The sequence below is a fragment of the Cibotium barometz genome, chromosome 10 (assembly GCF_041138505.1).
Source record: "Cibotium barometz isolate CiBa-2024 chromosome 10, ASM4113850v1, whole genome shotgun sequence".
NCBI classification, from domain to species: Eukaryota; Viridiplantae; Streptophyta; class Polypodiopsida; order Cyatheales; family Cibotiaceae; genus Cibotium; species Cibotium barometz.
In genome coordinates, this window is record NC_141055.1 from 61,359,509 (window position 1) to 61,431,597 (window position 72,089).

The 72,089-nt window shown below is 46.1% G+C and overlaps 1 protein-coding gene across 1 annotated transcript; it reads right to left on the minus strand.

Annotated features, from left to right (window-relative positions):
* Positions 1-1,555: 1,555 nt before the first annotated feature.
* On the minus strand, positions 1,556-53,644 carry LOC147635135 (cyclase-like protein 3). The gene is made up of 6 exons (XM_086804430.1): positions 53,258-53,644; positions 53,106-53,150; positions 22,232-22,304; positions 21,599-21,696; positions 2,560-2,630; positions 1,556-1,846 (listed from the first exon to the last, which is right to left on the minus strand). The coding sequence occupies exons 1-6, from the start codon at positions 53,619-53,621 to the stop codon at positions 1,721-1,723; spliced, it is 777 nt and encodes a 258-aa protein (XP_086660556.1). The 5' UTR covers positions 53,622-53,644; the 3' UTR covers positions 1,556-1,720.
* Positions 53,645-72,089: the final 18,445 nt, after the last annotated feature.

Sequence of the window (72,089 nt, forward strand, 5' to 3'; positions counted from 1 at the left end):
TGTCGCGTTAAGGCCCCAACAAAGGGCTACTTTTTTCATATGAGTGGCATGTTGAACAAGCATGCAACAAGATTTCTATGAGGTTAGCCATGAAGAAAAGATGTCCTGGATTGACCACCTACTAAGACCTAGATTTGACTAAATCTACATGCAAAACTATTGCTATATGCAAGGCATATGCATATAACCCTAATGTACATGCACAAAGCTGATTGTGGATATGCAAAGACAAACACTAGTTTCATTGTCTCTGCAAAAATGCAAACCCTAATTTGCTTTGAAAGTTGAAACAAAACCAAAAACACTAGTGCAAAGACTGAACTAGTACAAAACATAAAAATCCTAGTTTCGACTTACCCTAATTTCAAAAACCCTAATTCAACATGCACGACTATACCGAACATTGCCCTTCGCTTTGATACCAATGTAGCATGCTAACTAAGTGAAAGCATGATTAAACATAATATACGCTAAGCTACAAAGATTAATGCTAGTCACATATCTAGAATGATGACACAAAGAAATAGAGGAGGAGAAGAGATAAGAGACTCTTTATCTAGCCTACTCCTACAGTGTATTACTAAAGGAATAAGTAATTACAATGACAAAGATCCAAATCAGAATGAGTCCTGCATGCAAGTATCATAAACAAAAGCAAGCTTCTTGTTCTCCTCTGTGTGTTAATAATAAACGTTGATTTAAAATATCATGATTGCATGCCCATCTTTGAATGCCTATGAGTGACACTAGCTCTATCTTTATATAGGGATTTTGATAGCAAGTGGTGTACTTCGGTCAACCAACAGCCATTTTATAACATCATCAAAAATGTCAATATGTGTTCAAATTGTGCCCAAAACACATATGAGGCGGTCAAAATTGCCCCAACTTTCATATCTTTATGGCACCCAATTATAGTGTGCACGTGACACTAGATCTGAGTCTATATGATCCTACACAACACCTTGAAGACCTAGCCAAGCAGCTCTTCACATTGTGAGCTAGCTTTCATTTAATATGAATGGGCAAGGGCAGCAACTCCGCCTTAGAACTCTTCTCAAGGATGTGATAGGCAAGCTTATGTAGCCTCTTGTTTATCCCCGCTTAATATTCGAGGACGTATCAAGCAAGCCCCTGATGAATATTTTGCAAAAGTACCCTTTTCTTTCTTGCTCCATGAACGAATCCTTCAACGCCATCTTGGTGCCTTTGAAAAGTATTATCTAATCACCTGCGTTATCTTATACTCCTTAATTATTTTATTCATCGTTCATTGCTTTCAACGCAGCTAGACTTGAAAATGTTGCCTAGATATTAGAAGAGAAGATCTGGCCTAGATATTAGAAGAGAAGATCTGCTTTCTAAATTTTATAAATTTTAAGAAAGGACTCGCTTATAGGTGAGCCTTATCTTTGTGTATTGTTCTTTCATCATTTTTTTTTTTTTTTGATGCCTACCAAATTTATCGATGTTTACAAAACATGTCACACTGACCTTCCAACCCAACCTCTACCACCAAAAAATGCGAAAACATGTGGACATATTGAGTGAGATATTTACCAATTTAACACTTACGGGTTTATAAAAGCATTGTGACAATAGACAACAGTTACATACTTTTTACATGCCTATAAACTTCAACGCCTATAGTTTTAACATTTTAGACCTATTACTTTAAATATGCAGTTAACCGTGTCAGGAGTCCTCTCTATTTGCACACTTATTTTTGTAAAATACAACGAATGGGTGATCCATCAGACTTCAATAATTTAAGAGGGAGGCAATGAAGCTCGTACAATCCCACATCAACGTTGTCAAGGTTCAGCCCCTCCACCAAAATTATATCCTGAGAAAATACACAGCCCATCAATAGAATTGAAAATGGGAATATTCAACACATTTGACCAGAAGACCCAATCAGCCACAGGACGTGCTAGAATGTGATCCTTGATGGACCTACTACAGACTTCATTTCCTCCCTCGCCTCTACAAGGCCCGATTGAGGCTTCCAATCATGTCATCAAGATCCATGCTGCTACACCACCACCTCTAGCCAACCACAAGACTGCCTCGAGTTTAAGGGTTGACAAATCTGGGTATAAGAAAACTCTATGAACACTAGTGGGAGATCAAAACGATGGCATAAACATGAAATCCTGAAGCCATCTAATCCTAAGAACCGATGGCATAAACATGAAATCCTGAAGCCACCTAATCCTAAGAACCCCAATGCAATGGCAAGTGAGCCCACCATTGCACAGTTTTTTTGTGAGTGACACTGGGTAGATCAGCTTGTCTGTATGGTCACCATATGGTCAAAACACGCATAGTTAGAACCCGAAAAGCCAAGAGAAGGAATAGCGCTTCCAACCCAATCCGAGAGGTGCAACCCGCTTCCAACCCAATCCGAGGGGTGAAGGTGCAATCTGTCGGAGTTGGATGGGAAGGTTGTCCAGCTACACCTGACAGTGCTCAGCCTAGAAAGGGCCCCACACAATTTTCTGCAAATTTAGATTTGTTTTTTTTCCAAAAGCAAGAACTTGGTAATATCACAAATACCTTGTTTTGTAGAAGAACAACATGTGCCGAAATCAAAGAGTCAAAGGCCGCAACAGAGAGATAATCAATGCCTGTATTATTCAAAGTGCAGCAAAGAGAGAATCAATGCCTGAATAACGAAAACAGGGAAATAAAGCAAAGCCTAGAAAGGGGATGCTCTAACTGATTTGTTTGGATAAAAATGCTTGCCAACTGCATGCATTTCCAGCATAGCTTTGATGCAAATGTGGAGAAGAAGCATAAGTACTGAGTCATGCTCTGAACTTGTAATGTGTCCTGTACTATGGTTGTAGGCCATAAGAGTTTTCTTGGCCATGGGCATGATACCTCTGATGCTAATCCCTCTTTAAGAATGACATGTCATGCAAGCACACTAGAGTACGTAGGCATCTTAGAAGTCAAGTAACCCTTTGACCATTCAAAAGGGTTTCTAGTTTAGGGTTACAGCTTATTGGGATTTCGGAGATAGTTGGTGTGAACACCCTCTAAAGGTGTGAACAGCCCTTATTATGGTCTATATATATCTAGATGAATCCAAGAACATGCCCAAATTCACCTTATAAGAAAGTGCAATGTATAACCTCATGGTAGTCATCCAAAAGACAATAAACCATTAACTCCATCATGCATAGTATGGACTAGATACTATGACATACAGCCCTTATTAAGGTCTAGGTCAAAAGGTGAGGCTTGATGCCTATAAAAACATGAACTTGGGTGGTTCCATAACCACAACATGAATATCATTTGAGTTGTGTAACATCTCTCTCTTGTGGTCTATCACATCTGTTACATGCAGTGAGGTTGATCGTAGTAATCACAACCTTGATTAAAATGAACTTCATGAAAATGACTTGATATGACTGCTACTTATATATTATACTGGAGATGCTGGTCGGCCAGTTGTAGTGCTGTCGGCCTACTACTTGGACAAATATTGATGATTAAATGCTCCACTCAAGGTGAAAAAGTACGGTAAGATACGATACGGTAAGGTACGCATTCAAGTACGGGTTGAGATTTTGAGGTACGTTAATATGTAAGGTCAATAAAAACATAAAAAATATACTATATAGTGTACATATATATACAAAAAAATGAATGAAAAAACAATTCATTTCTGAACATTCAACAACAACACAATTACCAAAATGAGAGCTCCATCTATCAACATGTTTCCTTCGCTATCATACTCTCAGCTCTGGCCATAGTTGTTTCTCGTACCAGTACGAACCCATTCGTACCGTACAGTTCGTATGGTACGGTACCATACCGTACAGTTCGTATGGTACGGTACCATACGATATCGTATGATAGGAGGGTCCCTCCCCCCCCCCACCTTGAGAAAAAAATTCCAAATGCTAAAAAATATATAGAAATCTTGCTTGACGAAGATCCCAAATGCCCGCAATACTTCGCAACTTTTGTGTCCACTCACTATTCCATATGGGGTTGCTTGAGAGACCTAAAAAAGCTGGCAAGATAGACTGGTAGTGTACACTTGATTGGTAGTATGAGAGAATCTTGCTAAATCACTTGGAGATCCCTCGTATAGGTAGGCTAGACAGTCAGATTCTCAAGTTATGCGCGAGGAAGAAGATTTGGACATGGCCATTTTGATCTAGAGAGGAGTCCCTAGACCTATTACCCTAGATGCACTGCACGTATTTGTGCAAGGACAGTCCCTTAGTCATAAACGCTACACTGGGAGACCTTTGGTATTGCATTGCCTATGCAGGTTCTTTTTTGGAGACAATTGGGAGATCCAACTGGGAGAGACACATCTCCATGTTCTGGTTCCTCAAGCACTGTAGACTCCTCCCCCCCCAACCTTCCCTCACATTCAAAATTGAAGCTCCATAGTTTGTAAGTGTTTTAAAACAAACCGTATTTTATCGAACGGTATCCGAAAATTTCATATCGTACCAAAAATCCCCGTACCTATCATATCGTACGGTATCGTATTTTCGTACCGTGACAACTATGGCTCTGGCTCTGCAATGGCAGTGACCGCAGCGGCTGGCACCGCATCATCATCATCTCTTGCTCCAATGTCTGTATCAATTAGAGGAATGGGTATGTTCACACTTTGCATAAGTCGGCTAAAATCAATGACAGTGGCCGGCCTAGGGTGTTTTTTGGCCCAAAATGTTTTTAAAAACTGCCATGTACTTGCCAATGAGGTGATAGCTCAAGTGGTGAAGGTGTTTGCCTAGGACCAAGAGGTCTTGGGTTCAAAACCTCCCTTGGTGCTTCCTCGACGGCATCGCCTACAGGTGGATAAATACCAGGCTACAGGCAAGCACCTATGGGCGGTGCAAAATCGATAACTATGGGAGGATCTTGGGCCAAAGGTCAGTCCGGCGGGGGGTGGTAGAGTGGAAGGGTAAAAAAACAAACTTGCCATGTACAAATCCATACAGTACGGTACTGCACACTAAAACATACCTTATAATAAGGTGCGTCGTACTTATGCAACCTTGGCTGCACTTATCTCACTACTTGTCCTCGCCTCATACCTTTCACATTGGCGCTTGGCAGACTGCTGTCTACGTGACTGGTTGACTACCGACGACTGTAAGATGGCCTGGCTGGCTGCCAAAAAGTCATCCATACCCTCCATACTGCTATTGATGATGATGATGATGATGATGATGATGATGATGCCAACTTGTCACCGTGCAACCCAAAGGCTGTTGATTCCAGCAAATGATTCCAACTCCACTAACGCCACTGACCCCATACTTCTTCTTTTGCGGGGATTGAGGGTTATGCACGAGCCATTGAGGAATACCTCAACCAAGAATCCTGGACTACAGGAACCTCTCTAGCGATGTGGCCTAAAAACTGCTTCGAAAACTCAACACACCACTGACTAGCCTGTTCAAACCTTCACTTTGGAAAGCATGAAACTCAGTGTTGAAGCCCCTTCCTGCTGCCATACGCAAGACCCACTTATCTGCTGGGACATGCGCTAAATGATGGCGATGTTGAAGAGGACTTCCTGCTGCCAAGTGAGGCACAAAACTCCACTTTCCCCTTTGATGAGTGAATGTCAAACTTCTTCCAGACAACCAAGGATGGTCTTGTTTGCCGTAACATGCGGAAGTTTCGTGGTCAAATTGGTAACTTCAATGCTCAGAATTCAGCAATCTTTCACGACGAATATAACGCACACAACTGAAGTAGATGTGCAGAAAATAGATAGAGAGAGAGAGAGAGAGAGAGAGAAATGAAATGAAATGTTATATTAACGTCTTCAAAAGGCCATAATGACCTATGAGACCAAAAAGTTACATCATGGTGGATCTAATACAATGTCTAGATAAAAAACCAGAAAATGGAAAAGAAAAATAAAGATGATACTACTGGCACCTAGAAAATGAAACTAGAACTGGAAGGTAAACAGAAACCCTTATAGGGTGTGAATATAGTGAGGGGGGGGCTACGCTATGGAGGTGAGTGGAGTATAGTGAGGGGATACAATATCATGTGGGACGGGGGGGTACACTATGGAGGTGCCTCCATCTCATAATATGTGCCGCATCGGACGCTGGCGGATCTCCTCAATATCCTCTGTGGTCAGCACCCTGACTAGGTGTTCCGCATGTCTCGCAAGAATAATCCGAATCCGCCGCTGCAACCTCCGTCTATGCTGGGATGCCCTCCTCCGTAGTCGTGGGCGTCTGGACCACCCAAGCTCAATCGCACGATCAATCAGTGTACCGTTGGTGTGGGCAGTATCCATGTCCTGCTGCTGCTGTGGTCCATCTGGCGCAGTGATGGCTGGACTAAAGAAGTCTGTAATGTGCCTCTAAGTCTGGCTCTCTGTGCACCTAAGCAGGCTATCTCTATATCTCTGCAGCTCAAGCAAGAACAATCCCAAACACCTCTGGTCCTAGTACCCCATGACTCTGGAAAGTGGTCCAAAACCCTCTCTGAATAAACAGTGGAAACGACCACGTATCTCATAGTATGCAGTACAATGGCATATATAATGCAACTCTGTCTCTGGGGAGCTCCTTCGTCCCCGCCTGCTCGTGCCCCCCGCCCCCCTTCGAGTCCCGCCCCTGCCCGCCTGCCCCCTCTTCCTTTCGCGCCCCCCGCCCCCCTTTCGCGCCCGCCTACCCGCCTACCCCCGCCCCCTTTCGCGCCCTTCCCGCCCCCTATTGCGCCCTTCCCGCTCCCTCCCCGCTTCCCCTCACCCTCCCCCCCCCCTTTTTTTTCTCTCCTCTGTCATCCGCCCCTCCCCCCTGGCTTTCGGTCTTTCCCTCCCCGCTCCGCGCTTCCCCCCGTTTTCGTGCAGCTTGGTTCTTGCAGGTCCCTCCGTCTTCGCTTCGCCCTCAACTCAGCTTCAGACTATGATGGAGGCCCCTCCCGCCTCACCTTAGAGGGACTCTTCCGCAGCCCCCTCGCCCGCCCCTGAGGATACCCCCATCAGGCTCTCTCTTTCGCCAGAAGAGGAAGCGAGCCTCGGTGGAACGCCTCCAGGTACATTCCACCATCTGCCGTATGGTTGGCACCCGCCCCAATAGAGGGGAGATCCGGGATCTTCTCCAAGCCCGCCTTCTTGCAGATGTGGGCAAGATCCTCGACGTTCACTTACTGGGCCGCGGACACTACCAGATTGAGTTCGAGATAGGCCAAAGCGTGGCCCAGTTCCTAGCCATGAGTCCCCTTGACATCAGGGGCACTCGGGCCTTCTTCAGACATTGGTGGCATGGTTTCGACCTAGCAGCGGGCCGAGGAGGGAGAGCGCCTATTCCATGTCACAGTTTGCTTTCCTGGACTTCGCCGCGAGTACCTTCTGCTCCTTTCCAAGATAGGATCATTGGTGGGCTCGGTGCTTGAGACTAGCCCCACAGCAGCTTCAATGGTGGCTAGAGCAGCTGGTCTTCCTTCGGTCAGAGTTTTGGTTCCTGACATCTCCTCCCTTCCGAAGGTCATTCAGTTACCTAGGATAGGGGGAGGATGGATCGATCAGAGAGTGGAGTTTTCGGGGCTCCCGAACAAGTGTTTTATATGCAGGCAGGTCGGCCACCTGGCCAAGGCCTGCCCTCGCAGGAGACCCCGACCTTCACCACAGCAGCAGACCTCCGATGGCCCGTCCACAGATGTGGCTCGGCAGGCAGCCTCCGGGACACCTGCTCAGCCCACAGAGACCTCTGATTGGCAGCCTGGACATGGGCGCCGTAGAGGGAGACAGCCACAGCAGCATGCCCAGAGACCGACGCAGCAGCAGACACAGCCTCAGCATCATTGGGTTCCAGTGAGGAACGGCTTTGCTCCCCTCCAGGAGGAGACCCCAGCGCAGACTGAGTATCAGAAGATGCCAGCGCCCCCCCCTTCACCTCCACCTCCACCTCCCCTTCCCCCGTCCCCCCCTCCCACCTCGCTTCCACCCTCGCCTCCTCCCGTTCCCGCTCCTGCATTTTCAGCGTCTCCTTCCCCACCCCCTCCTCCCCCTCCGCTCGTCTCAGCTCCCCGGGAGGCACTGGCAGTGCCCTGGCGCTCACCTGCAGTCCGGCGGGCACTGAGCACCGACCTTGCTCGTGTACCGCAGAGGAGACCCACCATGCCAATTCGTGCTTCACCGATATCCTCTATCCGCAGTCGGTTGAGTAGTCTCGACACTAGACAGCGCTCAGAGGCTTTCGACTACTCCTTTACACGCCTATTTGGAGCGGAGGGCCCCCTTGAGCCAGCACCTATCAGAGTTCATGTGGTGATACTTCCGACCCGAGGGGAGGAGGCACTTGATTCAGCGGTGGCCTTCTCCTTCTCTCTTTGCGGCACTCGCGACCGGGAGTGGACTCTGGATCTTGCTCTTAGTATTTTGTAGACACACTCAGTTGAGTTTTCTCACCATGTGAGCGACTTGGAGATTACAGACATGGTAGGCCGACTCTGGGAGTTGGCACATTTCTTTGATACCGGGTGTGCGGATGCCTCGGGGAATCGACACTTGGTGGTTCACATAGTGGCAGACCTAGCGCGAGACCCTGGCTATTTATGCATACATGAGGATTCTTTCTCCGAGCGGCAGGCAGTCACTATGGGACACCCCCACTGGCGCCTCGTCCGAGACTCTTGTAGCACACCGGGTGGGCAGATTCGTAGCCGCTCGGATGGGGATTACTCTCCATCCAAGCCGCTTGCGAAGGCCCGCCGTATGGCTGAGACAGCCTCCACCTCAGCAGGTCATCCATGAGGATCATCTCATGGAATGTACAGGGCCTTGGCGGTGCACACTATATACGTTATCGTGGTCGCTTAAGGCAGGAGCTTCAGAGATGCCTGGTTGGGAGCAGTATTGATATTCTGATGATGCACGAGCACCATTTGAGTGAGAGTAGGATTCGGAGATATGGTTCGGTGATGCTTGGTAGATGGGACACTTTTTGGTCTGCAGGTTTTGGCCCCTTGGGTGAGCAGGGAGGAGTATGTATCGTCATTGCGGATGCATGGCGGCAGGCCACTGTGGATCGCGGGGTCATTGTGCCTGGTAGAGTGCAGTATGTTATTCTGAGGATGCACGATGCGCACATTGGTGTGCTCAATGTCTATGCGCCCAATCATGCTAGTGCCAGAGCAGAGTTTTGGACCCTTGTTACAGATGCATTGCCCAAGGCCGCACATTGGTGTGTTGGGGGAGACTTCAACGTGCTTGAGGACCCGGCCGATAGGGTGGGAGGCAGTCATGTTACAGTGCACGGCACGGAGCTTGCAGCTTGGCAGCGATTTTGTATGACACTGCGGATCACTGATGCATGGCAGCATGAGGCTTTCTCCCGTTCTCAGGACAGTCTTAGTTTTTCTCGGTCGGATCGCCGGCAGGGAGGGACTAATCTATCACGGATTGATCGCTTCTATGTGGGCGACAGGTTTAGGGAGCGTGGTGGCTCCGTTGGCATTCTCGCTGGCACCTCTTTCTCAGACCATGCGCCAGTTATTTTGACTCTTGAGGAGAGGACACGGGAGACCAGCTTGCAGTTGAGGATCCCAGAGAGGATACTTACAGACCCCAGTCTTTTTGAGGACATTGAGAGGATATGGCAGGATAGCCAGAGCTCTGACCTGGATGCAGCAGGCCAGTGTGCCCAAGGGCTCATCGAGCTCAGCTCTTTTTTGCACGCTACAGCCTTGACACATGTTTGAAGCCGGACAGTCTACCTCCCAAGGCCCAACGGTCCTAGATAGAAATCCCAATTTTCCCAATCCTCAAAACCCACCCCACAAGAGGTTCACGATTCCTTTGTCCAGATGCCACTCCATGAGGTTGTTGATCAGGCGTTACCCCTCCCCCTCCCACACCCCGCCCTGCCTCCCTCCTCCACCCTCCCCCTTGGCCCCCTTCCCCCTCTCATGGGTTTTATTAGACAAATTGATGTACTTGGGATTTATGGATATAGAGAATAAGCCTTAGGTCATTTGTCAAAGGTTAGAATCTCACAATAGTTGCAAAATGTGCCAGTTAAGGTGAAAGAATCCATGAGTTGTACTAGGAGCCAGGAGCATTAAAGGTAGCATCTTTTGTTGACTATGGAACCTGGAATTTAGGGCATGTGGAGGCCAAAATCATGGAGAGATTTGTGGAGAGCAGCATTGACTTGTTAAGCTACTAAGCATGATTAGCATTTACTAATTCATCTTGTACTCAGCCTATTTAAGAGGCACACATCTAATGGAAATTATCACTCTCTCATTCTACTAATTATGCCTTGTTTATGTTAAACTTTTATCATTAAATTAATCTCTCATCATTAGCATATCTTTAGCATCTAAACCATGAGATTTCTCCTTATCTTTGAGCCACCATGAAGCTAACAATTGGTATCACAGCTTAGATCCATACCCATTATGCTTACATTAATCACTATAAATCATAATTAAGCTATCTATTATCATTTAATCAAATCTAGCCATTCTAGTAATTTTTTCCCTCTTTACCCGCTGCTGGTTTTTTGCTCATTCATCTCATCACACTCAACCATTTTAAGAAATCTGACTTGGGCCCTCTTCCTCACATCTAGGCGCTCTAGCAAGAAGGAGGATTCATCCCAATTCATCGCCAAATCGTCACCGGGAAGCGGATTTAACGTCGACAGCCGTTTTTTGCAAAATCGTTAATTCCGCTATGTACACTTTGAATTGGCGTAATTCCTTTTAGGACATGTTGGAGAAGGTAACAAGCAACACACTCATGAAGTTTGAGCTCATTTGGTAAAGTAGTCTAGCTACAGTAATCATTTCATGAGTCGGGTAGAAGGCAATTTGTTGTTTTGGGGATTTGGTGATTAATCTATGATTAAGTCACATAATCTCTTGTTTATGGATTTAAATCACAAGTAGAGGCATTGACCTAACTTGTCCTTGAAGTTCTTTTGCAAAGGATCAATGCAAGTGCTTCAATTGCAAGCTCCATTGGAGCTCTATTTTCTGCTCACAAAACAGGGAGTTAATCACTTCAATTAGTGATTAATTAGCACAAATCTCAAATCATTTGATGCAAAGGGGGGTTCAAGCTTGACATTGGGGACTTGCTCCAGCAAGCCATCAAACCCCATTGCATTTGTCCTTTGATTTAGTACTCAAATATTCCACTCCAAGTCAATCTATTCAATGTTTTCATGCTTTAAGGAGTGTTTATGATAACCATTGCTCAATCCTTTGTTTAGCACTAATCAAAATCATTTGTAAAGGGATTAGACACTGCCTCTGGTTAAAAACCAGATTGGTAAGACCTTCCCTCTCTCTTTCCATAGCTACCCCCGCCAAAATTGATAAATTTAAGGGCTACTCATTTTATACTTACCAAACTAAGGTCAAGTTCACTCTTATGAGGAAGGGTTTGTGGAACATAGCATGTGGCAAGGAAAGGAAGCCTACCACAAGGGCTGTTGAAGCAATATGGGTATCTAAAGACGAGAAAGCTCTTGCCATAATAGCTTTGGGTCTCAGTGATCAATTCATTCATCATATCGATGGAATGGATACAGCCTTCGAAGCTTGGGAAGAGTTGGAAAAACACTTTGGAGTGCAAGCCAAGAGCTCCAAGATTAGCCGACTAATTCAAAGACTCTCTTGCTGCACATCTTAACCATATGAAGAGTCTCACAACTCAACTTGCAAGTATTAAAATGAACATTAATGAAGATATTTGCATTGCTTCGTTACTTAAAAGTCTACCACATGAAGACTATGGAAACATAGTCACTACACTCACCAATCTACCATCTCCAAAGTTGGTTGACATCACTACATCCTTGATGAAGAAAGAAAAGAAGATAAAGCAAAAACATGGCAAAAGCCATCTCTTCTCCCATAATGACGCCTACTACACAAAGAATATATCCAAAGGGTCTACATCAAAAGGTACCTTCAAAAACAAAGCAAAAGGTAAATGCAACTTTTGTGGCAAGCCAGGGCACTTCGAGAAGGATTGCTACATCAAGAAGAAGATCTCCGCCAATCTCGTGGAAGAAGATAGTCAAGAAGAAGGTGAAGACAATATTGTTGAGGCCTCACATGAGGCCAACCTTGTTATTGTTGATAATGAATGGACCTTCTAGGCCAACTTAGTTGCGTCCTAATCCATTGTACTCACAATATGCCTTTTGAATTCCACTTACTTTATAAACCTACAAACTAGAGTGAGTTCCAGGTTGGGGTCATGTACGTTGTCACAAGGGTGGACAAGTCATGAAGCATCCCATAGGCTACTACTAGGGGTTGGGGTCATCAATTTAAAGGGGAGATTATTGGACAAATTGATGTACTTGGGATTTATGGATGTAGAGAATAAGCCTTCGGTCATTTGTCAAAGGTTAGAATCTCGAAGTAGTTGTAAAATGTGCCAGTTAAGGTGAAAGATCCATGAGTTGTACTAGGAGCCAGGAGCATTAAAGATAGCATCTTTTGTTGACTATGGAACCTGGAATTTAGGACATGTGGAGGCTAGAATCATGGAGAGATTTATAAAAAGCATCATTGACTTGTTAAGCTACTAAGCATGATTAGCATTTGCTAATTCATCTTGTACTCAACCTATTAAGAGGCACACATCTAATGTAAATTATCACTCTCTCGTTCTACTCATTATGCCGTGTTTATGTTAGACTTTTATCATTAAATTAATCTCTCATCATTAGCATATCATTAGCATCTAAACCATGAGATTTCTCCTCATCTTTGAGCCACCATGAAGCCAACAGGTTTCATGTCTCCCTGCCTCCCCCCCTACTTCCTACCTGCTCCATGACTCCCTCCGCCCTCTTCCCCACCCCCCTGTAACAAGCGGGGACGTGGTTATACAGAGTTTAGCATTGAAATCACAAGATTACCGTCATTTGTTCACTGCCATATCCCACATACATCTTGTCAAAAGTACATGGCAATTGATTATATAATTTGGAAATACTGAAAAGAAATGACACTGCATTAGGGACCAGAAGATGGGCTGTACCTCCCTCCCCCCCTCCCTAAGGATTTGTATTGTCTTAAGGGAGTAGGAATTTCACGAGTACATAAAATGGGTAGCATGGCCCAGCCATACACCACCGTTTCTTCCCAAATAATTGAACATGAAAACAATTCACAAATACTATACTTGCCCACAAGTAGCCCAGCTAAATGTTAACAATATGGTGTCCATCATCCTTCACCAAGATTGCCCAACAATCCCAAATTGAATGGAAACCCAGCTTTCTGCAAATGTAACTTAGCTTCAATAAGATCAACCACCTAGTGGCTGAAAATCAGCCTTAGGAGAATGCCCAACACTTTCCAAGGGTTCTCCCGCATAGAGGAAATAGCAACTGGAACCAAGATGATTCTTCCAAAGCTTCAATCTTTGGAAATAGTCATACTCGTCTTCTTCTTTTGCAAGCTTGAATGGAGTCCTTAAATTCTGAAAATCAGAATTCAGCCAGCTTCTTAGTGTTTTTGGAGAAAAAACACTACGGTATGGCTGGAAAAAAATACTCTACAATAAGTACACTAGATAGAGCAATACAGAAAGGCCAAGTAATGGGTTGAAATGGGGTTGAGAATCTGAATTTATAGAGCTGTAATCAGCCTAGAAGGAGGCGCCTAGATGAAGAGAAGAAGTGGAGGATATTGCTCATGAAAAGTTGTAGTAGGGAGAGGTTTGTGCATGACTTTTGGATCACAAAGAATGGCTACTAATCAAAAGAGCAACTCATGTAGTTAAAGTTGAGGAAAAGACTTACTTTTCTGTTTGAGTACCTTGCATGACTTCTTTTGGGGAAAAGTGAGCTTGCATGATTTACTTCCAAGTAAAGTGAACTTGCATGGCACATTTTTAGGTGCATGAAAAGATAAAGCTTTGCATGATGCATTCATGTAGCTAGAAAAGCTTGCATGTCACATGCATGGGGGTTTTTGGCCATGCCTGTTGCATGCATGGGGTTTCTGGCCATGCATGTCGCATGCATGGGGGCTTCTTATCATGGAGAAGAAGATCATCAACCATAATTAACTAAACTGTCATGCATGCATGCATGGAGATAGAAAACCTGCATAAGAGTGGGTTGCCTTCAAAATATCAACTATTCAAGTTAAGTAAAGACAAATTATGCAGCATACTAGCCCATGGGTGCAATCTAGGCGTCCCCAAATCCATGAGCTTCTCATGCAATGAAATCCACGCATGGTCCAGGCAAACAAAACAATACACAAATAAAAATAAGCCATGCACACAAATGTATGCATTTAAACACATATTTTGGAAGAAACCCCATCTATTTACATGTACTTAATATTTACAAGGGCTATGGTATTTGGCTCTCCAGATCCATCAAATATCCATGGCAATATGTATTGCATTTGGTTCTCCGAGATTCATCAAATGCTTAACATGCTTCTTTGCAAACAGGATGGCATACACATACATGGAAAGCTTAACCATAAATATTCCATGGCTACATGTAGTGTCCAACACCCATGTCCATGGATAATAAAGAATTTACAATATGAATCCCGAGAAATTAGGGAGTAGTTACATTTCCCCCGGCTTCTAAACAGTTGTCCTCAACTAAAAGCTTCCAGATAGTTGTTGAGGAGATCGTGATATTCTTTGAGATCTTGTTCCTGCATCCACCTTGAATCCATAGGTGAATAGTTCTTGAATTTAACCAAATACTTGCGTATGACCTTACCTCCCTTAAGCTTCCGCTCTTAATGGAAGACAATTTGTTCTTGTTTAAGTACCTCCTCTAAATCATCTACTTCTGGTAGATCTTCTGTAACCGGTTGAGGAGGTGGTGTTCCAATATATGGTTTAAACAAGTTGATGTGGAAAGCATTATGTATCTTCCAATAATTGGACAAAGCCAACCTAAAAGCCACATCATTAATCTTTTGAATGACCTGGAATGGACTATAATACCTGTTGGCAAGTTTGAGAGCCTTGCCTTCTTGCCCTAGCCTCTTGCGGAGACGTGCCTTTTCAAACTTGAGAAGAACCCAATCCTTCTCTTTGATGTCCATATGACGCCGATGCTGATCAATAGCCTTCTTGTGCTTTGCTTGAGAGCGTTGTATGGCTGTCCGAATTGTGTATAGGCGATATCCAGGCCTCTGCCAGTTGAGGAATGCTCTGTGTTGTTGTATTCAAACTCAACCAAGCGTAAATACTTCTTCCATGCTACCTTTTGATCAGAAACATAGCAGTTGAGTAGATTGAGGACCACTGAATTAGCTATCTCATTTTGCCCATTGGTTTGGGGATGATAGGCAGAAGAGAAATTCAGCTTAGTACCCATGTTGTCAAATAGAGCTCTCCAAAACAAGCTCATAGTCCTTGGATCTCTGTCTCCCACAATGGACTTAGACATTCCATGATGCTTGAAAACATGAAAAAGAAAAAGTCAAGCCACATGATTCAGCTTGATAGTCTTTCTTACGGGAATAAAATGAGCTTGCTTACTAAAGCGATCAATAATAGTCCAAATAGCATTATTACCCTAAACAAATCGAGGAAGATCTGTGATAAAATCCATTGCTATGCTATCCCAAGGCTCTTGAGAAATAGGCAAAGGTTGAAGTAAACCAAGCAACTTATCCCTGACATACTTAAATTTTTGGCATACCACACACTCACAAACATATTTTTCTATATCAGCCCGCATAGAAGGCCAGTAGAAATATCTTTCCAAAGCTTGAGTAGTGGACAAAGTAACTCTATGGCTTGCATAGGGAGGTGCATGTGCTTCATCCATAACCTTTTGACGAAGCTGCTTGACTACACACATAGCTTGATGCCGATACAAGTAGGCAGCCAGTAAATCAGCCCATATCACTTTGAAATCTTCATCAGAATCATACATACGAGGCATAGATGAAAGGTCCTCATGATAGGCAATGGTAATAGCATTCACCTTGGGCCCCAAGATAATGCGTCAGCTACCAAATTATTCTTTCCAGAAGTGTGTAGAACTTTTTTTGGGATTGATATAAAGTTTATGCTTGCGGAGATCTTCAAAAACAATAGCCAAATGGTGCTTGTGTTCCTCCTCGGACTTGGAGAAAACTAGCACATCATCAAAGAAAACTCCTGTAAACATTCTGTGAGTTATGAAAATTATTGGCATATATGCTATGAGTTATGCCACATATGCTATGAGTAGTGCCACATGTGAACATGGGCTAACCAAGGGCACTTTTCTCCCTTTGGGTTTTTCCCCTTGGATATTAGGTGTGAAAGGACACCACACTTATTGTATTATGATATTGTGGAGTCAACTCACTTTGCTCCACATCTTTGTATCCTAACTTCTTTGAGTATCAATCACCATCTCTCTCTCTCTCTCACTCACAGCGGCGCCCGCGGGACTAGGGCCTTTGACACACTTGTTGATACCATCAATGCATATTAAAACACTTAAACATGCCACATCCTTAACACATATCCATCATCACTTTGCATAAAACATAAAAGCTGGACAAAACATCCACAAATGCTGAAAATGGAGCTTGCACGTGTGCCACCGCATAGAGGCCGGAATGGGCCGACCCTCCCCCCTTGGAGTATTTTATTACCCAAGGAGAATAATATCATGTACAAGCTTTGAGGGCCTTACTCTCCTCACGGGAGATGCCGGATTATCCATATACAAATGCCATAACACAGCCCAACACGAGGCAACCAAGCCGGAACATAGGCTGTAGAAATGCCGAGCCAACAATATAATCCATATACCTCCGTGTGGGTACTGATTCTTCCCCAAAAACCACAGGTCTTCATGCAATAGAGCTGGTACAGCAAGAATAACTCTCCATTCAGCCGGTACAGTAGGTACAATGAGTGGCTGGTATAGCAAGTACAGTGGCTGATACAACCGGTACGATGGCTGGTACAACAGGTACAGTAAGTATAAATGCTGGTACAACATGTACAGTGACTACTACAGCAGGTAGAGTGGCTGGTACAACAAGTACAGAAGCTGGTATAGCCGGTACAATGGGTGGTACAGTAAGTATAACAAGTACAAGGACTGGTACAGCCAGTACAATGGCTGGTACAATAGGTACACAGACTGGTACAGCCTTTGTACAAGGACTAGTACAGCTAGTACAATGGCTGGTACAATAGGTACAAAGGCTGGTACAATAAGTACAATGGCTAGAAATCATAATAAATGATTAAATACCCTTGCCTTCAGTATTTCTTCGCGATGGAAGCCTCCAAAACAATCCCCAACAACCGGTATTCTTCATGGGCAGCCTTCAAGAGAGAGAGAAAGAGAGTAGCCATCATTAGGGCAGCCTTCAACGGTGGTAGAGGCTAGTGTGCAGCAAGAGAGCCTCTCTTAATGAAGAGAGAGGGCTCCAATTTATAGATTTGGGCCTCCCATGAGCTAAAATGGCAAGAGAAAGCTACAATGACAAGTGGAGAGCCACACAATAGCTGAAGTGACAAGTGTGAGGCCACTTGTCTCACTTTGATCCACTTTCTAACAAGTGTCAGGCCACTTGTCTCACTTTGGTCCACTTTCTTGCCACCTGTCCCAATCTAAGAGATGGGTCCTTCCATAAACTTTATCTCTAAAAATATCCTAACTGGTAGACATTACGTCATAGGGACTTTGCCAACTCTTGGTATCTGCTCAATTCCAGATGTAATGACGCGAACAGAATTTCCATCGGAGTCGGCCCAAAAATAGTAACTCTTCTAAATTTTAGGAGTGTGGTCCTTTGTATTCTAGGATAATCCCCCATTCCCAAAGCTTGTACTTTCCAAATATTTAGACATCCTGGAGTCCACCAGACCCCTTTCATACTAGGAAATGTCCAGGCTAGTGACACTCTCTCTCTCTTCAGAGCTTGTTGCTGTGTACATCTTCTTGTGTTCTCTATTTCTCTCAAACCCTAACCCCAACAGTGCTATCAGAGCTTGGCTACAGATCCCTGTTGGTGGAGTTCCCGACGCCCACCCCCCCCACGAAATTTCGATACTGCTCCGTCCGTCGACCCCTACGCAGTCCATCTGGCGCTCTGGCCTTCCGTCCGTCGCCCTGCAGGTTTCCGGCACTACACAGTCCGTCCAGCCTTGTTCCCTGCTCCGCTCGGCTAGCATTCTGCCGCCCTGTCTGGCCACTGAGTCGGGCGGTGATAGTGGAGAGGGCTCCACCACCGCACTGCACCGCCCCACGCAGGAGCGGCACTCGCACCAGAAGAGGCGGTGCAAGGCGGCGCTCAGCCGCACTTGCGGCTTACGTGGTATAGGCCACAAATTGGCAAAATATTAGTCGAGAATACGTCGTCATGTGCACTCCGTCCAGCAATTTCTGCCGTCGCCACCACATCCGCCAGTTTCACTCCGCGCCAAGACTTCTGTCGCCGCCACATCCGCCGGTTTCGCTCCATCGCCATCCGCCTACAACTTCCTGTGCTGCGCCTCCCACCTGCTACAGCCCCTCCACGACTCGTGCCGGCTGTAGCCATCTATGCCACACCCGGCTGCTCTAGTCAATGAGCAGCTGGCCTCCAGGCGGCTCCATCCACAGCTCCCGTCGACTGGCTCCTCTGGTCAACGAGCAACTAGCCGCCTGTCGCATCGACAGTAGCAACCCGCCACTGTCTCCTGAACTGGCCAGTAGCTCCCGCCTCCTGAATCTGTACAGAGGGTCTGATCCAGTTCCATCTGAGAAGTTGCAATCTCTGTAAAATCAATCCATACAGGTAACTGATTTCTTTTTTGGTTCAAATCAAGGGGCTTTTGTACATTTCTTGCCTCATTGCAAAAACCAAGTGCATGGGGCAACATTTGGCTGCAAAATTCAAGGAAAATTTGAGGATTTTTCAGAATTTGCACAATTGCATTTACAGGAAACAGAGAAAATTGGGGCTTTTGTGAAATCATTGCTTAATCGCAAAATTAAAGCTCATTGGTACACAAATTTTTGGGGCTTTTGTCAACTATGTGCAATCAACACATAAATAAGCCCATTGGTGCTCAGTTATTAGAAGATTTTCAGCATTGCAGCCTGAAATTTGGGGCAAAACATTTGCAGAAGACATTGTGGTTGCCTGGCATTGCACTCCGGTGCATTTTGGATTTTGCCTGCATGTGCTTTTTACAGCATATTTGGTTGCACGTGTTTGCATATCTCTTGATGAAGAGATTTGAGCAAATGGCTAGAAATACGACCGATATATTCGGGGTTTTGTCCCAAGAGGACAAATTGGATGGCAGTAATTACTCCCTCTAGAGTTTCATGGTCCGAAACCTTCTCATGGCTAAAGGATTATGGGGTTGTGTGTTAGGTGAAGATGTACGCCCTATTGACATAACACCTAACAAGCCTGGCCGTGGTGCTCAACAAGCAACAGTACCCACTCCTCCCTCGAAATGTAATCAGCCTAGAAGGAGGCGCCTAGATGAAGAGAAGAAGTGGAGGATATTGCTCATGAAAAGTTGTGGTAAGGAGAGGTTTGTGCATGACTTTTGGATCACAAAGAATGGCTACTAATCAAAAGAGCAACTCGTGTAGTAAAAGTTGAGGAAAAGACTTACTTTTCTGTTTGAGTTAACTAACTTGCATGACTTCTTTTGGGGAAAAGTGAGCTTGCATGATTTACTTTTAAGTAAAGTGAACTTGCATGGCAAATTTTTAGGTGCATGAAAAGATAAAGCTTTGCATGATGCATGCATGTAGATGGAAAAGCTTGCATGTCGCATGCATGGGGGTTTCTGGCCATGCATGGGGGTTTCTAACTATGCATGTCACATGCATGGGGGTTTTTGGCCATGCATGTTGCATGCATGGGGGTTTCTTATCATGGAGAAGACAATCATCAACCATAATTAACTAAACTGTCATGCATGGCGATAGAAAACCCACATAAGAGTGGGCTGCCTTCAAAATATCAACTATTCCTGTACAAATCCATCAACACAAGTTAAGTAAAGACAGATTATGCAGCATACTAGCCCATGGGTGCAATCCAGGCGTCCCCAAATCCATGAGCTTCTCATGCAATGAAATCCAGGCATTGTCCAAGCAAACAAAACAATAGACACAAATAAAAATAAGCCATGCACACAAATGTATGAATTTAAACACATATTTTGGAAGAAACCCCATCTATTTACATGTACTTGATATTTACAAGGGCTATGGTATTTGGCTCTCCAAGATCCATCAAATATCCATAGCATTATGTATTGCATTTGGTTCTCCAAGATCCATCAAATGCTTAGCATGCTTCTTTGCAGCCAGGATCTCGTAGATACAACTAGCATACACATACATGGGAAGCTTAACCATAAATATTCCATGGCTACATGTAGTGTCCAACACCCATGTCCATGGATAATAAAGAATTAACAATATGAATCCCAAGAAATTAAGGGAACTTACACCCCCACTCCCACCTCCCCTCTTCATTGCCATCACGCCACTAAGTTTCCAATGGCCCAGGGCCCACAAATCAACCATGGGAGCTCGACAACATATCTGGCGAGCAACAAACAACGAGGCTATAGAGGGAATGGTCCCCCCCCCCCCCCCCCCCAAAAAAACAGGTAGACCGTCCATTTCATCTGGACCGACAACATTCAGGGCTCAGTGGGATCACCTACAGAGTGATTCGGAGATTGTGCAGTAGTGTTGAGCAGCCCTCCACAACTGCAGCCTGGGGCCTTTTTTCCCCCAAGGCAAAAGTAGTATCTTCTGGTGCTACAGGCCCCCAATGTGGCTCTTCCCCCTACCCCCAAGGATGTAGTCTTCCTCTGAGACTGGCCAGCCAATAAGGGAGCACCCCCCCTCCCCCCCCCAAAAAAAACACCCCCACCCAAAAAAAAAGGACTTGTACATTCCACCTCCTTAGAGGGTTGTAATATGCTTTGATTTACTTTTTTTCTAATGGAAAAATATTTTCCTAGGAAAGAAAAAAAGAGGTTGTGCACCTTTGACAGGCCAACCCCACCTGGCAACTTCCATGAACAACTCGATAATCTGATGGTAGGCAGTGTGGTTGACCACACATTGTAAGACTTCCTGGCACACCTGAACACGCCCATGGTAGCCCAGATGCTGGCTACTCCTTGCTCACACACATGCCAAGCCTTCCGCCCATCAGCTCTTGCGTGTTTACCCATTCTGTCCACACATTCTTTAACATATATACAGTAAATTCTCAGCCTAACAAACCCTAAATGCTGCTTGTTGAATGATTTCTTGTTGATTCCATCCGAATGGATCACAGATTGCATAACTTCTTTTCTTCCCTCATCTCCTCACTTGACCTGCTCTGGCATAATAGATATTCTCTTTTGCCTTCTACAGTATTTTCGATCAAATTCCATCTTGCCCAGTGGCTGCCACTTGTTTATTAGACGTTAGGCTACCCTTTCTCATATTGCCCCTTAGCCAGTCACAGTGTTTTTAGCAAACATTGGCCAGATCAAGGAAAAAAAATAACCATCTTCGGTCCCTAGCCAATGTAGAAAGCACTAAAACTATAGCATGCTTAGAATGCAACAATAAGAGGTGAATAATATTCTGGGCATTACCAATGAGCTTGATCTTGGTGTTGTCTCTTAGCCATTGAGCTCCTTCCCTTGTGAAACCAACGTAACTTGAATCAAACTCATTCTTCCACATCAGACGCCTGAAATAGTAAAGCATTGGGTGGTATGAAAGTTATCAGTAAACTAATACCAATACTGAAGAGATCCTAATTGTCATATAGTACAAAACAAGTGCCTTTTCCACTAGATGGAAACAGTAAACTCTCAGACACATCATCTCATCGGCAGGCCCAGTAATACATTGCTAGAGTAAGAAGCTTCAATGATGTCAGCAGCAGTAGACATTAAGCTGCAGCTGGTAAGCAGCAGCAGCAAATATTTGGCCAAATACTGCACCTTGTAAATAATGCCACATATGTATATTTACATGAAAGAGGATAGGAACATTCTCACACATTACATCAAATGCCATAATAGACAAAGCACATACATAGGTGCAAGCATGAAAATGTCACATGTGCATAGACATGGATATGAGCACACATTGCATCAAATGCCATAATAGACAAAGCACATACATAGGTGCAAGCATAAAAATGTCACGTGTGCATGAGCACACGTGCGTGGACATGGATATGAGCACACATGTAAAACAAGTTTTCAAGAAAGACTTACCTGTCTGTATTCAAAGTTCTGAAAATAACACGCTCCACACCAGATGGAATATTGAGGGCTTGCATTGCCTCAGCTACATGAAAAGGGAACCCACCAAAATCAGAAGCATGTGCAGAATTGCAAAAACAAGTAGCAAGATCCTAGCCGGTCAAATGAAGAACCATAGCTTCATACTGAACATTCATAAGAGAGGAGAAGCCTGATGTAAAGAATCAACCAGCAATTGGGGGGCTATCAATTTTGGCTTCTAAATTTCCTTTATGATGTTGGATATACGATTTGATTATTCTTAGTCCAGTGCATGTCAACAATGTCAATAGATAGTGCCTATCGAGAGCTTTTCAGAGATACCCAGCATACCATGTTCAGTTTGTATGTTTCAGGAAGCCATTATTCTTTGTTGCTCTTAATCATTTCGACAGCAGTTAAATACTTACACTTAAGGAGATTCATCCACACACTGAACGAGCATTGAGTCCTGATTGCCACCTCATCCACTGGCCTAGCTCTCTAGACTCTCTAACAACGCACCTGTCCTTAAGTTCTCTTAGTAATCAAGCCTTGTTATCTCCATGTGTTACCTGACCTAGATTATTCATCCAAGCCCATAAGAACCATTGAACCACATAACCATTGTTCCAAGGATAGACATGGACCTCCTTTCACCCCTCTACACAGAATATGGCTCATGAGCGAAAATCCCCCTCTTTATGAGGTGGCACATCCCATAGCATCTCAAGCAGTCCTGGGTGCCACTCACTTGTTTGGAACCCAACCTCTTTTTTCTTTATTAATTCCATGTAGAAAAACTTTAGTCTCAGACTCTCATATGCTCTCAAAATCAAAAAGCAATGGCTGACCTGCAGCACTCATATATCAAGTAAACAAGGATGGCCAAAACTCTTCATAACTCCTAAAAATATGTCATACTACTCAAATCTGTTCAAAAAGCACTGGTCAAACATTTGTCAACCTGTGGTCAAGGCAAGTCAAAGCTGAGCAGATTGGTCAGGTTATCTCTGGTCAATACTGCTCACAGCAGTCAAAGGTGTCATGGCGTCCAATGAAGACTCGTACCACTGCCTAAAGAGCCATGTCACTACCTCATGACATAACTAAATGTTGTCACTGGCCAGAGATCAAACTATTTAATCAAAGACTTACAACATTAAAATAGAATGAATCAAAATCACACAACAATGCAGTAAAGCATGCTACGCAAATACAGTGTACACCCCATTAGGAAACCTTGGCCAACACTGGTCAAACTCTGATCAAGACTGGTCCAAGATGGTTAGAACTCTTCATACTTGCACAAATATGTCAGAACTGCTCAAATTTGGTCAAAAAGCACTGGTCAATCTGCTGTCAAGACCTGGTCAATGCAGGTCAAAACTGCTCCGAGCTGGTCAAATCCAGCCCCAAACCAATCAACACGGCCAACTGCCTAGTGACAGTAAATGCAAATGTAAAAAGCCATGTCACTACCTCGTGGCATTATTAAACATTGGCACTGGCCAATCAAACACTTAAAACGTTGAAATAGAATGAATCAAAACCACACAATACTGCAGTGGAGCATGCTGGTACAACTCAATCGGAAACCTTGGTCAATGCTGGTGAAACTCTTTTCAAAACTGGTTCAAGATGATGAGAACTCTTCATACTTGCACAAAACATGTCAGAACTGCTCAAATCTGGTCAAAAAGCACTGATCAAACTCCTGTCACGAGCTAGTCAATTGAAACTCGCGGTGCTCGGGGGACTAGGGCCTTTGACACACTTGTGGATACCATCAATGCATATTAAAACATTTAAACATAGCCACAGCCTTAACACATATCCATCATCACTTTACATAAAACATAAATGCTAGACAAAACATCCACAAATGCTGAAAATGGAGCTTGCACACGTGACACCGCATAGAGGCCAGAATGGGCCGGCACCCCCCCCCCTCCCTCTTGGAGTATTTTATAACCCAAGGAGAATAATATCATGTATTTTATTACCCAACTGGTAGACATTCCGTCATAGGCACTTTGCCAACTCTTGGTATCTGCTCAATTCTAGATGTAATGACGCGAACAGAATTTCCATCGAAGTCGGGCCAAAAATAGCAACTCTCCTAAATTTTAGGAGCGTGGTCCTTTGTATTCTAGGATAATCCCCCATTCCCAAAGCTTGTACTTTCCAAATATTTAGACTTCCTGGAGTCCACCAGACCCCTTTCATACTGGGAAATGTCCAGGTTGGTGACATCCTCCCCAGCTTCATAAAAGTTGTCCACGACTTTAAGCTTCAAGCCATATATTCAAGATATAATCATGTCCCATCAAGTGGGCGAGACGAGACAATCTCAAAAATCCAATATAACTGAAGAATCCATGTCCCAAATAAATAGCAAGACTAAATAAATCTCCATAATACCAAATCAAAATCATGTCCCAAAATAAATGGGCAAGAGAAAACAGTCCCATAAGTCCAAATATCATAATCATGTCCCAAAATAAATGGGCAAGAATTCCATGGAAGATATGCTAGACACAAGCACAAGAGCCAATTGTGTCTAAATCACCAATATCAATGAGATAATCATATGCCAATGAAAATCACCAACTAGGTGGTAAGACACTTAAATAAGTGCCATGCACAAGAAACTAGTGCCTCACACAGAAACATGTGCTATGCACACAAACTGGTGTCATTCTAGATCACAAACCATGGTGATAGAAAAGCTGGTTCTCCATAGTTAATATCATAGGTATACCCTCTTTCTCCTAGTTTATAGGCATTTTGGCCAAATGAGAAACCATAGATATAGTCCATAAGATCCATGTCACTGTATAATCCAGTAACAAACAAGCTCAAGGCACACAAACATATGCCAATCCACATGATCCTTGGCGTACACATAAGTCTCCTCCCAACCAGGTATCATGTCCACTTTACCACTTGCACTTCGTGTTGGTACTCTAACCACACACCTTGGATGAGAGGTGGGCTCAAGTAACAAGATAAAACAATCACTCGAGGTCGCAGGCATAGATAGCCTGGTGTTTCATAAGCATTTCTGCTACACATAGTTTATAGGCATTTCGACCACCAATAGTTTATAGGCATTTCGGCCACCAACTCACACTACCCTCTCAATTGTCCATGTTCCCTTCCACCTACTCTCTATTGTTCCACCCATACATGGTAGATGAAAAGATGCAGGGGGGAAGAGAGCTTGAGCTCTTGCAAGCACACACACACTCACAAAACCCTAATAGAGAACACACAAGGTGAGAGGCTGAAAATCTTCTTCTACTTCACTCAACACTCAACACACCATATACAAGATAAGAGTACACACAATATGAAAGATACTCAACCAAATACATACAAGGGTTCTCTATAGTGTGAACCCAACTAAATGAGCTGGTGCTATAATTATGCCAGTCTCTAGAATGGCTGTCACACAGCCTGTCATCCCACTGGCCGCATATCACCCAAGATCTCACCAACCATGCCAGTGGTGTAAGTGTGGGGCCTATCTCCCAGGCGGGTCATCAGTGTCCACCGCCTCACTAGACGAGTGGCGCTATAACTATGCCAGTCTCTAGAATGGCTGTCACACAGCCTGTCATCCCACTACCGCATATCACCCAAGATCTCACCAACCATGCCAGTGGTGTAATTGTGGGGCCTATCCCCCAGGCGGGTCATCAGTATCCATCGCCTCACTAGACGAGCTCGATATCTCAACACTCCCCCTCGAGCTCAACTCCATCTCATGTACACCAAGTGAAGCTCTGAATCTACGGAGCTTCTCTGTACCCAATGCTTCGGCGAAGATGTCAGCTACCTGATCCTGTGTGCTGACATAAACAAGGTCAAGGTCTCCTGCCAAGACCTTCTCTCTGACAAAATGGTAGTGGAGCTCTATATGCTTCGTGCGAGCATGAAAAACTGGATTCCTGGCCAACTGTATACTGCTAATGTTGTCACAGAAAATGACAACTTGTCTATCCACTGATAGACCCAAATCTGCAAGTAGCTTTCTCAACCAAGCTACCTCACATGCTGCCATAGCAGCTCCTCAGTACTCGGCCTCTGTACTGGATAGAGCAACCGTAGGCTGCTTCTTGCTGCTCCAAGTCACAGCAGCACTCCCCAAAGAAAACATGAAGCCACTAGTAGATCTTCTATCTGAGATACTACCAGCCCAATCAGCATCTGTGTACCCATGTACACATATCTCTGTCCCAGTCTCATAAAATAGTCCACAATGCAAAGTAGACCTCACATACCTCAGTATGCGTCTCAATGCATCCAAATGCGGTTTCCGTGGAACCTGCATAAACTGACTCACCAACCCAACAGCATAGCTCAAATCTGGTCTGGTGATCGTCATGTAGATCAAGCTTCCTACTATGCGCCTATACATAGTAGGATCCTCCAAGATCTCTCCTGAATCTGCACTCAACTTGCCATTCTGATCCAATGGCACGGAAATAGGCTTACAGCCTGTCATACCATACTTGGACAACATGTCCAAGCCATACTGTCTCTGCAGTAATCCAATACCATGTGGTGACCTAATCACCTCAATGCCCAAGAAATATCTGAGCTCCCCCAGATACTTCATCTCGAACTTCTGTCTAAGCAAGATCTTTACATCAAAGATCTCTGCATCATGGTCCCCCGTAATGATCAAGTTATCTACATAGATGACAACAAGCACAAACCCTCTATCACCATGTCTCACATACAGCGAGACATCTGCATTGGCTACATGAAAGCCAATAGTGACAAGATATTCAGAAATCTTGTCAGACCATGCTCTTGGTGCTTGTTTTAAGCCATACAAGGCTTTCTTCAACCTGCAAACATGCTCGGGGTGACTCACATCCTCATAACCAGGTGGCTGCAACATATACACCTCTTCTTGCAAATCCCCATGCAAGAATGCATTCTTTGCATCCATCTGATGTAAAGACCATTGCTTTGACGCAGCCACTGCTATCACAACTCTCACTGTTGCCATCTTGGCAACTGGGCTGAAAGTTTCCTCATAATCAATGCCATATGTCTGCGCATACCCTTTGGCTACCAATCTAGCCTTATACCTGTTTATGCTTCCATCACTGTTATGTTTCACTTTGTACACCCACTTGCATCCAATGGCTTTCTTGCCTTCAGGCAATTGCACTAAATCCCAAGTTTCATTTCCATATAGTGCATCCATCTCCTCATCCATAGCTTTCTCCCAACACACATTTCCAACAGCCTCATCAATGCATGTGGGCTCTACAACCTACACAACCTTTGCCATATATGCATAGTGATGTGCCACATAACCATCATAGATAAACCTCTGCACAGGGTTTTTCACTCTCCCAGATCTTCGCAGCTTTTCATTCATGGCTTCCATAGCCTTCTTTACACCAGGTGTTCTCATAGCTGGGATCCCAAGCTCCTCATCAAGGCTCATATCTGAGCCACTAGACTCTCCATCAACATGAGAATGCCCTGCAGAAATGTCAGGCATACCAAGGGACTCAACCACTTTCTCTTTTCCTTTACGTGATGTACTAATCACATTTGCAGGACTGGTATTATGACGCAGCCTGCCACTCCATGGTCTATCAACAGACCCACTAGATGAGGACTCTCCAGGTCCACTCAAAGACTGTGATTGCTGATCTGCATTCTATGCAACCACACTTCCACTCACATCAGCCCCAATAGCTTCTTTTTCAGCAGCATACCAGCTGCTCATCTCATCAAAGACAACATCCCTGCTTACCCTCAACTCACGTGTAGCAGGGTTATAACACCTGTATTCCTTTTACTCAAGGGAATATCCAATAAGCACACATTTTTTAGCTTTTAGATCCAGCTTAGTTCTCAGCTCATCTGGCACATGCACATATGCAATGCATCCAAAAACTTTCAGATGAGACAAATCAGGTTTTCTGCCAGTAAACCTCTTCTCTGGAGTTACATCATGTATGGCTGCAGTTGGAGTCCTGTTCATGATGTATACTGCTGTAGAAACAGCCTCAGTCCAATAGCTATGCGGCATATTCTTCTCTTCCATCAATGCTCGCGCAATCTCAGCAATGTGCCTGTTTTTCCGCTCAGCAACTCCATTTTGCTGCGGAGTGTATCTGCATGTAAACTGTCTCCGAATACCATTCTTCTTCAAAAATTTAGAGAACTCATTGGAGAAGTACTCTCCCCCTCCATCTGACCTTAGGCACTTTACATATTTCCCTATTTGCTTTTCAACCAAAACTCTGAAATTCTGAAAGTGAGTGAACACCTCACTCTTCTCCTTCATGAAATATACCCACACTTTCCTTGTGTGGTCATCAATGAATGTCACATAATACCTGCAGCCTCCCATAGACATGGTCTTCGTAGGACCCCATACATCTGAATGCACAACATCTAGTGCATTTCTGCTCACATATCTGTTACGTGGAAATACATGCTTTGTTTGCTTTCCAAATTGGCATGCTTCACATATTCTCTGCATACCTTCCACTTTAAATTTTGGCAGCCCTGTCACAATTCCTTTAGTGTGCATAGACTTCATTCTCTGCACATTCACATGTCCAATTTTTTTATGCCAAATGTCTGTGTCTGCAACAATTCTTGAACCATTTGCAAACATCGCAACACTCATTTCAGGCATGTCTACATTCAACGTAAACATTCTGCCCACTCTGTTGCCTTTTGCAACCAACCTGCACTTGTCTTTAAAGTCTTCAACATAACAACCATCAGGGTTAAACCGAACCTACAAACCCTGCTCAATCATATGGCCAACTGAAACCAGATTCTTTGTTATGTTCGGAACGTGAAGTACATCTGCAAGGTACTTCACTTTGCCATCCTGCATAGACAATGGCACATCTCCAACATGGGCAATTGGATGAGCAGTGTCATCCCCTGTTTCCACAAAACCTGGTCGTTAAAGGTTTTTCATCTCCTTGAACCACTCGCCATGACTTGTCATGTGGTTCGAAGCACCTGAATCCACATACCATATATCATCTTTTTGTGCTGCTTCAACATTTTCACACATGGCATTCACGACATGCTGCATAATAAACAACCTTTCATTATCCTCATTGTTTCTGCTTGAGGATGCATAGTTGTTCTGCTGCACTTTCCCATTTTACATGTCAGCCTGCTTCTTATGACATTCTGCCTGCACATGTCCAGGCTTACCACAATAAAAGCATTCACGTGCATCATTATATTGCCTTTGTCAATTTCCACGTCCTCTTTGACTCCCCCTTCCACTGAATTTGCCTCTTCCACCTGTGTATTGTTGATGTTGTTGTTGTGTATTCTGGGACTGTTCCTGCTGCTGCTGCTGGCCATAATTCTGATTACCTGTTCGGCCACCTCCTTGACCGCGTCCACGGCCTCCTCTACCTTGTCCTCTACCTGAACTTGTGTAGAAGGCCTGTTGCTCTGAACTGTTTTTGTTTTGTGAAAACTGTTGGTCTTCACCCAAGCTCTTCTCTTCTATAATCAGCATAGACACCAAACCTGTAAAGTTGGGAATGTTTTCCCGAGTCTGAATAGCATCTTGAACGCCTTGTATTGTGGCCCGAGACCACGTAGACAGACTTCCACCTTATCATCATCATCTACTGACACACCAATAGATGCAAGGGATTCCACAATACCCTTTATCTTCAATGCATAGTCATTCACAGACATGCTCTTTTTCTCCACAGTATGAAGTTCATTCTTCAACTGTATCTTACGTGCCTTGGTATTTGTTTCATAGAGTTTTACCAAGGTGTCCCACGCCTCCTTGGGAGACTTGGCATCCTGAATGTGCCCAATCATGGTGTCCTGTATACTAATGGAGAGCCAATACATAACTTTCCTAGCTCCTTGGTTCCAGTCTTTAAACTCTTTCACATCTGCAGCAGTCGGATTTATGTCCGGTATCTCCGGTGCCTCTTCATGCTCACCTTCTATGTAGTCCCAATAGCCCTTTCCCATCAGGAAATTCGTCAACCTGAACCTCCAAGCATGGAAGTTGTTCTTATCAAGCTTCTCTGCCACAATCTGGGTTATGCCATCATTTGACATCTTGCCAGACACACAAATTTACCAGAAACAGCACTCTGGTTTGTCCTGCACAAACTGTTGTATTTCCTGCAGCGGTACTGTAGTACTCTCAAATGTCACAACCAGGGACTTTAATATGCATACATACACCCAATGGCAACTGTTGACCTCTTTGCAGCACCCACAGTGTCTGCACAGCCAATCTGTCTTCCTGCAGTTCTTAAAACAGAGTTCTGCAGAGAATCGATGACTTACCCGCAGTGCTCGAAATCGCCTGCTTTCTGAAAAACGGAGGTCCAGACACGCCCGAAACGCGTTTTCGGCGGAAAAAATTCTTACCGATAGGACCATATAGTTGCCCTATAGCTTTACTCCCGCGAAGAAAGCTCCTCAATCAGAGATCGTTTGCCGGTGCCTCCCGTAGAGCTCCCGACAAGGGTGAAGTCACCAACACAAATAGGGAAGAGTAGTTGAAGCTCTTACCCTCGTACCGCTTCCTGTGGTTCTCTTGCTTGCAGCTCAGTCCTAACTCTTACCTCGTTGCGTACCTGATACACTGCTTCCAATGTGTCCCATGCAAGCTTCGATGTCTTGCATGAACGAATGTGCGGAATAATAGTCCTTTTCACTGAAAGGGCTATCAATGACATGGCCTGTGCATCTCTAGAGTCCCATCTCTTCTGCTCTTGTGTGGGAGCAGGATCTACATCAGGAGCTCTTTGAGCACCTCCCCTTTGAGGCGTGGCTGGCTGTATGGTAAGTGGGCGTGTGTCATCACCACACACGATGCCCCAAAGCCCTTTGGCTACCAGCAAATTACGGATCATGAAACTCCAGAGGGAGTAGTTAGATCCATCCAGCTTGTCCTCTTGGGTGAGCACACCAAATACATCTGTAGCATTCTGTGCCATGTCAACAAAATATATCTGCAAGCAAACCAAGCACCAATGTGCACTGCCAGGCAACCAAATGTCATGTGCAAATGTATGCCTGCAAATCAAAGCAAGTGTAAACCTGCACCAAATTGTCCAATTACACACAATGTGTGTACATACGCGACAAATCGCAGCTGTAATGCCCAATTACATGCTCCAATCAGAAAATCCCCAATTTTTATGCACTCCAATCGCTTCAATGTGCATCTAATTGGCCAATTTTCACAAAAGCCCCAAATTTCTGCAAATGAAAGAGGTTCAATTGGCTGATTTTGACCTCAATTTCAAAAACCCCCAAATTGCAGGCAAAGCAAAATGCCCAATTTTTTCAATTTGTCCTGAAATTGATAAATCCCCCAAATTGCACCTGCAATTTTCTTTGAATTTGACTTGCACAGCACTGTCTGCAAAATCTGCATATGTCCTGCACTGGAATGGCTGCAAATTTTGTATTTGGGTTTGATAAAAAAATGTGTACTAGAAATACCTCATACTTGCAGAGTGTAGGCGGGGAGCACACAGTTGAGTGGCCTGCCAGGCGGACGGAGGCGGTGGCTGTTGCAGAGAAGGCATGAGCAGGGCGAGCACAATGCTAGAGAGTGTAGACGGGCGTTGGAGGGAGCCAGCTGGACGGCGGATGGCTGTGGGCAGCCGACGGGGAGCTGCGGCTGGAGCTTATGAAGCTGATGGGATAGACGGAGGCGGCAGCCGTAGGCTAGCTGCACCAAGGCCAGGCGGCAGCAAAAAACAGAAAAGGCGGCAGCCGTTGAGTCATCGTCGTCAGTGCAGTTGGGCAGGTGTCGGGCGAGTCGTCAGACGGAGGCGGACGCTCAGAACAAGGCGAGCACGGCTCTGGCCGCAAGTAAGTCGGAATGGGCAGGAGCCGATAACGGGAGGTGTCGAGGTCGCTGGCGGCGAACAAAGGCCACGAGGCAGTCGTGGGCTAGCGCGGGGAGCGCTGGGCGCGAACAGCGGGTGCCTGGAGTCATCGGCGCAGGACGTCCGGAGCAGGAACGGCGACCGATGTCGGCTTTGGGCGACGGCGGCTGTGAGAGAGCAGGGGCACGCCGGACGGCAGGTGACTCCGGCGGGCGACGGATATGGGCGCCGACTGGACAAGAGCGCCGTCGAATGTGGAGTAGCGCCGCCGGCTACAGAGGCTGTGCCGCCCGCGAGGCTGGGCGGAGGTGGTGGGCTCCCCACTACTGCCGCCCGTTTCGGGTGGCCGGACGGCGGAGCAATGACGGAATCGACAGACGGACGACGACGGAAAAACACAGGCGACGGACGGAACGTCAATTTTCGACGGAATTTCGCAGGATCTCTTCCAGCTGCAGATTTCCAGGGCCAGCTCCCAGCTCTGATACCAAATGTTGGGTGTTGGACTCACACACTCACACACACAAACCTGCACATTAGGGTTAGGTGTAGGGTAGAGAAGCTCACACACAGAAATGAGAGAGAGAGAGAGAGAGAGAGAGAGAGAGAGAGAGAGACAAAAGTGTGGTATCCACAAAATGCAAGTCAACTCTTGCATGTGTGCCACATCCATATAATATAGAAGTACAAAATATTATATGTTACCTGAGTGTCCTTTCACACTTGATGTCCAAGGGGAAAAACCACATGGGAAAAAGTGTCCTTGGTTAAGCCCTGTTCACACATAGCACTACCATAAGTGAGCATATGCCTACAACTAGGACGGATTTGTCCATAGAAATTGCTTGTGAAGCCCAATATCTATATAAATCTCGTCCAAGAAAGAAATCTCTATAGATATAATCCATCCCAATAAAGGGAGCCATAAACAATGTTTCCCTCAAACCATCTCAGGACAAACAACACCTCCTTTCCCCTTGCATGGCTATACAAGGGGAATACAAGGGTTAGTAAACATCAAAAACACTTCATAGTAAATAGCAAAAGTACCAACTTCGCACAGTCAAAGTATACGTAGCTTTTCTTTGCCAAGTTGGTCATGACGCCAAAAGAAATATCTCGTCACCATATCCTTAAGATATCCCGAGATATATCTCCATATAGCTTGCCTGTAAGCTTGATAATATAATCCACAATTTGACTTCTTGGTCAATTTCACTTGATTTCACACCCAAATGTTGAAATTTCTTATGGGTATTCCACCAGCTCTTCAATTTTTCCCAATTTATAAATCCCAATTTCCTACTTTCAACCTCAGTGGTCGAAACACCGTTTTGCCCAAATTCGATTTCTTGATTAAAAAAAAACCTGATTTCACACCCCTTTGTTAAGATTTCCTAGAATTTCTTCAATTTATCTCTTTCTCCCAATTCATAAATCTCAATTTTATACTTTCTGCTGAAATTTCCTACGTTTTCCTTATGCCAAAAAGAGCTTTTCTAGGGTTTTCATCATCGACAAGGCTGCAACACTGGGGATCCGGAATTTCCAGTTCCTTGAACTTTATTCCCGTGAAGGTCAAGGAAAGAGATGGTTCCATTGTGACAATGAATGTCAGCGTGATTCTTATGGAGCCAATCCATTCCAACGATTCCATCATAGACTCCCAAGGATAGGACTCTGAACTGGCACCCTATTACGTTTCCATCTAGACTAAACTGAATAAGGTCTGTCTCAAGGTGTGTGAAAAGAATCTTTCCACTGGCCAATTCCACTTTCATAGGTTTCCCTAATTTTTAATTTTTAGGACTAACTTACGCAGACATCCTGGGGAAATAAAAGAATGAGTTGGGTCATCAGTTCATTTGCCAAGATTTGTTTCTAAAATAAAACAGGTCTTCGAACCTTCTAAAATTTTTCAAAGCTCGGTTTTACTAAGGTTAAATAATACAGGGCCGTCCAAGCAACAAATTAATTAATACGAGAGCAAAAAAACATTTTGGATGCTTATTGGCAAATATCAAGAAACCTTGTACTTGAATATGTGACCAAGAGACTTGCTTGTAGCTAATTCACACAGCCTAATCAACTAAATTAACGGCTAGAAACTAAGTCATGATAACCAAGCCACTTGAGATTATTCATGGGATGAGCGAGTGGATTTAGAGCTTGGACATGCAAGCTTGAACTTGAGCATAGACATGAAGAACTTCGACATAGAGCTTGGGCATGAAGCTTGGACATGAACATGGAACACAAAGCTTAGACATGGAGCTTCGATTTTGGATTTGGACTTGGACTTGGATTTGGATTCATTGGACTTGGGATCCATTGGATTTGGATATCAGATCTCGTACTAGCCCGGTGAGAGATACTTGTGGGCCATCCCCGCGGTGTGCTCGGCATCAGAGATCTTGTGCCACGACATCGACATTGACTTGGATATCCTACATCGGCATATCTGTTTGTTTTGTATTCCTTGATTGTATTGATCCAGGCCAGTGTGCCCATGGATTGTTCCTGAATCCTGAAAGGGGCGGGGCCTGTTCCCCACTCAATGTGGGTACTTTGCAAGATCCCCATTCCCTTTTCTCTTCCCCCTCTTTATATTTTTACCTCTTGGACACGTGATTGAGTCTGTCACTCCATGCCCTGCTGGGCTTACACTGGAATCAAAGCAAGATTTCTCTTGAAGAAACTTTCTTGGGGTGACAGTGCCATGTCGAGAGAAGAGGGAAACCAAGGGTCTAATGAAGGCAACAACTATCAGGTCGATCCAGGACTTCAGGATAAGAACCAAGGTCGTTGATCCATTACTCACGAGACCACAGCCATGTCATCAGAAGAGTACCATGACTTTCAATAGTTCAAACAATGTCTCAGAGAGAAGGAATTCCTTGTGTGGAGAACCAAGAGGGAACAGGACCAAAGGAAGCTCAAATGTTATAAGATTTCATCAAGGATCGAGCCACCAAAGCCGAAGGAGTTGAAGCTGCTAAAGCCTATCTTCAGGCCAAAGGAGTCACCATTGCAGGAGGATCTTCTCAAATCCCCAAAGGATCACCTCGTACAACGCTCCTGATACAAGGCTCGAAACCTGCAAAACAAACCAAGCAAGCCTGACTCACCTCCCAACCTTGACAGCCGTGGACAAGCCCACAAGTCTTGGATGTCCCCACCGAGCCACGAGCTGAGCTAACTAGATAGACGTGCCGACCAATCTCTACCTAGTTACGTCCCATACCACCATGAAGCTACACTCACGGGCCTCGAGACTGCTGCCGGCCTTGGCTGCATAAAGCAAGTGCACGCCTGCACTAGATCCAGGCTCCTGACCATAGAGCTCTCACAAAGACACGCGAGACTCTATGAACTATTGACTAACCTTCGCCACCCTTTTATAGGCACTTGGCCGGTCACCGGGCGTCCACACTTGGACGCCCGTCCGTCCATACTTGGGTGCCTTCCCGTTAGTCTATCCCTAGCCCAGCTCGCCAATCAGCCTGCCTAACTCCAAGCTTCCCAAAGCCTCGAAGCTAGTCTTGTGCGGGTAGCACACGGTAGATACACTATGCACATGACATACTCCCGTTCCTCTAAGAGCTCACTAGACAAGGGTAGTCAATGTCTCCCATGTAGCGTCCTCCTCAACACGATCCTTCCACTTGATCTTGTATTCCGTGATAAGTGTATTACGCAATCGTCTTTCACGAAATCCAAGAATCTTTTCCGGTTCGTGTGGAACAAATGTCATGTCCTCGACATCTATGATTTCTTGAGGAGTAACTAACTGGTTTGTTCCACCCACTACTTCTTTAAGTATACTGACATGAAATACAGGATGAACTTTCACATGAGAAAGCAAATCCAGTTCATATGCGACTGAACCAATCCGTCGTGTAATACAAAATGGTCCACAGTATCTAGGAAATAATTTCGGAGATCGATCTGTCTATAGAGTCTCGGAATCTTTCAAAACTCGCAAATACACCATCGTTCCTTCAGAGAACTCTCTGGGTGAACGATGTCTATTAGAATAAAATCTCTCTGTCTTGAGTACTTCTAATAGATTCCTTCGCAACTTGTAACATTTCTTGCATATCTTGCAGAAAATTACGTGCTGCATCATGCTGAAGTCCTAAAAATCCCACTGTAAACAGCTGATCTAGGTTGAAAACCATACATAAGCATAAAAGGACTAAAACCTGTACTCATATGCTAGTACTACTATATGCAAATTCTAACATAGGAAGATAATCCTCCCATGAACTCTATCTTTTGGAGACGTATGCTCGAAGCACATCCTCCAAAATCTGATTCACTCTTTCAGTCTGGCCATCAGATTGAGGATGATATGAGGAACTCAAATTCAAAGTTGTTTCCAACTTCTCAAAAACAAGCCTCCAAAAGTCACTTGTAAACTTAGAGTCCCTATCACTGACTATGTCCTGCGGTAACCCGTACAGTCTAAACAATTGCTTGATAAACTGCCTTGCTAATTACGTAGCTGTAATGGTCTTCCGGATTGGTAAAAATCTAGCCTTTTTTGTCAAGCGATCCACCACAACCCAAATAGAATCATGGCCTTGACGTGTTCTTGGCAATCCTGTTAAAATATTGCATCTTTCTATTTATGCTGTCGTGGAGCTGTCGGCCTGTTTTCCTACAGGCTACAGCCGACTGCTTTATGCACAAGTATATAAGAGGTGCTCCCTTTATTCATTCTATCACATCATTCCTTGCCCTATTTGCTGGCTCTTGTACTCTGTAACCTCAAGCTAATAAAGCTCAGTTCTTACTTGCAATCTTTCTCTCTCATGTTCATTGCTTCCGCTTGTGCACATTCTTTCATAGTATCATTCGTCTAGGCTCTGGCTGCTGCACAATCTATTCCTCTACGTTTTCTGGTTCCATAGATTCTCCAGGCTGTAGATCCTTCAAACAGTGGCTGCGTTTCTTCTTTCTTAGCTGCGTTTTTGCTCTACAAGCTCTCCAACTGCTGTCGGCTAGCCCCCAAGCTGCGTTTTCTAGCTGCAGATTCAATGAGTGCATCAGACAAGTGGCACATCAGCTCTTCTCCCTCCATGATCAGTGGGTAGTAGCAACCAAAACAGCGGCACAAGAGTAGCAGCAGCAAGGTGATCAAGGTCGCCACCCATAGCTCGGCCTTCTCGAGTCTTAGTAAGAGGATCGCAGCTCTTCATTGTAGCCTTCTCCGCTTGTCTACTACCCAGAAATCGAGCTCTGATCGCCCAACTAAAAGCAAACCCTAACGCACGGGAAAGGGTTGGAATCCAACTCCATTGCTCAACAGAGCTGGAAGAAGAGACCTGACTCACCTCCCAACCTTGACAGCCGTGGGCAAGCCCACAAGTCTTGGCTGTCCCCACCGAGCCACGAGCTGAGCTAACTAGATGGACGTGCCGACCAATCTCTACCTCGTGACGGCCCATACCACCACGAAGCTACACTCACGGGCCTCGAGACTGTTGCCGGCCTTGGCTGCATAAAGCAGGTACACGTCTGCACTAGATCCAGGCTCCTGACCATAGAGCTCTCACAAAGACACACGACTCTATGAACTATTGACTAACCTTGGCCACCCTTTTCTAGACTCTCGACCAGTCACCGGGCGTCCATGAAATTATGTCTGTAAAACAGAAAAAACAACAAATAGATCTTGCAAAGAAACACGTGTGCAATAAAATTGAAGTAGAAGACTTGTTATTTGCTGAAGTAGAGCACTAGGGCTGCCCGTAGGTGCATACAACCAACAGCAATGGCTGAATAATGAAGTGCTAATGATGCAAACCCAAGCCACCTATATAAAGGTTGGACAAGAGCTGGTCGGCCAGCATAAAAACAGTGGGCTGGCCGACTATGCAAAAAATACTAAAAAATAGACAAAAAATAGCAGAAAAAATATCTAAAATAAGATGAATGCATGGCCCAATAAATCTGGCCAGATACAACATGAAATATGCACATATATGCCCAATCTGGAGATGATAATGCCAACACCTCCTCTTCAGCGCCAGATGGGCGGACCAACTCCAGAGGCTGAAGAAAGACCTCCAAAGAAGCTCGAGGGAGCGGTTTGGTGAAGAGGTCAGCAAGATTGTCCTCAGTGGAACAATACTCAAGTCGAAGAAGACCAAGCTCAATCCAATCCCGAACAAAATGATAGTGAACCTCAATGTGTTTGGAGCGGCCACGTATCACAGGATTCTGAGCTAAAGCAATGGCACTCTGAGAATCCGAGAAGATGACAACAGGGGAATCATCCGCACAACATAAATGCTCCAAATTTGATGTATCCATAATGCCTCGGCTGCGGAGAGAAGATAGGATTTGTACTCAGCCTCGATAGAAGAAGCAGCAACTGTCCTCTACTTCTGAGATTTCCAAGAGACCAATCCTGTACCAAGCATGAAACAATATCCCGTAGTAGATCTCCGAGTATCAATGCAACCAACCCAATCAGCATCCGTAAAGCCCACCAAAGAAGAACCACCAAAATAAGTGATGCCATAATCTGATGTGCTCTGTGCAAATTCTAACATAGGAAGATAATCCTCCCATGAACTCTGTCTGTTGGAGACATGTGCTCGAAGCATATCCTCCAAAATCTGATTCACTCTTTCAGTCTAGCCATCAGATTGAGGATGATATGAGGAACTCAAATTCAAAGTTGTTTCCAACTTCTCAAAAACAAGCCTCCAAAAGTCACTTGTAAACTTAGAGTCCCTATCACTGACTATGTCTTGCGGTAGTCAAGCAATCCACCACAACCTAAATAGAATCGTGGCCTTGATGTGTTCTTGGCAATCCTGTTAAAATATTGCATATTTCTATTTATGCTGTCGTGGAGCTGTCGGCCTGTTTTCCTACAGGCTACAGCCGACTGCTTTATGCACAAGTATATAAGAGGTGCTCCCTTTATTCATTCTATCACATCATTCCTTGCCCTATTTGCTGGCTCTTGTACTCTATAACCTCAAGCTAATAAAGCTTAGTTCTTACTTGCAATCTTTCTCTCTCTCATGTTCATTGCTTCCGCTTGTGCACATTCTTTCATGGTATCATTCGTCTAGGCTCTGGCTGTTGCACAATCTATTCCTCTACATTTTCTGCTTCCCTAGATTCTCCAGGCTGTAGATCCTTCAAACAGTGGCTGCGTTTCTTCTTTCTTAGCTGCGTTTTTGCTCTACAAGCTCTCCAACTGCTGTCGGCTAGCCCCCAGGCTGCGTTTTCTAGCTGCAGATTCAATGAGTGCATCAGACAAGTGGCACATCAGCTCTTCTCCCTCGAAGATCCCCTCCCTCATTTGGTAGGAGGTTCTCGGTGGTGTGTTTTTTGGGTTTCTTTTGTTGCTGTCCAGCCTGCATCTTCACATGGGGCTATTAGTCCCTAGTTGCATCCTGTGGAAAGGTGCTTGAGAGAGCACGTAGATTGCTTAGCTACAGAGGTTGTTTGAGACATAGCTTCTTTGAGGCAGACATGGGTCCCCCCTATACGAACAAGGAGGACAAGCTCAGTGGTACAAACTATGATCACTGGAAGCTACATATGAAGGTCTGGTTCACACACAAGGGTCTCTGGGAGATTGTTGAGGGCCACGAACGAAAGCCCGAACGCCCTACCAGCTCTAGGAAGTGGACTCAGGACCAGGAGGATGTAACGCGCGGAAGCTCTGGGTAGTCTTCTTTCAGCCCTAAACACTCTTGAAGACCTTCTGATGCAAAAACGCACCATGATGCAAAAACGCAGGTAGAGAGAGAGTAGAGAGAGAGAGTGAGAAGTGCTGGAATTTCAGTATATACTATGTACAAAAAAAGGTACAGATCTTTGCAGCCATGGGCTGCCTTCATAAAAAGGTTCCTAACCCTAAATTCTGTCCCCTATGGGACCCCTAGTGACCCACACCCCTAGTGGGAGTGAATGAGTAATACAAAGAGCAAGGGTGCTATTTATAGCCCCTTGGAGTGCATGAGAAACTGGCCGACTGCTGGTCGGCCAGTTCATAAATCATTAAATCCATTAAATGCTGCCGACTTGAGTCTCTTGATGCGCCTTCAGCCAGCACCCCTCTGTCCTGCAGCCGACAGCCCACTGGTGTTGCTGATGTCATCCTACATGCAGCCGACACACTTCTGATCCATGCTCTGCTCCAAATCTTGCTCCATGTCCAACTTCTACTGGTTCCTAGTCTTTATCTGCTTGCCTCTTCTGGATCTAGCCCTAGAAATGTCCATGGCATCTGTGATGCACATGACATCCCCCTCTGCTAAACTTGATGACGGGAATCCAATCTGCTCTTGGATGACTGTCATCATCCCAATCCTGTTCCGAAGTCCCTCTGTCATCATCCATCCCTGGCAAACCTTTTTTCTCTGAAAATCCGTTCTGTTCTCCAAACCACTCTGTCTCTGATGAAGATCTATGCATCTGGTCTTCCTCTAGTCCACAATCCATTCCTGCCCTGGCTCTGAACACCGTCTTGGTCTTCGTTCCTGGAACTGAGTCTGGCATTCTCACATCACCCTTGGAGGATCAACCTCCCTTGGGACCGTTCCCTTAGAACCCATCTGGCTCACGGAACTGCCATCCCCATCTGGCACTGTGGAACACCACCAACAAACCTCCTGGGAGTTCTTCCCGATCTGTGTTCTCGTGTACTTTCCTGTACCTTGGACCTGTACACCATCATCTGGGACTGAATCAGTGTTTAGCTTTGCTGAGCCTGATGCTCTGATACCAATGTAACGCGCGGAAGCTCTGGGTAGTCTTCTTTCAGCCCTAAACACTCTTGAAGACCTTCTGATGCAAAAACGCACCATGATGCAAAAACGCAGGTAGAGAGAGAGTAGAGAGAGAGAGTGAGAAGTGCTGGAATTTCAGTATATACTATGTACAAAAAAAGGTACAGATCTTTGCAGCCATGGGCTGCCTTCATAAAAAGGTTCCTAACCCTAAATTCTGTCCCCTATGGGACCCCTAGTGACCCACACCCCTAGTGGGAGTGAATGAGTAATACAAAGAGCAAGGGTGCTATTTATAGCCCCTTGGAGTGCATGAGAAACTGGCCGACTGCTGGTCGGCCAGTTCATAAATCATTAAATCCATTAAATGCTGCCGACTTGAGTCTCTTGATGCGCCTTCAGCCAGCACCCCTCTGTCCTGCAGCCGACAGCCCACTGGTGTTGCTGATGTCATCCTACATGCAGCCGACACACTTCTGATCCATGCTCTGCTCCAAATCTTGCTCCATGTCCAACTTCTACTGGTTCCTAGTCTTTATCTGCTTGCCTCTTCTGGATCTAGCCCTAGAAATGTCCATGGCATCTGTGATGCACATGACAGAGGATGCCTTTCTCACCGAACTTTCAGCTTGGAAGAATCAAGACTCAAAAGCTCACTCTGCACTTGTACGAGCCATCTCACCAGAGGTCTCCCCCGCCGTGCAAACATTGGATTGCTGCTTCTGTTTGGAGAAAGCTGACAGACCTATATGCACGGGACTCTACAATGCGGTCTGTCAACCTATTGGGTCAGCTCTTTTCTCTAGAGTTTTCAGCAGGGACTTCCATTTGTGATGAAGGTTAAGGTAATTCATGACCAATTAGTGGCAATGGGTACTGCCCTGACCTCCTCTCAATTAGCTGCTCTCCTCCTCATCAGGCTTCCTGCAGATTATGACATGGTTTTCCGAGCTTTGCGGGTTCAGATCACAACACGTTCCCTCGAGTTTGATGATCTGTGTACTCTCCTCTTGGAAGAGGAATCCATCCTAGTTTCTCAAGGGAAATTGAAAGTTTCATCATCTATTGGACCTGATCAGGCACTCTCAACAATGCAAAAGAAAGTTCGGAGTCGGTGTTACAAGTGTGGGAAGAAAGGACACCTGTCAAAGGATTGTCAATCAAAGGACAAAGGCGAAGCCAGGGACAAGGGCAAGTCTTCAAAGAAGGGAAAAGACAAGTCACATGACACACTGACTCGTCTAGTGATAACCCCAGCTCTCCCAAGGCCTTACAGTCTGGAGAGAATATGACTGGTGTCCTGCTCTGATCCTAAGGGCATCCCCCCACGTGCTGTCTTCCAAAAACGGTTTGTGGGCGGGAGAGGGGGCTTTCAAAAGCTCTCTTATATTAAATCTGGAGCATGGGACCCGTGTGTCACAGTTTCAAGTATAAAGACAGGCAAGTTCACTTGATGGTCCGGATGAGTTTCAGGCTTCAGCGGCACAAGAGTAGCAGCAGCAAGGTGATCAAGGTCGCCACCCATAGCTCCGCCTTCTTGAGTCTTAGTAAGAGGATCGCAGCTCTTCGTTGTAGCCTTCTCCGCTTGTCTGCTACCCAGAAATCGAGCTCTGATCGCCCAACTGAAAGCAAACCCTAACGCACAGCAAAGGGTTGGAATCCAGCTCCATTGCTCAGCAGAGCTGGAAGAAGAGACCTGACTCACCGCCCAACCTTGACACCCGTGGGCAAGCCCACAAGTCTTGGCTGTCCCCACCGAGCCACGAGCTGAGCTAGCTAGATGGACGTGCCGACCAATCTCTACCTCGTGACGGCCCATACCACCACGAAGCTACACTCGCGGGCCTCGAGACTGCTGCCAGCCTTGGCTGCATAAAGCAGGTGCACGTTTGCACTAGATCCAGGCTCCTGACCATAGAGCTCTCACAAAGACACACGAGACTCTATGAACTATTGACTAACCTTCGCCACCCTTTTCTAGACTCTCGACCAGTCACCGGGCATCCATGAAAGAATGGCTGTAAAACAGAAAAAACAACAAATGAAATATGCACATATATGCCCAATCTGGAGATGATAATGCCAACACCTCCTCTTCAGCGCCAGATGGGCGGACCAACTCCAGAGGCTGAAGAAAGACCTCCAAAGAAGCTCGAGGGAGCAGTTTGGTGAAGAGGTCAGCAAGATTGTCCTCAGTGGAACAATACTCAAGTCGAAGAAGACCAAGCTCAATCTAATCCCGAACAAAATGATAGTGAATCTCAATGTGTTTGGAGTGGCCACGTATCACAGGATTCTGAGCTAAAGCAATGGCACTCTGAGAATCCGAGAAGATGACAACAAGGGAATCATCCGCACTAGAGTTGGGAGCCAGGCATCGTCTCGTTATTTATAACGGGATGCTACAGTGGCCGGGATCAGGAGGGCTGACATGCTTCCCACATGGGGGTCATACACGGACCGGAGGCACGGTGGTAGACTACATTATGGGGTCTTTGGAGGCATCACAGCTTGTCACCTCATTCTCCATTCCACCTCGTCCTATTGGGGCAGATCATACATACTTGGCATTTTCACTAGCCGGATCACCAGTATCACCAGCCCCCCACATACCGACGCCACACACTACCATCTACTTCACACATGACATGGCGCACATATACACTGGCAGAGTAGAGGATGGGCTCCTACTCATGGATCCCCTGGCACCTATGGATACCATTACAGCCCAGCTCGCATCACTCCTACACACGGGTGCATTACAGAGCTTCCCACGTCGTGTCCACTCAGGAGAGCCTGCGAGATCTGGGACTATGCCCCAGAACAGATGGTATGATGACAAGTGCAGAGCCCTATACTCACGGCTCCGCATCCAGAGAGCCTTGGGAGCCATCACAGAGCAGGAGTCAAGGAGAGAGATGAGGAGACTTACTCTCCGCGCAAAAGGCGGGCCTTCGCAGAGACACGGGTGCTAGAGATCTTTCGTTTCTTCATGAGTAGAGATAGCCCTGTCTCATGGCGGCACTTCAGAGAGCCCCAGACACCGACACCTATTGCAGACCCACAGACATGGCACACATATGCAGAGGGCCTATACCACGCCCCACAGCAGCCACCTATACCTCAGCCACAGGAGCCTCAACCTACCACAGCTAGCTTCTTTACCCACTCGATGGTACAGGAAGCTATACGCCGCCTACAACATGGACGGGTCGCCGACCATATGGGCTTGCAGGGTGAGCATCTCATATATGCAGTAGATTCTTTGGCTCCTTTTCTTGCACACATGTTTAACAGGGCACTAGTAGAGGGTTTACCTGCGGAGTGGACGATGCACACCATTGTGCCGATTCACAAAACAGGGGATATGCTCAATCCGAGCAACTACAGGACGGTTATGGTTGGCCACGTGCTAGCCAAACTCTATGGTGCAGTGTTGGAGCAAGAGCTTAGCTTATATGCTGAGCGAGCAGGTTTACGCTCATCAGGGCAGGCAGGCTTCAGGAGAGCTTTCTCTACCACTGACCATGTATTCACTTTGAGATGTATGATTGATCAGGCCAGAGTGAGGAAGAGAAAGCTCTATTGCTGCTTTGTGGATTTCCGCAAGGCATTTGACACAGTACCACGAGAGAGGCTCTTTCAGCGCCTGCAGTCTCGGCATACCAGCAGATATGACATGGGGCATCTATGCATTATATGAGCAGGTTTTTGGGCGAGTCAGATGTCCAATAGGTATGTCCGAGACTATTGCTAGCACCATTGGTGTGAAGCAAGGATGCCCACTTTCCCCCACGCAATTTGGGTTATAAATTGATGAGGTGGTTGACTTCATTACACGGGGAGGCGGAGATGGAGTTGATTTAGCAGGTACCTCAGTACATATTATGCTTTATGCTGATGATATTGTATTAGTGTCTGAGTCTCCAGGTGGTCTACAGCAGCATCTACATGCACTCGATGATTTCTGCACACAGAGGGGTCTTATTGTGAACCTTGGGAAAACCAAGGTTATGGTCTTTCATACATCGAGACAGGGCAGGAGTCAGCTGACATTCACTCTCGCAAGACGCCAGGTGGAGGTGGTGACATCATACGTGTACCTAGGGGTTACCTTCTCTGCAGCAGCCACACGCTTCACCATGGGTTCAGCAGCCAGAGCTAGATTGACACGGGGATATGCAGCATTGGCTATGCTAGAGAGACAGTGCCACCAGGCGCATTTTCAGGAGCCCCGGACGGAGGGGTGGCTATTTGACACATTAGTCACACCGGCATTGATGTATGGAGCAGCGGTATGGGCGCCAGGCCTTGCTACCCGTTGGTGGACACAGATACAGAGACCACAGGCCCTCATGATGGACACATGATACGCAGCAAACCGTCAGTACCTCATGACATTATCCGAGCAGAGTTTGCTGCGCCTCCTATGATGGTAGAGGCCATATTTCAGACTATATGCCTGCTAGACAGATTCAAAGAGATGCCACAGGACAGATTGTCATACAGAGCTTTTGAGGCATCTAGACAGCTGGCTAAGGCAGGAGACAGAGGATCATGGTATGCACAGGTCACACATTGGTTCTCACAGCATGGCCTAGACATGGATCATCTACCACCATTCCAGTATGACAGGGATGCACCACATATCCGTCTCTCTCATAGTGAGAGAAACAAGTATTGAGACAGGATCTATGGCAGCTCTATACACGAGAGACATGGATATCGCCTACACAGCCTCTTCCACCGAAGATGCTTTACTACAGAGATCACTTCATGAGTATCACTGATGATGGATTTATAGAGAGGCCTAGATACATGGAGGGCTTTTTACCACACGGCTCCCCAGTGGCTATTGGTCAGCTTAGAGTTTCATCACACACCGATTGGAGATTGAGACTGGCAGAGCAGCACGGATCCCCCGAGGAGAGGGTATGCAGATTGTGCAAGAGAGGAGGTGGAGAGTGAGGAGCATTATGTATGCAGATGCAGAGCATATACAGCCATCAGGGAGAGATATCCCATTTTATTCAGAGAGCCACATTCCCTACGCCAGATCTTTGAGGCAGCAGACCAGCGCATACTGGGGAGATTCATTCTAGACATACAGCGCCACAGACAGACATCATTACAGGCTCAGACAGCTCCAGAGGGGGGACGACAGACACAGATTACTACATTTTTTCAGAGATCCACCCCACTCCCAGCCCCTACACGGCAGGGAATTACTCTCCAGAGAGCAGAGACACTCAGAGCCCGCAGGAGACAGAGGAGACCTGGCTTTCGGACACCACGCCTATACCAGAGAGAGATGACAGAGATCAGAGCTCAGTTTCACAGAGAGGGTGCGGAGCGACTGGCTCGCTTCAGAGCACACCCAGGCATGTTCTTCAGGGAGCTGTGGACACCCCCTTCATTGATGTATACCATTTTATACCCCCAGTATGGTACAAGATGGAGCTACCTAGGTTGCATATCATGATTGTATACTCCATGCATATAGCTTTGCATTCTCCTAGTAGTAGAGCTCCATCCCCTCCACCACTCATTGTACTTATTGCACAACCAGATTCAGCTTTTTAGTTCAGTACTTTTTCATTTTGTTGGGATGACAGAGGATACCCCATACAGGTACACTGATTTGTCTCATAGGCCGAGTTCGGTCTTTTGGAAGACGTTAATAAAATCTTTCTCTCTCTCTCTCTCTCTCTCTCTCTCTCTCTCTCTCTCTCTCTCTTCGCAAGCACGTTTTGTTTACGAGAATAGGATGCAGAGGATCAAGCTACATATGCACAGGATGATGTTCTTGGAAGAGATGTGTGTTGCTCTTCGACTTGGAATGGGAACCTGGAAAAGTAAAACAAACAAGGGAGCTAGAGTGCTCCTGCAAATAGTACAAGGACACCGATTGGCCCCAAAACGCAGTGGCACCCCTTGCGGTATTTCTTTACTTGAACAAAATTTGAGTACAAAGTACAACTTGTCGAATCCTTTACCAATAGGATTCCTTATAGCTTTTCACCCAGGACTTTCCCAATAAGAACTCTCGTTATCACAGCAAAGCATTCCATAGAGAAGGCACACCTGTACGACACCTCCCTGCTTGAAAAGGTCTTCTCCATTGCTAGCATGGATCCCAACCCTTTCCCAGACAGCAGTAGGGCTGTACCAAACCACATGTCCTTCCTATAGTCACAGTTTGCATGTAACCTCGAGAAAACTAGAACCTGTTCACATGAATCCAGAGGCATGCTTTCCACATGAAACCAAAGACCTGTATCTGATAAACCATAGACCTGTATCCATAAACCATAGGCCTGTATCCTCGTTACCAAAGTCCTGTTTCTTCTTGAAAGACCAACGTCCTGTTTCCATGACAGATAAATCCACATATGCACATTCCAATCACGGTGCCAAAAAACTTGAGAGAGAAAGATAGAGGACGTGTCAAACAATCCCTGAATACACATAAGTTGATGAAGTGTTTTGTGTGCGAGTATTTGTTTCACCGCCCGTCAGATTTCTGAAGGCCGGTTTCATAAACTCTCAGCGATGCCATGATCACTGGCATGTATGGCAAGTGTAAAGATGCATAATCCCACAATGAATAATATACATGTGATATGTCAAAACCATGAGGACAAGCCAACACTAGCCAAGTGTGTAGAAGGCACTCCCAATAAACATCACATGTGAAAGTGACAATGTCAACACTGTAGAAACGATCCCGCTGCAAGGGAAAACAACATAAAAGGCATCTCTAGTAGACATCACATAAGAGAAAGTGTCTAGCATAGACAAGCATAAGGGTCAACAAGCGTAAGTGACCATAAGGCATCACCAACTGCATGTCGGCAAGTAAACCCAACCCCCCCCCCCTGAAATGCATCTGCCAAATAATGCATACCAAGAAGTACCGACTATAGAACATAGTCATCAAAAGCAACGACATCAGAAGACATCTCTACAGGTGATGAAGATGTAATGGTCAAGGCTGATACATGTGTAGCCAAATTGGCCTTATCTGCACTTGTGGAAGAAGATGCCAACAACTTCTTTTTTCACTCTCGATACGCTTCCTGCATTCCTCTATGGTGTGCCCTGTTTTCTTACAATAATTACAACGCCTTTTCTTTTTAGCCTTGTCCTCTGATTTGGGAGCATCCGATGGGCTAGGATTAGGCCAAGATCGATTCCCACGAAAGGGGGCAATCATTGTTGACTCAGCAGACATCATGTTGTTCCTGTTGGAATGGGATTGCTCTTCACTGAGCAAGAGAGCAACAAGGTTGTCAAAAGTGACCGCATTAGGTGCATTGCCAGCCAACAACCGCAAAGTGGTGCCAAATGTCTGATAAGAGTCGGACAAATGTCGGAACAAAATCGCCACCTGTCAAGACCTCATCAATGTTAATGAGCTACTCTCAAAGCTCTTTCACATGCGTAAGGTACTAATCGATAGAGTCACCTTCAAGCATGCGGTCAATCTCGCCGCGGTGTCGTGCTCGAACACCCCACCCCGGCCCCCGCGGAGCCGTGTGCCCGAACACCCCGGTGCCCTGCCCTCACGCCCCCGGCCCCCGCGGTGCCGTGCCCGAACACCCCACCCCGGCCCCCGCGGAGCCGTGTGCCCGAACACCCCGGTGCCCTGCCCTCACGCCCCCGGCCCCCGCGGTGCCGTGCTCGAACACCCCACCCCGGCCCCCGCGGAGCCGTGCTCGAACACCCCGGTGCCGTGCCCTCACGCCCCCCCGCCCCCGCGGTGCCATGCCCGAACACCCCCCGAGCCCCCGCGGTGCCGTGCCCGAACACCCCCGGCCGCCCCCCGGAGCCGTGCCCTCACGCCCCCCGGACCCCGCGGTACCGTGCCCCCCCGGCCCGTGGGCCCCGCGTGACGTGAAGGTAAGTAAGCTACACGAGCCTCATTGCGACCTGAATACAACGCCGCCAAGGTATCCCAAACACCCTTTGCAGTGGTGCAAGAACGAATGTGCGGAATGATATGCCTGCGGCACGAGAGAGCAATCAACACATGGACTTGAGCATCCCAAGTATGCTGCTGCTGGGTAGGAGAAGGACGAGGAGGTGGACCTACAGGAGGTTGAGCAGGAATCACTTCACCTTCCGCTTAAGTAGGTACGAGAGGACGCTCCTCAGTGCCATCCACATATAGCCATATATTCTTGGCAACCAATACATGACACATTATATAAGCCCATATAGGGTAGTTATCCCCATTGAGTTTGTCCTCTTGAGACAGCATGCCAAAGAGGTCATTGTTACTATTGGCCATGACAACACAACAAATCTGTTCACAGGTCACCACAAGAGTAGACAATGCACAGCAAAACTGTAAGAATATGGGAGATAAATAGCAAGATAATCAATGGACTAAAAGGGAACTCCTTCACCACAAGAAATACATATGCATGTTCCAAATCTGCAAGTGTACTGCACGATAATGCAAATCTGTCAAAGTGTCCACAATGGCATACATATACTGCAGCAAACCACAAATGTGTACATGTGCCATGTAAAACACGATCAGCTGACACCTGTAAGAGCCGCAAGTGCTCAAATCCCGTTAAAATCAAAGATCAATGGATTGAATGCTGCAAAATGGACTCAATGTAGAAAAGTCCCAATTTTTAGACAACCAATTAGACCAAATCTGAACCAGCACCTATAAATCTGCTAAAGTGTCCAAATGTGCAATTGTCACTTGTGCCAAATGCTGTAATGCCCAAAAATTTAGGAAAAATGCCCCAATGTGAAGTAAATGTGCCTATAACACCCAAAATGCCTACAAATGCCTATAATAGACCTACAAATAGTGTCAATTTTTGCAAAATCCCCAAATTTCTAGTACAATTACGTACCAAATCTGTTGAAATCAATGCCAATGTTGCAATTGCAGGCTCAATGGTAAAAAGCCCCAAAATTAATGTAACTAATTTGCTAATTTTCTAGCAATTTTTGAATTTGAAAAAAATGCAAAAAAAAGAGTAACAAATTACCGAGCGTGCATTGGGCGACTTCAACAGGCCGGGTGAGCAGGTACAAGTCGGCAACAGGTACAGGCGGTGCAAGACAGGTACAGTCGGCGATGGAGACCAGGTCGGCACAAGTTCGCCGTGTACAATCGGGCGACTGCAAAGGGGCGTAGGGCACCAGCTACAAGGAGATAGTAGCGGCGCACAACAGCTAGTCGGGCAGGTCGCAGCTTCAAGGGGGGCGGCGCACAGCAATGGTCAAGCAGTGTTCAGTGCAGTAGGCTCAAGCTAGAGCAAGAAGAACAAACCTTACCTCTGATGTGTAACCCTAACCCTAACCAAGCTCTAATACCAATGTTGGGTAGAAGGGCAGCTAGCCTGCACACACACACACACACACACACAAGCTCAAGCACACCAAGAAACGTGAGAGAGCTGGAAAGATGTACTCGTTGAATGCATAAAATGAAAGTACAATGAGAGTGCTAAAAAAGCCTAGGGCTAAGTGCCCAACACACAAAAATGTGTTCACACAGGAAAAAACCTATGTCCAACCACAGGGAAAAAGGTGCCCGTGAATAAGCTGGGTTCACACCTGAACTAGCCAGGAGTGGCCGGGTGGACATGACCAACATTGCATGTACCTTCTCTTGCTCTTTGGCCATCTACTTGAAGCAACCATCCTCTATGTGTTCGAGCTTCTTGCAAAAGTTGAATCTCATAGTTCATTTGGCTTTCCCCTTTGTGAACATGACTCACCGCGAAACGCGTTTCACTTCCCCTGAAACGCGAAACGTTGGTGAAACGTTTCAGACATGGACTGAAACGTAGAACGTTTCAAGGCAGACAGTTTTTTTTTTTTTAATAAGAAAGAGACTTCTATGAAGTATGAGAAAAACATACAAAAATCACAGCTATAAGCCCATCTTCTATGAAGTATGAGAAAAACATACAAAAAATCACAGCTATAAGCCCATCTTCTGAACATTCAAAAATGGGTTTGGATCCCCAAATTGGTTGCCCAATTCTTCCACCAATTCGAGGGTTTGGGCAAAACCCCTAAATTCACGTTTGATTCCGGTTTGGGCAAAACCCCCAAATTGGTTGCCCAATTCTTCCACCAATTTGAGGGTTATGATTGATTGATTATTGAACTGTTGGTGTGCACTATGTATACTTTCAGCTCTTTTGGCACCATGCCCAACCTTCAGATTTTGTGTATATAATCGTTTCAGTCCATCATTTCACTGGCCACCTTCCGGTGGTGAAACGTTTCATTCCAAAATGAATCGTTTCGGCAACATTTCGTTTCAGCAATGAAACGTTTCGCGGTGACCTTGACATGACTTTGTCTGAGCTCAGATTGCTCTTTGCAGCGGTCTTTGTCTATGAGAACTGCAATCATCTCATCATAAGTCATTTCTCGAGCCACTCTTAGTCTAGTCGAGGATAGCCTTCTTATCATCCTCATTCACTACAACTCTCAAGCCAAAGAGTTGTATTATAGAGCCTAGATTGCTCAAATGGTCTCACAAAGTTTCTCTTTCATTCATTTTTAAGCGGAAAAAAATTTTCTTAAAAAAGACTTTGGAGTTAATGATTTTGTCCCATACCTCCTTTGAGCTCTTGGTGAAATCCACATGATGAATGAGGTTGTCAAACAACCCGAGCACGATAAGTGCCATGGCCTTGTGATTACATGTGAAAATCTTTTCCACTCCGTCGCTTGGGTTGAGGTATGTGCATTCCAGTTGCCATCTCTCATCATCGGGAGATGCAACTTTATTTGCCATGTTGGGAAGTTGCTTCCATTGAACTTTTCAATGGCCAAGCTGCCTCTGTTGGTCTCCATGATGCTCTACTTGCAAAAGGCCCAAATTTTGCAAATGTTGAAGTGGGTAATTAGACAAATGCCACCTAATTTACGGAAAGCCCCAAATCTGTGTTGAACTACATTGCTGTGGGCTGGGGCAGGTACAGTTAGCAGCTGAAGGAGCTGGAGGCGATGACAACTCGGCAGGTGCTGGGCAGCGTACAATTCTTGCAGACTAAGCGATGCAGAAAAATGCAGCAAACTCAAGTGAGTTGCAGCCGTATAGGGGCCAGAGTCATCAAGCGAAAAAGATATGTGCTGCAGGTGGGGGGAGATGGGCAGGCGCAGGCGGACAGAGATGGGCCAGCGCCGGCAGGAGATGGTGCCCTGCTGTAACATGCAACTCATATGATCGTGTAACGCACAGCAAGACCTTCTTTATAGCATCAAGAAGTCCACTTTTATCTTTAATCACAAGAGATAAGGGCTGGAGAGAGGGAGACTGCAGATTGGATAAAAATCCAAAAATCTGAACCGTCATTTAAAGACACCATCCCCTGTAGGGCCAAAAAAAACTTCAGAATTTCTGGAGTTCTAAGTAACAAGTCTTCTAATGAGAATGAAACATGGTTTAAAAAAATTCTCTATATACATGGAGGACTCTTATAAATGGATCAATCCTGGCAAAGCCACTTCAATGTGTGTTACGGCCGCTCTATGCCAGAACTTCAATATATGTTATGGCCACTCTATGCCAGAATGACCAGTGACAATTATAAGATCCATGAGATCAAACAAAGAGGATGTCAATGCAATGCTTCTCTGCCGAACGTGAGTCTCTACGGATATTTAAGTGAAAGTCCGCACATTGCTCCTGTGCCGAGTGTGTCACAGGGGACTTCTTATCCACCACACAACCCTGATATCATTGGGACATGAAGAATGTCCTCCACTTGGAGCCTCATGCATGTGTGATAGCTTCATCCATTTAGAGGCTGCTTCACATGAAGGCCAAAGACTGGGATGCCAAGGAGGGGGCTGTCAATAGGTTTGGCATCACATGCGATGCAGCCCATGAGAACTGCCCTCTAGGAGACCTATTCATGTAATGGACCTGACTGAGAGGTGGACTAAAGGTGGGGTGTGCTAGGTCCATGAGACACAGGGCTCGGAAATAGAGCAGCATTACATGCTCCATTGAGGAGTTGCTATCACTCCTTCACAACTATCTATCACATCAAAATTACGCTCATCACAATGAAACCTCAGGGCAAATTCGGCTGCAATCACCACAATTCCAACTCAACCCTGAGTCCGGCAAGACTTATGGAGCCTACCTTGATGGCCGTACAAAGGAGTGTGTAATAGTATTTGGCCAGACTGCAAAGTTATGGACACCTGTACCTGTTAGATTTGTGTCACGTGGAACGTCCACCATCAAAGCTAGACCTGCGTTTTGCACCAAGAAAGTCAGCTAACCTAAAAACTCTTCTCTCTCTCCCCCCCCCTCTCTCTCTCTCTCTCTCTCTCTCTCTCTCTCTCTCTCGCGGGCTTACCGTTGAGGACATGGAGGTCCAGGGTGTCCACGTGATCCCCGGCCTCGTAGTACTCCTGGAAAATATGGCTCGGGGCGTCCACGTGGGTGCCAGTGTGCACGCCCATCTTCATGTTGGATTGGTTGGCTATGGAGCCGTTGGCGATGCTGGCCACCAGCTCCACCACGCTGCCCACCCCACCCGGCGACTCCCATAGCGGTAGGTCCGGGCGGAGAGAGTGCGAGATGTCGATGATGGTGGGCGTCCCCCTGGTGGCTAAGGAGGAAGAGTATTCACACAGGTCAGACCCGAAGGCAGGGTGGGCAGGAATACCCGACGACGATGAGCAGCTAACGAAGAAGAAGAAGAACAGCACTCTGAACATCTCCTTCCGAGTCGTCTTACCTGACCAAATTTGCGGTTTTACCTTTTATACCATTAATGCTATCGAGAACTTAGAAGGCAGTGGCATGACCTGTAAGAGTAATTTTGAAATAAAAGGCTAGTCCTTGTAGATCCCCAATTAGTCCCAATTAGTGCAGTGAGAGACTTGTTGTTCAAGAGTCCCAAAGTGAAGATAAGGCAATGTGACTTGTGTAGCAGCTGATAAAGGACCACAAGAGGAACCAGCTTCCAGGTCTACCACCTTCTGAAAAGCTCAGGTCGTGCGTGCTGCTTCCCCCCTTCATCATCTGGCTGTCTGCTCTGCTGGTGGGATCAAGCTATGAACATTTCTGCACTCTGCAGGTAATTGTAGAACTGACTAAGAATTGGCACTCAGGCCACAAGAGGCAGTTGAGATGGTCACAGCCATTCACTGTCGCGCCCTTGTAATCTCATTATTACTAACATGCAAAACTGATGGGACCTATTATAAAGGCCTATCTAACCCCGATTTGTAAGTCTCTTCTCCTATAATTCAAATCACGCCTTTTTTGAAAAAAAAAAAAAGAGTCCCAAAGTCATTGCGCAAACTGTGGCACTTATGGGTATGTGTGTTGTATTATACTTTCTAATTTCAGTCAATTTTATAATAATAAAAATAAAACGTTTATCCTTGGGAGGGTGAATAGAGATAAGCCTTATATTTGAAGCTCATGATGGGTCTCATGGTCCTCAACTTGCTAGCCTATATATAAACACACCATACTTGCCATATATATTCATGTAGAAGCTCCTAAAACACTTAAGTTTCTTTGAATAAAGCACCAAACTTTACATATAAATATACATCTAGCATTCCAACCCAATATAATATTGACAATCTTAACACAGTTGAACACGGCTTTAAAACAATCTTTGGGCACTTGGACTATCTCTCCTTGGAAGCCTATACTCTTCGCCTCCATCTAGCAAAATATATTTAAGATAACAACATTAGCTATTGCAAGACATAATTTTCGAAGAAAAAAATAAGGAGAATAATAAAACCTTACAAAACTCATTTGATGGATCGATATTTGAGGCGAATGGCGTTTGAACAGGCTTGTAGACAGCAAATCGAAAAATTATGTATTGTCCAGTGCCTATGCACCGAAAATCTAACTTATCAAGCTTTTCGTAATCCACAAACATTACATGTACATGAAGTTGATCCGCAATCTTAGATTGTAAATTCCAAATAGCAAGGCAAAACCTAAAGATTTAGTTCAACTTCCCTTGGTTCGGCCCCCCCATTTTGACAGTACCTAAAGTGAAGAAAGCATGATCACTCAGATGAACACCTTCACTTCCAGGTATAAACGAGTACATAGCCCTACAATCATGGTGCCACCATCCACTTCTTGAACCTGATTATCACCCTCTTGGCAAAATTCCCTACATGGCACCACTATGACGAAGACGCCCAAGTCCTTGCCTTTGACATCAACCAAGGCCCTACACTCAAGCAACTATTTAGGTATTATGAGTGTATCCAGTGGATGCAAGCCTGGCAACTTCAAACTTTCGAAGATATGATGGAGATAGTCTTCTGGACAAGCTACAAAACCTTCCACCCCTCCCCGTGATACCCCAAATTGCGGTAAGATTTTGTGTGCACCTACTCCCTCTACTACCACCATAGAGCTTTCTTGTCGGTTTCAAGGACAGACCCAAATTAGGGAGGGGGGTATACTAACCACAATGGTTAATATTAATCTTACTATTTTTTACCAAGTGTGGTGGCACTTCATGTAATTCATTTTATTAAAACCACACTAAGCGCTTCATGTAAAAAGATATGGGATGATTGAGCTTATGACCTGTGTAATTTTGGCCTGCCTGCACCCGATTTAGGGTTTAGGGTTTAGGGGGATTAGGGTTAGGGTTTAGGGTTAGGGTTAGGGTTTAGGGTTTAGGGTTTAGGGTTTAGGATTTAGGATTTAAAGTTAGGGTTTAGGGTTTACGGTTTACGATTTAGGGTTTAAGGGTTTAAAAACATTTAAGTTTAGAGGTTTAAAAACATTTAAGTTTAAAGGTTTAAAAACATTTAAGTTTAAAGGTTTAAAACATTTAAGTTTTAAGGTTTAAAAACATTTACGTTTAAGTTTAAAGGTTTAAAAAAAATTTAAAAAAATTAAGTTTAAAGGTTTAAAAATATTTAAGTTTAAAGGTTTAAAAACATTTAAGTTTAAAGGTTTTAAAACATTTAAGTTTAAAAACAAATGTAAGGCGAGCGTCCCTAGAGGGGGTTGAGGGAGAAAAGAGGGAGCGTCCCTAGAGGGGGGTGAGGGAGAAAAGAGGGAGAAGAAGAAGAAGAGAGAGACAAGCCTTGAAGCAAACACTTTTAATCTTGCAAACTAGTTTCATGCACAAAGGCACTCATCAGTGCAATGAAAAAATGAGAGTACAAGGCTTGCTATATATAGGGGAGAAGGGGGGAGGGGAGGATCCTCGAAGTGAGGGAAAGGGTCCTCAAAATGGGGGAAGATTGCCTCAAAATGAGGGAAAAAGGCCTCAAAATGAGAGGAGAAGGGAAGGGGGGGGCTTCCAAAACTGGTAAGTCAACTGTTCTAAAAAAGGCAAGACTGCCAAAAAAGAAGAACAGTGCCAGAGGGGCAAGGGGTGAGGAGAGGGTGAGAAGAAGGTCGAAGACGAGGATTCAGAAGCAGGAGTCAGGCCAACATGGGAACTTTCTTCAAGAGTTTAGGGTTTAGGGAAGCCCCGAGGTTTTATGGCCCTTGTCGCGGGAGCAAAGGGGATCTTAAAAACCACAAGGGTCCCAAGGCCCGAGCGAGAAGAAGTGAAGATCCGGAGAGAAAGGAGAGGAGGGCAGCCGTCCGAAGATAAGGAAGCGGGAGCGCCGTCGGATGAGAGGGCCAACATGGGAACTTTGTTCAAGAGTTTAGGGTTTAGGGTTTAGGGAAGCCCCGAGGTTTTAAGGCCCTTGTCGCGAGAAAAGGGGATCTTAAAAACCACGGGGGTCCCAAGGCCCGAAGAGAAGAAGTGGAGATCCGGAGAGAAAGGAGAGGAGGGCAGCCGTCCGAAGAGAAGGAAGCGGGAGCACCGTCGGAGGAGAGGGTAGCGGAAGAGTCGGAGGAGAGGGAGTGCCGGAGGAGCGGAGAGGGGAGCCACGACGGTGGAGGGGGCGGTGGTGCCGGGCCCAAGGCGACCTCGGGCGGCCGAGGTGCGTGCCGGGCCCAAGGCAGGCGGCCACGGCCAAGAGGGGGCGCGGCGGAGGAGAGGGGTGCCCCCGACCGGCAGAGGAGGGGCTGGCTGCAGAGGGGCGGGGCGGCCGCAGAGGGGAGGGGCACCGGCTTACCAAGGCCAGGGGGTGACCGCGTAGAGGAGGGGGCGGCCACGTCCGGCGACACGACGACGAAGGAGGAGGCAGTGGGGGCGACGGCGATGGAGGGGGCGGCCCCCCAGGTAGGTGGAAGGCACAGAGAGGCCGGCCGCGCCGGGTGCAAAGGGGGTGCCCATAGAGGAGGGGGGTGAGGCAGCGTCGAGAGAAGGGGGGCGGCAAAGAAGAGGGGGCCGAGGCGGCGGAGAGGGGAGGGGAAGCGGCGGAGAGGATGGGCCACGGCGGTGAAGAGGGGGGCCGGCGGAGGCCACAGAGGAGAGGGGAGGGGTGGTGCCGGGTTCGGGGTTTTTGGGCGGTAGGCGCAGAAGGGAGGGCAGCGGAAGGGGGAGCGGCGGCGGCACCGGGAGAAGGGGGGAAGGCCGCAGAGGAGGGGGTGCGGCGATGGCGCTGGGCGAAGAGGGGGTGGCCGCAACAGAGGAGGAGGGTGCGGCAGAGGAGGGTGCGGCAGAGGAGGGTGGCAGGGGCCGAGAGGGGGCCGACGCGGCGGAGAGGGGAGGGCGGCGTCGGGAGAAGGGGGGAAGGCCGCAGAGGAGGGGGTGGCGGCGATGGCGCCGTGATGAGAAGAGAAGGCCGCAGAGGAGGGGGGTGCGGCGATGGCGCTGGGCGAAGAGGGGGTGGCGGCGATGGCGAGCAGAGGAGGAGGGTGCAGCGGAGGAGGGTGGCAGGGGCGGCGGCACCGGGCGCCGAAGGGGCGATTGAAAGAGGGGGGTGCGGCGGTGCCGGGCGCAGAGGGGGCAGTCGCGGAGAAGGGAGCCGAGCCAACGGAGAGGGAAGCCGGGGCGGTACCGCCGGGCCCAGGGTGGGCGGCCGAGGTGCCGGGCCCAACGCAAACGGCGACGGGGGCGGGCGGCGGCGAAGGAGGCGACGGCGACGGCGACAACGACAACGAGGGTGGTGGCAGGGCAACGACGACAGCGCTGCAGCTGGAAAGCAGCCCGCCGCAGTAGCAAGAGAACCAGCCCCCCAACCGGAAAGCAGCCCGTCGGCAGCAGCAAGAGAACCAGCCCCCCCATAAGTGGAGAAGGGGAAGCCAGCCAAGGGGGGAAGCCGCGTCGAAGGAGAGGTTGACGCTGAAGGAGGAGCCGGCCTTTGAAAGGGAGGAGAGGGAGCCTCCACCAGCAGCAGCAGAGCGGGAGAGGCGTTGAGGCGAAGAAGAAGGAGGTTGGTGGAGGAGAGAGAGTCCCGAGCAAGAAAGAGGGCGGAGACAGTGGGAGAGCGGGGGAAGAAAGGGAAGAGAAAGAGGGGGGAGGAGGGGAGGAGGGGGAAGAGGATGAAGCGGAGGGGGAAGGGGATGAGGAAGAAAGGGAAGAGAAAGAGGGGGAAGAGGAGGAAGCAGAGGGGGAAGGGGATGAGGAGGAGGAAGAAGAGGGGGAGGGGGAGCTAGGGGCATGCGCCATGTCGAAAGCTTTAGAGTTTAAAGGTTAAAAAACAAATGCAAGGCGAGCGGCCCTAAAGGGGGATGAGGGAGAAAAGAGGGAGAAGAAGAAGAAGAGAGAGACAAGCCTTAAAGCACTTTTAATCTTGCAAACTAGTTTCGTGCACAAAGACACTCATCAGTGCAATGAAAAAATGAGAGTACAAGGCTTGCTATATATAGGGGGAGAAGGGGGGAGGGGAGGAAACTCGAAGTGAGGGAAAGGGTCCTCAAAAAGGGGGAAGATTGCCTTAAAATGAGGGAAAAAGGCCTTAAAATGAGGGGAGAAGGGAGGCTTCCAAAACTGGTAAGTCAACTGTTCCAAAAACGGCAAGATTGCCAAAAAAGAAGAACAGTGCCAGAGGGGGAAGGGGTGAGGAGAGGGTGAGAAGAAGGTCGAAGTCGAGGATTCGGAAGCAAGAGTCGGGCCAACATGGGAACTTTCTTCAGGAGTTTAGGGTTTAGGGAAGCCTCGAGGTTTTAAGGCCCTTGTCGCCGGGAGCAAAGGGGATCTTAAAAACCATGGGGGGTCCCAAGGCCCAAGCGAGAAGAAGTGAAGATCCGGAGAGCGAAAGGAGAGGAGGGCAGCCGTCCGAAGAGAGAAGGAAGCGGGAGCGCCGTCGAAGGAGAGGGCCACATGGGAACTTTGTTCAGGACTTTAGGGTTTAGGGTTTAGGGAAGCCCCGCCGAGGTTTTAAGGCCCTTGTCCCGGGAGAAAAGGGGATCTTAAAAACCACGGGGGTCCCAAGGCCCAAAGAGAAGAAGTGGAGATCCGGAGAGAAAGGAGAGGAGGGCAGCCATCCGAAGAGAAGGAAGCGGGAGTGTCGTCGAAGGAGAGGGTAGCGGGAGAGTCGGAGGAGAGGGAGTGCAGGAGGCGAGGAGAGGGGAGCCGCGGCAGTGGTGTTGGGCCCAGGGCGGCCGAGGTGCTGGGCCCAAGGCAGGCGGCCACGGCCAAGAGGGGGGCGTGGCAGCAGAGGAGAGGGGCGCCCGACCGCAGAGGAGGGGGCAGCCGCCGCAAGGGGGCGGGGCCCCGCCGGAGAGGGGAGGGCGCTGGTTTACCGAGGCCACGGGGCGGCCGGGGGGCGGCCACGTACGACGGCGACGAAGGAGGAGGCGGTGGCGAGACGACGACGGAGAGGAGGGGGGTGGCCGCCACGAGGGAGAGGAGGGGGTGGATGCAGAGGAGAGGGGAGGGGGGCACCGAGCCACGGCGGAGAGGAGGGGGCACCGGGCGTAGGGAGGGCGGGGGTGGGCGGCCGCAGAGGAGGTGGGCGGCTGCTGTGCAGGCGAGGGGGGCCGGCGGCGACGATGGAGAGTAAGGGGGCGGTGGCAAGGGGAACGGTCGCAGAAGAGAGGGGAGGGGGCGCCCGGCCCGCAAAGGAGGGGGCAGCCGCCGCAGAGGAGAAGGGAGGGGAGGGGAGCGTCGGGCCGCAGAGGAGGGGGTGGCCAAGGTGCTGGGGCGCGGAGGCCAGGCGGGCGGCCGTGGAGGAGGGGGGGCGGCTGTGGTGGAGGAGGTGAGAGAGGGTGGCCGTAGAGGGGGAGCCACGGTGGTGGAGAGGGGGGCAATGGTGGAGGCCCAAGAAGAGAGGGGAGAGGTGGCAGTGGCGGCGGGCGCACCGGGTGCAGAGGGGGTGCTTGCAGAGGAGGGGGTGAGGCGGCATCGGGAAGAGGGGGGCGGCGCCGGGAGAAGAGGGGGCTGAGGCGGCGGAGAGGGGGGGAAGGGGCGGAGAGGAGGGGCCACGGCGGTGAAGAGGGGGCCGTGGGCGGACGCCGCAGGGGAGAGGGGAGGGGCGGTAGGCGAAGAGAGGGAGGCCACAGCGGAAGGGGGAGCGACAGCAGCGCCGGGAGAAGGAGGGAAGGCCGCCGCATAGGAGGGGGTGCGGCGATGGCACTGGCCGCAGGGTTTAGGGTTTAGCGAAGAGGCGGTGCCGGCCCAGGGCGGGTGGCCGAGGTGCTGGGCCCAAGGCAGGTGGCCACGGCCAAGAGGGGGGCGCGGCGGGCAGAGGAGAGGGGCGCCCGTCCCGCAGAGGGGAGGGACGCCCGGTCGCCACAGGGGAGGGACGCCCGGTCGCCACAGAGGAGGGGGCGACCGCAGAGGGGCAGGGTGCTGGAGAGGGGAGGGGCACCGGTTTACCGAGGCCAGGGGCGGCCGCCGCAGAGGAGGGGGCGGCCGGTTTACCGTGGCGAGGGGGCGGCCGGTTTACCGTGGCCAGGGGGCGGTTTACCGTGGCCAGGGGGCGGTCGTCGCAGAGGAGGGGACGGCTGCGTCCAGCGAGACGGCGACGAAGGAGGAGGCGGTGGCGACGGCGAGACGGAGAGGAGGGGGGCGACCGCCGCAGAGGAGGCAGATGCAGAGGAGAGGGGAGGGGGCGCCGGGCCACGGCGGAGAGGAGGGGGCACCAGGCGCGGGGAGGGCGGGGGTGGGCGGCTGTAGAGGAGTGGGGCAACTGCAAGGGAGGGGGGCCGGCGGCGACGAGGAGAGGAAGGGGGCGGCTTCAGGGGAGGGGGGCCGACGGCGACGACGGAGAGGAAGGGGGGCAGTCGCGCAGAAGAGAGGGGAGGGGGGTGCCAGGCCGCAGAGGAGGGGGCGGCTGCCGCAGAGGAGAAGGGAGGTGAGGGGAGAGCGCCGGGCCGTAGAGGAGGGGGCGGCCAAAGGCGCCTGGGCGCGGAGGCCAGGCAGGCGGCCGCGGAGGAGGGGGGGCCACGGCGGTGGAGCGGGGGGCGGCGCCGGGCTCGGGGTAGGCGGAAGGCGCAGAGAGGGTGGCCGCGCCGGGTGGAGAGGGGGTGCCTGTAGAGGAGGGAGGTGAGGCGGCGTCGAGAGAAGGGGGGGCACCGCCGAGAGAATAATATTATACTACTGAAGTGATACAATAGATGGAAAAGCTCCACACCTATGTGCTTTTGTGAAGGGAGCTTCAATGGGCTGATTTAGAATTATTAAGATGGATATGAACAAAGGCTAGTAGGGTTGATCCTAGAACTCGAATAAAAGGTAGTAGCTAGCACCCTATTATTAGTCATAGTAAACTCACAATCATGACTGATGAACTATGTGGAGAAGGGGGTTGGTCGGGTATCTATAATAGAGGCTGTATATGTGGGACAGCCATGAGATGACCATGTAAGTGCTCACTCATAGGTGGTTCTGCCGTATACATGATGTAGACTCAACCCATAAAGATGAACTCAAAAACTATTATACAATTACCCCACCTCTCCCATGGTAATCTGTGGGGGGACAGCCATGAGATGACCATGTAAGTGCTCACTCATAGGTGGTTCTGCCGTATACATGATGTAGACTCAACCCATAAAGATGAACTAAAAAACTATTATACAATTACCCCACCTCTTCCTGGTACCTGTTGTTGCTGCTTTCTTTTGTCTTTGATAGAGGACGACTTCTTCGGCTTCTCGGAGTTTGTTCAGCATCTGGTGCTGAGAGGGGTATTAGCACATTCATCCCCAATTTCTGCTCATTTATGTACTCCGAACAAAAATAGATGTATCAAAAGACTTGTACTCCTTGCCACCAAGACCACGCAAGGTAATGTCTACCAAATCATCATCAGGCATGGGGGCATTGATAGTTACCAATGCATCTGCATACTTCTTTATCTCTTAAACATAATCATGGATACTCCTTCCTTTCTGCTTCAAATTATGAATCTGTTGTCTCAACTGAGACTTACGAGCACTAGTATCTGTATCAAACAGCTTTACCAATGTATCAAACAGCTTTACCAATGTATCACATGCATCCTTGGGATTCTCAGCATCATGTATATGTATGAGTATAGCATCCAAAATACATATAGACAATTCTCACCAAAGGGAAAGGGTCTACCCAGGCCCTTCACATTAGCCTGGTCCGCCTGTATATTAGCAATATCCTCTCTCCCGGATCAAACCAAATCCAAAAGGGAGCTAAACTGCTCCAAATCTTGTCCAAATTCAACCAAACTAAAGCTTGAAAATTCTAGAACTTAGTTGGACTCAGTTAGTGGCCTCCCTCACTTATAAATAGACCCTCATTCTTTTGTATTCTCATCTTTGAGCTATACCATGCCAGTATTACATTAAAATACTCATATTTTCTATTATCCCTTAAAAATCCTCTACTTTTGGAGAGAGTGGAGCTTCTCTCTCTCTTCAACTATCCTTGGAGCTTTCCTCTCAACACACTAACCAATTGATTGGTTGGGGGCTTCTTCTAAGATAGAGAAGCAAGCAAAAACAAGAGGTAAAGTGTAATTTTATGGTGTTTCTCTACTATTCTCAATGTTTTCACTTCTCAACCCTTCTCAAACTTGAGAAGTTTCTAAATTAAGTGTTTACAATGCAAATCAATCTTTTCTTAAGAGTTGTAAAATAAATAATTAAGAAAAGTTTACATTTATGCTTAATTAGGATGCTTTTTATGTTTATCTCTCTCTCCCCAAAAGAATGGTCATTCCTATGACCCATTCTCTATTCAAATGATGCTTCTCATTGATAAATTCTCAATTCACAAATCAAACTCTAGGCTTGTGAAGCTAGAGGTTAAGAAAGTGGCTTTTTACACTTTTATGCTTCTAAAATTATGATAATCTTATGATCCATAAATTGGATTTAAGTTTAGAAGATAGTTATACCATCATAATTGTATTAGTAAGTTTATTCTTTTCAAAAATATTAAAAATTATCAGTAATGGCAGCAGAGCTATGGCAAAAGATTTGAGAAATTGATACATAATTCATCTTATGCATAACGTGAAAAGAGGACTTCCTATCATATTCCAGGATTGGTCATCCTATGATAAAAGAATGATTTTCATCACATTCAATGGAAAACTAGTTTTTAAGATTTATGCATGATTAAATAATTAAGAAAAGAGAAAATTATGGTAATTTTATTTAAATGATAAAAGAGGAATTCCCATGACATTTGGAATTCAATCATTTAAATCGAAAAAGTGAAATTCTTAGCATATTGAAATTAATGGATATTTTATTTTAGATAAATTTATTTTATGCATGAGAAATATTTAAATGATGAAAGAGAAATTCTCATGACATTTGGAATTCAATCATTTAAATGGGAAAAGTGGAATTCTTAGCATATTGAATTAATGGATATTTTTATTAAAATTCAAACAGAAATTTTAAATAAATTTATTTTATGCATGAGAAATATTTAAATGATAAAAGAGGAATTCCCATGACATTTGGAATTCAATCATTTAAATAGTAAAAGTGAAATTCTTGGCATATTGAATTAATGGATATTTTTATTAAAGAAAAGAGAAATTTTAGATAAATTTATTTGATGATAAAAGAGGAATTTTCATGACATTTAGAATTCAATCAATTAAATGTAAAAAGAGAAATTTCCATTATATTTGAGATCCAAGAAATTAAATGGGAAAAAGAGAAATTTTTAGCATAATTCAAATTATGAGTATTGATCAAAAGAGTGGAATTTTGAGCATTATTGGAAAATATGGGTAGAATTGATTTTTGTAAATCCCATGAATTCTTTTATTCAAAAGAATAATATTGAATATAATTCGCTTGAGAAATTGAGAAAGAATATGGAAAGAGCCGTCGAGAAAAAGAACCTTTATCTAGGCCAAGCAATTGGCATAAGTTTAGAAAAAGTCCCATTATCAGTATCGAAGTAGGAAAAGCTACCAAATGGGAATAAGATGTGAATGGATGTGAATGGATGTGGATGGGATGGGATGGATGTGAATGGGATGGGTTAGGATGTGAATGGATGTGAATGGAATGGGATAGGATGTGAATGGATGTGATAAGATGTAAATGGGATGCGATAGGATGTGATAAGATGTGATAAGATGTGAATGGGATGTGATAGGATATGGTGTGATGAAAATGAATGTGGATGAGATGGGAAGTAAATGGATGTGGATGTGTATGTGAAAGAATGTGATGTAAATGAATGTGGATGTGAATAATGATGAGCTGAGAATAAGATGTGAGGTTATGTGATAAAATGTGATGTGATGTAAATGGATGTGGATGTGGATGCGATGTGATGTAAAGGGATGTAGATGTGAATGTGGATAGATAGGAATGCGACGTGATGATATGTATGGGTGTGATGTGATGTAAAGAGATGTGGATGAAATGTGATGTGATGTGAATATATGTGGATGTGAATGTGATGAGATGTGAAGTGATAAATGTGAATGTGAGTGAATGGATGGATGTGAATAGTTGTGCATGTGAATGACTGGATGGATGTGGATGAATGAGATGGGTTGTGTATGAATGAGATATGATGTGGATAGATGTGGATGTGATGTAATGTGGATAGAATGTATGTGATGGGATGGTGATGAGAATGAATATGATGGATATGAATGAATGTGATGTGATGGATATGAATGGATGTTATATAAATGAATGTGATGAATATGAATGGATGTGATGTGATGGATGTAAATGGATGTGATGTGATGGATGTAAATGGATGGGATGTGAATCCGGATAGATGTGAACGGATGAGATGTGATGTGAATGGACGAGATGTGATGTGAAATGGATGAGATGTGATGTGAAATGGATGTGATGAGATATGATGTGAATCGGGATAGATGTGAATGGATAAGATGTGATGTGAAATTAGATATGGCACGTAGTCAGAAATCTCGAGACGTGGGGTGATACAAAATAACTCCATGAATCACTTTTAACCTCAACAGGACCATGGCCAACGAGATATTCTCCCTCAACATCATGTGCTGATTGCAGGAGGCATGGACATATTGCTCTGCATGCCACCTATGCTGCCGCCTCTCCGCTGGATCTGGGAAATATAAATCCTCGCAATGGCTTGCGAGTCTGGCTCGGCTCGTTCGAGTCATAGCGGAAGAGACGATATGCTCAAAGGGGAAGGCAGTCATATCCTGTGATTGGGGGAGATTGGAAATACCAGATAAGTGTGAAATTTCCATCTATAAAGCCAAATTCTTTGATTAAAAATCTTCATTAATGAAGCTTCAGGAATGAAAATACAATACGTAAATGCTCTTTCTAAGTTTTTTATTATAAATTTTTGATAAGAATTCATTTTTTCTTATTAGCTTCAACAAAGCTCTGATACCAGCTGTGAGACCCTTTCCCCCTCCGCGATGCCTGGCAGGCGGAAGCAGCGTCAGTCTCTCGCACGGGGCACGGATCCACACTCGAGGCCTCGCCCACCACGGATATCCAGACAGGAGACTAGCCCGGCAGTTTCTCCGAAATCAAGCCCGAAAAAACTTCCTTCGCCCGAAAGGCACGAGCGATTCCACCAAGGAAATCATCTAACAGGAGAATTGATCTAATGAGTCAAAGTCTTAACTATCTAAACTGATCCGACCGAATCTGAAAGTCACATGGTCATATCAAAGAAGAGACTTGCACTTGGTCCATAGAATCACCACTTTTTTCCTCCTTTAACGAGGCACAACTGCTGCTGATTCCCTCCCACAGAATAAGGGTCTTCCTAGGACTTAATCCAACTAACGTAACTTAATCGTAACTATTTGTATCATAGGAATCCCCCGATCCAACCTTAACCCCAATCCAGCCCATGGGTTAGCCAACAGCCCACAACCACTGTATTGGTGGGATTGCTTTATAAAAATTTGATTATGTTTTGCCCGGGTACCGAGGAAAAGAGTTCCCATGCCCCCTAGCAGGCGCTTCAAGCAAAATTGAAGGTAGGAATACCACTTACACACCCAATATGAAATCGCCATTATAACAGATTTGACTGTCTTTAAAACAATCTTTCCATGAAATCATAGTATTACTAATCATAATCCTCCAAAATATTGAGTCCATTGTTTTACAAAATATATCATCTGGACTCTCCGTTGAAGACCAGCTGGTTAACCAATGAGATCCAATATCAAAATTCAATTCACAAAAGTTATTCTTTTCAGTTCATCCGTATCTTCCTCAACATACACATGGGTGTCCTAGTAACCGCGAGTCCGTGCATCACCTGGTCAGAACCCTCTAGGATCCTACTTAGGTGTCCTATCACTTCACTCAAGGACCGCTTCGTCGGTCCTTGCCCATCGTACCGGAAGCGTCCCATTTTAACCATACTACCAAGGCTGGTCAAGACCTCGGCAGGCTTTGCCACGAGCGACGTCCCTCGAACGACTCCCTGCCAGTTGTTGCTACGAGTCTCTTCTTTTAACACATACCAAATGCTTCCTCCAGCATTCTGGCATAAAACAATCCTTTAAAAGAAAACAGAGGTTCTATACAAGTAGAATTTCCTGTTCGAGATTGGTTCCACAAAACCCTTTTTCCTTAATCCATATTTTCTTAATGAGAGTCATTGATCTCTCATCAAGGTAATCTACCCATCATTTGACTCAATTTCCGACTAGATTCTTGGTGATTTTGGTTAGGGAAAAACTACGCTAATTCAACAGTAGTCTACTCTTTGTCTCACAGTCGTGGTCTAACCAAAATTATTCGGTTTACTTCTAACTTTCATTCCTAAGGATTTTTCAGATAAACATCTACTGAACTTCTAATCATAAGTAAAATTCCAACTTTATGAATTTCATTCCTTCCTAACCATAATAGATTAAGAAATGGTTCTATATAAGAATATCGAGTTTTTATAAAAATACTCTCCTTCCATTAATCTAAATTTGGGTAAATATCAATTTGGTGATTTATCCACCTACAATATCTAAGAATATTCTTTCTACTAATTCAATTATAACCCTAATTTTCTATGTGAAATTATGGTGAAAATTCTTCTTTTGTCACCAAAATTTAATTTAAACCTTTCTCTAATTAAAATACCATAAAAAATCTTCTTTTAATTAAATACGATTATCTATTTTTTTGAATATACTTAAAATTTCTTTTTTTGCATTTAAATGATTGAATTCCAAATGTCATGAGAATTCCTCTTCTATCATTTAAAAATTTCTTATGCATAAAATAAATTTATAAAAAATTTCTCTTTTTTAAATTAAATAAAAATATCTATTATTTCGAATATGTCAAAAATTTCTCTTTGTACATTTAAATGATTGAATTCCAAATGTCATGGGAATTCCTCTTTTATCATTTAAAAACTTCTTATGCATAAAATAAATCTACCAAAATTTTCTTTTTTTCTTTTTAATTAAATATTTATGCATAAATACTAAAAATTTATTTTTCATGAATATGATGAAAATCATTCTTTTTACATAGGATGTCCAATCCTAGAATATGGTAGGAAGTTCTCTTTTAGCATTATGCATAAAATAAGATATGTATTATTTTCTAAAATTTTTGCCATAGCTTCGCTGCTATTACTGATAATTTTTAATGTTTCTTAAAAGAATAAAATATTGTAATGCAAATATGATAGAAGATCTATTCTTAAGCTTAAATCTAAACTATGAATTTAAATCATCATTTTAACCATAATCATCTATACAAGATTAACCACAACCTCACCTCCCTCCACGTGGGCAAAAGAGGTGAGGCTAATTTAAAATAACCACTCCTCCTGCAAGCTTGAGGAGGAGCCAAATCTCACATCTTCCAATGCAATTTTGAATTTGAATCTAAGAAGATCTCATCTCACATCTTTCAATGAAATCTTTGTACATGCTTACATACCTATAGATATCTATACAATATTAACCACAACCCCATCTCCCTCCACGTGGGCAAAAGAGGTGAGGCTAATTTAAAATAACCACTCCTCCTGTAAGCTTGAGGAGGAGCCAAATCTCACATCTTCCAATGCAATTTTGAATTTGAATCTAAGAAGATCTCATCTCACATCTTTCAATGAAATCTTTGTATGCATGCTTACATACCTATAGATACACTCACTTATATATATTATGTATGTATGTGTATCTATAGGGATATAAGCATGTATATATGTGCATGTATATATAAATAGTGTGCATGTGCATGTGCATGTGTGTGCGTGTGTGTGTGTGTGTGAGAGAGAGAGAGAGAGAGAGAGAGAGAGAGATTACATGTATAGGGATATAAGCATGTATATATAAATAGTGTGCATGTGCATGGGCATGTGTGTGTGTGTGTGTGTGTGAGAGAGAGAGAGAGAGAGAGAGAGAGAGAGAGAGATTACATGTAAGATGCAGAGTGAGCACACCTCACCACTCATCCCTACCATTAAAATTTAATCTAAAATTTAATTTATTAAAATTATATATATGTGTGTGTAAATCTATTTAAGTGTGTGTGTGAGAGAGAGGAAGGGAGAGAGTTTCTATGTGAGAGAGTGTGTGTGTGCATGAGAGAGAGAGAGAGAGAGAGAGCTTGAGAATTTCTATGTAGGAAATAGTTTGTGTGGGAGGAGATAGTGTGTGTTTTCATTAGTGTATGTGTGTGTGTGAGAGTGTGTTTTCATTAGTGTATGTGTGTGTGTGTGAGAGAGAGAGAGAGAGAGAGCTTGAGAATTTCTATGTAGGAAATAATTTGTGTGGGAGGAGATAGTGTGCGTTTGCTCCTGTTCCCAGATTTGGTCATCATCTCCGCTGCGCATTCTGACATGGTATCAAAGCCCTAGGCTCGTGATAGTTCTTGGGATTTGTGTGAGCAAGAGGGGGACTGTTGTGTTGCTGGTGGTTGGTGGACTGTACGGGACTGTTTGGGAAGAGGAGAAGTAAGAGGACGGCGGGCTGATTTGCTGGACAACCACTTGCAAGTGTAAGTTCTTCTTTGTTCCCACCCACCCACCCTTTTTCAGATTACATCCCCGCAATGGCAGATCTGCTAGAGATGGCCGAGAGGCATGTGAAGATCCCCTCACTCCCCACGTTCCCGGTGGACCGTCACTTGGACGGAAACAACTACGGCATATGGAAGGTTATGATGGAATCTATTCTGGAGTCTTACGACCCTGCTGATTTCATCATTGTTGGGGTTCCACGGCCGGAAGTAGAGGAAGGAGAATTACCGTTAATCCGAAAGGCTTCATTGGAGAAGTCTTCTGAGAAGAAGTCCGTCGCTGACCGCGAGAAACTAAAGGCAGAGAGGACTTGTAATGATTGTGGCGAGAAAGGCCACTATTGGAGGCAGTGTCCCAAGCGGAAGACCGAGAAGGGTGAAGATTCCTCAGCAGCAATCATGAAGACTCTAGCTTTTGTGCATCTGAAGGTGATGGACACCGATGTTTCATTTTCTTCATGCAGGGAGGAGGTTGGAGGATTCTCCGCAACGGATACTCGAGGGTGGATTCTAGACAGTGGTGATTCCAGGCACATGACTCCTTCCCGTTCAGATTTACAAGATCTCTGCAGGTATTCTGGTCACATTCTTACTGGGGATACATCCACTATCCCAGTTCACAGTGACGGCAGGTTGGAGATAGTTCCCGATGGCAGAGGGGGGAAGCATTCCTCCCAGGTGTTGTATGTTCCGTCACTTGGTTTTCATCTGTTGTCAGTGCATCATGTTTGCAAGACTGGCGTACGGGTGGAGTTTGATGAGCATTTTGTTGCTCTCCAGGACAAAGCAACAGGCCAGGTGGTTTAGGAAGGCAGAGTGGAGAAAGGAGTTTACAAGCTTTCAACACTCTCTCTCCCAGGTCCTCAGGTTTGTGATGAGTGGCAGTCTGGTAATGGCCACTAAGTGTGGATACGCTGCAGGTGCAGGCTTTCCAGGACCAAATGGTGGATAGCTTGCCTGTTGATAGCAACAGTTGGCAAGAACTTTCCAGTAACTATGTTGGTGGTTCTTGTGTTCGTCAGTCAGAGGAAACTGAACAGGTAACTTATGCTCTGATGTCTCATAGTATTCGGGACAAAGAAACTCCTGTAGATGAGGATGTTCTTTCCACGAGGACCTCACGGAAAGCCAGGCAGGTGGCAGTTGATTACTTGTAGAAGGAGGTGGATTCTCCAGGGTTTGTGGTTCCGGAATCAGAGGGGGTGGTTGACAGGTTTTAGAAGGCCTTGCGTGGTCTTCAGCCAAGACTCGGCATTCCACCGTAATAGGTGTTGATCCTTGGGAGCAGTGTGATGTCTCTTTGACTCGGAAGCAGAATGGTTCATTGATTTGGTTGATGGACACCAGATTGGACGGAGCTGCCTGATGAGGCAGTTGAGCTCATGGTTGCAGATGACTCTTTGGGAGGCAGGATTGTGTATCTTGTGGTTTCTGCGGCATGTGAAGGATCATGGACTCTTTTACACAGGAGGGGGATTGATTGATGGAGTCCGAATCCACGGTTGGAGTGACTCAGTTTGGGAAGGAGATCCGGACACGAGAAGATCTACTTCAGGCCCAAGTGCAGTTTTATGGAGCAGTACGAGACAGTCATCTTTTGCCTTGTCGTCAACAGAGACAAAGTACCGGGTTGCTTGTGATGGTGCTTGTGAGGTGGTGAGGTTGCAGAGGTTGCATTGCAAGATTGGGTTTCCATTGGAGAAACCCATGGTCATCCAGAGGCACTTTGTGCGTGACCAAATCGTTGTTGATGACATCTTGCTAGAGTTCTGTTCGACAGAGGACAGTACGGTGGACCTCTTCACGAAATCGCTATCTCAGGATTTGCTCAGGCGGCACCCTAGCTCCCTGTGGTTGGTTTCAGGGCCAGGAGCTGAGAGGGGGTGTTAGAAGTCATCTCCTGTCTTTCTGTAGATACCAGGGCCTTTGTTGTGGGTGTGCCCGCCCTTGTAGGTGTTGTTCTCATTTTTCCTCACTCCTCGTTTTTTTTCCCCATTTTTCCCTATTTTTTCTTGGCTTGGGAGGCTGCCCTATGATGGCAGAAGGACCCAGTTGCTGGCCGACTGCATCAGTATGCTTGTGTTCACATTGTGGAGCTGGCCGACTGGTCTGGACAGGTCGTGGACCTTTTTATGCAGGCCGACTGCTGTGTGCAGGTCGTGGGCTCCTTTGGTGTCCTGTAGGCTGTCCCTGATGCAGGCCGACTGCATGCTTGGGGCCATATAAAATGGCCCCACAGCCCCTTGCGATTGTTGTATCAGATTCAGGATCTTCTTTGTGTATATAGAGCAGAGTTACACGCCTCTATCTCTCTCCCTCTCTTGTGCTGTTTTCTTTCTGCATTGCGTTTGCTCTTGTGTTCCCAGATTTGGTCATCATCTCCACTGTGCATTCTGACACAAACATGAAATGGCGTATAAACCATGCTCCACAACAACTGCTATGTTTGAAGCTTGGAATGCTTGCAGCAAGATCTGGCAGTGGGGTTGATGCATACAAGTGCTGAGGCCAACCTCACAGAGCCATACATGATGAAAGGGCTTGGACTAAGGAGAATCTCACAAGGTAAGCAGCACCAAACTGTAAGTGGTACTGATAATAATGAAGTCTTCCTCCCACTTTCTCCTGGCCAAACCGGGAGACAAAGCGCCACCAAGGTTAGGGTTACTGTGAATTTTGAACAAAATGCATTAAAAGCCTGATGAGAAGCGGTCAGCCTGGTGGCAGCACCTCACAATGACAGACAGAGGCACGTGACACAAAACGCAGTCTTTTAAAAAAAAGTTCTAGTGGCAAACAGCTTATAGGTACTAAACTCCACATGCCATCCTCATCACTTTCTTCTCCCCAACCTTCGATGCTCAAGGCCATACTCCTCCCACTCCCCATCTTGCATCACCTACACTTTCCTTAAAATCCTACCACTCTCACAT

What these genes read in the sequence shown, in the direction of transcription:
- LOC147635135 (XM_086804430.1), bottom strand. Translation starts at nt 53,621, where the DNA reads ATGTTCAGAGTGCTGTTCTTCTTCTTCTTCGTTAGCTGCTCATCGTCG. An exon ending in ACGTGACACAAATCTAACAG is followed by an intron (nt 22,305 to 53,105) that starts GTACAGGTGTCC and finishes CTTTTCATGTAG; the next exon opens with CTGAGGCAATGCAAGCCCTC. An exon ending in AGAACTTTGAATACAGACAG is followed by an intron (nt 21,697 to 22,231) that starts GTAAGTCTTTCT and finishes TTACTATTTCAG; the next exon opens with GCGTCTGATGTGGAAGAATG.